Source organism: Saccostrea echinata, unplaced genomic scaffold (assembly GCF_033153115.1).
Source record: "Saccostrea echinata isolate AGI-Se365-2 ecotype Australia unplaced genomic scaffold, CSIRO_AGI_Sech_v1 ptg000042l, whole genome shotgun sequence".
In the NCBI taxonomy this organism is placed as follows: Eukaryota; Metazoa; Mollusca; class Bivalvia; order Ostreida; family Ostreidae; genus Saccostrea; species Saccostrea echinata.
The window spans coordinates 1,198,847-1,270,935 of NW_026889791.1; the positions used below are offsets into that span (position 1 = coordinate 1,198,847).

The 72,089-nt window shown below is 32.3% G+C and overlaps 2 protein-coding genes across 2 annotated transcripts; one reads left to right on the forward strand and one right to left on the reverse strand.

Moving 5' to 3' along the window:
- Nucleotides 1–8,307: 8,307 nt before the first annotated feature.
- LOC133201007 (cell death abnormality protein 1-like) lies at nucleotides 8,308–35,970 on the forward strand. Its single transcript, XM_061336810.1, has 8 exons — nucleotides 8,308–8,395; nucleotides 17,143–17,322; nucleotides 20,182–20,430; nucleotides 27,614–27,751; nucleotides 30,968–31,105; nucleotides 32,334–32,423; nucleotides 35,072–35,183; nucleotides 35,321–35,970. Exons 1-8 carry the CDS (start codon nucleotides 8,308–8,310, stop codon nucleotides 35,499–35,501), a joined length of 1,176 nt encoding a protein of 391 aa, XP_061192794.1. The 3' UTR covers nucleotides 35,502–35,970.
- Nucleotides 35,971–47,379: 11,409 nt separating this feature from the next.
- On the reverse strand, nucleotides 47,380–57,933 carry LOC133201053 (uncharacterized). The gene is made up of 13 exons (XM_061336854.1): nucleotides 57,672–57,933; nucleotides 55,572–55,601; nucleotides 55,205–55,334; nucleotides 54,749–54,840; nucleotides 53,748–53,835; nucleotides 52,528–52,598; nucleotides 52,072–52,315; nucleotides 51,716–51,789; nucleotides 51,339–51,432; nucleotides 49,977–50,062; nucleotides 49,434–49,521; nucleotides 48,043–49,150; nucleotides 47,380–47,607 (listed from the first exon to the last, which is right to left on the reverse strand). Exons 1-13 carry the CDS (start codon nucleotides 57,736–57,738, stop codon nucleotides 47,599–47,601), a joined length of 2,181 nt encoding a protein of 726 aa, XP_061192838.1. The 5' UTR covers nucleotides 57,739–57,933; the 3' UTR covers nucleotides 47,380–47,598.
- Between the last annotated feature and the right edge of the window lie 14,156 nt (nucleotides 57,934–72,089).

Genomic DNA, 72,089 nt, shown 5'->3' on the forward strand with positions numbered 1-72,089 from the left:
AACTGTTGGCATGATTGTAATAAGCATTGAGCCCTCTACCAAAATTGTGAAATTCATAGCCCCAGGGTCAGGGGTTCTGGCGCTAGGGCAGGACTCTAATGATTATATAGTGAAAATGCATTAAGTCTTTGAAAATCTTCTCCTTTGCTCCTGGGTATTAAGCCGATGAATTAATTACATAGTAATGACGAGCAAGAGTGCCTCTTCCAAAATTGTGAATTTCATGGCCCCAGGGTCAGGGGTTCTGGTGTTACAGTGCTGCTATCCCACAAGTTGACATGGGATGGGTTTGGATAGGATTCAGGATTGAGGATTCACGATAGAAACATATCGTAGTTAATCCAATCCTATCCTATCCTATCCTGTATCCTACAGCCAATCAGATTCGAGTAAAGGTTGATTCATATTTCGGAATTAATTACAAAAACGGAATATGTTTTAAAACGGTTACAAAAGAAATATTTATAAAATTGCGATAAAAAATAAACATATATTGTTTATTTTAACACAAATTAATAATTAACTTCGAGTGACATTGCGTACGATTTAACCGTGAACGATCACCGGAAGAATCTTCGCATGTAAACAACGAAGAGTTCGGACATCAAGAGATCTTATTTTCTTTAGCATTTTTGGATGATTAAGCCAATTCCTACTTGTTTTAAAGTTCAATAATATGTAACTGTATTATATATAATATGTAACTGTGTGCTCTGTTTGTCTGGATAATTATACACAAACCGCCAACGGCGGACTTGAACAGATCGATATCGCAGTTGTTTGGAACAAGAACATGTAAGTATACTATACACTGTGTGCATTTTTATACATTTTCCCCTTTAAACAATGTTATAGTGTCTTGAGCTATTAAAATTTTATTCTATTATAATATAGACAAAAATCGGGTGTGGAAAAATAGGTAGTGTAGGAAGAGGAGGGGGTTAAAAATTTACAAATACTCTGTCATGATTTAATGTGTTCTAAAACAATAAGATGTGTTATGCCTTTTTCAGTTTGTTATTACTATATTATTTCCCTACTGTGGTTAAAAAAATGTTTTTTTTATTTGAGTGCAATTATAATAAAATAAAGACAGAATCATTTCTTATGCTACTGTTTAAATTGTATTATAAGCCTACTCAGCACTTACATGTACATTGTATGTAAGACCCTATTCTGGGTTATGAATTATAAATTAATCATTCATTATTCTTCATTGCAGAGAATGATACTTGGTTTTGCCTGCCCTCATCAAAATATTTTGTGAGGAAAAAAGGATTTTACATTTAAAAAGTAGGTATAATTATTAACATGTGCTTATGCATGGGTATCAGTATAATACATACATATCATTATCTGAGTTGAGATGAAGTTTCTGTAGATTCTCTGAATAAGTAATTTTTCTTCTTTAAAAAAAAAGAGTAAAACTGAAAACAATGTGTTATTGTTCTGGTCATCATGTCATCATCAAGTTATATGTATTTTCATATTTAAGGTCTTCCGTCTTCAGCGGAAGACCTTCTTGTTATTCTTAGGTTTCTTTTTTACTTTTATTATTATTATTGTTTTTTTTTTCTTACCGATTTTGTGCACGCGATTTCTCGAAAACGGCTCGATGGATTTGCATGAAACTTTCAGGACATATGTAACATCAGTTGAGCCTTATGCGTTTTTTTCTGTTTTGATGACGTCACTTCCGGTCCGGAGATACTGCCGATTTAATGGTTTTCGAAGGGTCAGGTTGTCAGCAGATTTTCTCATATACGGCTTTAGTTAGAAACATGAAACTTTCAGGTATGGTAGACCTATGCCTGTAGATATGCGGAAGGCGTTTCATTTTTATCGGAAGTGCCGCACGTCGGCGCTCGCTATGGCCCGAAAAAAGTCCTATCGGGAATTCTGAATTTTCTAACACTTTTTCTATAATATCTTTTTACCTGTAGATATTTTGTTAAAACATATAGAACAAAAATTGTGTAGAATGTTACGATCTTTCAAAGGATACCAACAATAAGGGCCTGGCCCCTAACATTAGGGAGCTAGAGGGGCCAAAAGTGTTTTCCTGGTATCTCAAAAAGTATTGAGAATTTGTATAGCATCATAGAAGCAAAATTGTTTAAAATGACAAGTAGCAGCTAAGGAGACCATTAAAAGTCGTCAAAGTGACGTCACTTCCGGTCGCACCGAGAGGAATGGTAAATGGCTCAATTTTGCACATATGACCGTAAAAGTCTCTCGATCTCAATTTCATCTCCTTCAAATTCAGACGGAAGACTTATTTGTTGCTTTGCAACAAGCTCGTCTAGTTTCTTTTCTTATTCAAATTTTAAGCAAAGAAGAAAACAAACAAAAAACATAAATAGATTAATACAAGCAGAAAAATTCAAAATAGAGGGGAAAAAACCCAAACAAATATACTCATACTAGTTAACAAGTTGACGAGATGAAATGAATTACAATTTACAAGTAAATTATGATTGTTTAATTAAGATATGACTATGAAGTTGCAGTATGAGATTTTTTTTTTTTGATTTCTTTAAATGCATTACTGTGGGGGAGAAAAAGGTAAAATTCAGCCAGTGGTACATGAAATGAGAAAGATAATCACAATAAAATACAGTTTTAATGTATAATGTATATGACAAAAATTCACAATCTACATGCATATATTGTTATAATCAGGATAATAATTGTTTTTTTTTTTAAAGGACTATCCTGCATATTTGCTGCTGTACATATTGCAGTTCATCTCATCTGCTGCTGGAATAAATATGAAAGATGTTCAAACCATTGTACAAGAGCCTCCTAGAGCCTGAAATCATGATGGTGTGTGAAGTATTTGTTTTCTGTGCATTGTTGACAATTTTGAAACTGTTCGGTTACTTATGACTAGCTCTTTGACACAAACTTCGACATTTGAAATTCAATTTGAGCGACGGACAAGCCGGCACAATCATATGCACGTAAAACATCATACAATTGGAAAAAGACATTGATAAACTTAAATTTAAACAGATTTCATGTACATATAACTGTGAGCTTGGCATTGAAATACATGTATACTTCTGATGAATTTGTCTCATAATGGAACATTCAATTGTCATACATTGTAGATATAAAAAAAATAAAATTGTAGATTGTAGATAAGATTTATTTGGCCCAAAATATATATATTTAACACTGAAGAGGCAATTACCCTGAATAAATATTGTCAACTTGGTCAAGAATTTTTGTTCCTCATTTAGACCCTGAATAAATTCAAGATCAAATGTCAAGGTCAAAAACAAAATTTACTTAAATATAGCTTATAAATACTGAAACTACTGTGAATTCATATACATGTTTTATAAGAAAGATTTCGAAGGAATATGTGTGTGTTCACTGCAATAATTATTGCTGTCAATCTATGTGACTATGAAAATGTTTTCTGTGAAACATAAATTAACTTCTCACTCATAAAAATATGTTATTGAAATACATTTGTATGACACTGAATTGACCATAAACTAAAAACAAAGATAAGTGAAATAAGAAAATTTAACATTTTGAATATCTTGATTTTTATTTAGCAAACATGTTAAAGTTTTTGCATGTTTGTAAAATATCCAAATTCAAACAATGAGGAACTGAACATCTCAAACAAGAATACATTTAAATAATTTTTTACATGTTTAATAAATAAAAGTCAAGATATTCTAAATATCTGTTCTCGGTTTATGGTCTTTTCATATATGTATCTTCTTTCTGGATTTACATGAGTATAAATAAAATCTAAGTTAGGTATATATACAGTCACGTATTATTTTTATGGTGCTCAGTTTACATTTTAGGGAAAAATAGAGTTTTGCATAAATTTGACATGAAACATATAACTGTTAAAACATCCAACATATCCTCCTTTTTTATTATTCAGTATGTGTAGAGAAATTGTATTTTCAACGGGAACAGTTATTATACAGTGTTGTACCTTCCCCGCATGAAGGTATAGACATTAATAGTCTGATTCTTATAATTAAAGAGCTTAAATTTTGTTCGTTTAGTCTACGTATTAATAATCATAACATTAGAAAAGTATCTGAAGTCTTAGTTGTTGTTTTCCCCCTCTTTTTCCACGATTTGCCCTCTCTAACTTTAACCCCATTTATTTATCAAAGTGTATAAATTCGAAAAGAAATCACAAATACCGTGACGTCTCTCGATCATCGTTAGTATGTGAAATTAAATCAAAATAAAGTCGGATTATAATTTTTTTTCTATAATTATTTTGAAAGCTTACTTTCTTTACACGTTCGCTAGATCAGTACTTGCTTATGTTTTATTACAGTCCCTTTGTTTACATTTTAACTGGGTACTCGAAAATTAATTCGTGCGGGGTATCGGGAATTAATGGATTTCGATCTCGATTATTTTTTATCATTAAAACATATTAAATAAAATCCATAATTATAACTGATTTTTTATATGATGGTCATTTTATTATTTTTTTTCTTTTTTCGTTTTGTCAGATTAACTCCTAAATATTAAAAAACTGGCAGGATAGGATAGGATTAGACTGAAATCACAGGATAGGATTGTGGACGCAGGATTCACGATAGGATAGGATAGGATTGTCAACTTATAGGATAGCAGCACTGTAGGACAGGGCTCTAATGATTATATAGTGAAAATGCATTTATTCTTTGAAAGTCTTCTCCACTGCTCCTGGGTATAAAGCCGATGAATTAAGTACATAGTTATGATAAGGAAGAGTGCCTCTTCCAAAATTATGAATTTCATGGCCCCAGGGTCGGGGTTCTGGTGTTAGGGCGGGGCTCTAATGATCATATAGTGAAAATGCATTAATTCTTTGAAAATCTTCTCCTCTGCTCCTGGGTTTTAAGCTGATGAATAAAGTACATAGTTATGATCAGGAAGAGTGCTTCTTCCAAAATTATGAATTTCATGGCCCCTGGGTCAGGGGTTCCATTTGGGGGTGGTGAGGGGGGTGTTTATTTATTATATACTGAAAGTAAATTAATGCTTTGAAAATCTTCCCCTCTGCCCCTTGGTATTAATTAAACAAACTAAATACATGGCCATGATGAGAAAGGATGCCTCTTCCAAAATTAAGAATTTCATGGCCCCTGGGTCAGGGGTTCTTGCGCTTGGGTGGGGCTCTATTGATTAATTAGCAAAACTGCATTGATGTTTTCAAAATCTTCTCCTCTGCCCCTGAGTACTAAGCAAACTAAATGCAATAATATCAATGTAAATGTATTAGATATAATTATAATTAAATGTGCCTTTTCTTTGCTTCTGGGTATGTAAGAGGCAAACAGAGTACACAATTGGGATAAGTGAAGCAAATGAGAGTTACTCCCCTTTGCTAAATGTTGTTAATCAAGAAATATTTGTATATACTTTAATTAACAGGTTATTTGATTGAATGAGAATACAAGAAAGAATGTTATATATATAGAAACAAAATAAAAATGAATGTTTGGTTTAAATGAGCAAAGCATGCTCAAAGTCAGATTCTTGCCTGAAAAGCGATATAAAAAATTGACATAAAGATTATTTATATACTTAGCAAAAGTTGTAACTGTACATTGTATGTCTTCACTGAGGTGATCTAATATATTGTCAGTGGTAGAAGAGTCATGGTTGTCAAGAAACAGGATATAGTTATTTTATGCTCCATCAAAGTGAACAAAGAATCAAAGAGAGCCGGGATGACTTATTGTAGATAGTGACAAGTGGCAAATAGCCACATTGTATACCCAAGTCTGTGTGTACTGAATTGTAGCACTAGGCAAGTGACAAAAACATATCTGTATATATTGAGTACCTTACACAATATGCAAGTGTCCATTGTATTTTTTATATTTTACATTCATTATCATCCCTGTAAGACTTTGGAAAACCAAGAATGATCTCAAGGAGATCACTTGAGTCTGGAACATTACAATAAGCAAGGGTATTTTTACCAGATTTTTGAAATTCTTGGGCAACATTGCTTCATCTGTCAGTAAATTTTATTTTATACTTCTATGGATCCTTTACAGTGTTGTATAATACTCAGGTGACCGTTAAGGCCCTTGGGCCTCTTGTTTGGTCTATGCATTCTTTACTCTATTGTACAGGTGAGTGTTTCAGTTGTACCAGAGACCAACACTGCCCCTATCATAGGAGGAGTCGTGACCGCCATTATTGTGAGCCTGGCTGTTGTCGTATTTGTCATTGTTTATATAAGGTACAAATGTACATTTGCACATATGCTATATAAATAGAGTTCTTTTTTTTTTTTTAAATCCAGTTATCTTTTGATGTTTGTAAGTTTTATACTTTTTAGCTCACCTGAGCCGAAGGCTCAAGTGAGCTTTTCTGATCAAATTTTGTCCGTCTGTCTGTCTGTAAACTTTTCACATTTTTGACTTCTTCTCTAGAACCACTGGGCCAAATTCAACCAAACTTGCCACAAAGTATCCTTGGGTGAAGGGGATTCAAGTTTGTTCAAATGAAGGGTCACGCCTTCTTTCAAGGGGAGATAATTAGGAATTCGTGAAAAATTAATGACATCATTTAAAAATCTTCTTCTCAAGAACCACTGGGCCAGGAAAGATGAAAGTTATGTGGAAACATCCTCAGGTAGTGTAGATTCAAGTTTGTTCAAATCATGACCCCCAGGGGTAGGGTGGGGCCACAATGGGGGATCAAAGTTTTACATAGAAATATATAGGAAAATATATTTAAAAATCTTCTTTTTAAGAACAGCAAGGCCATGATTAGTCATATTTATATGGAAGCATCCTCAGGTAGTGTTGATTCAATTTTGTTCAAATCATGACACCCGGGGGTAGGGTGGGGCCACAATGGGGATCAAAGTTTTACACAGAAATATATAGGAAAATATCTTTAAAAATCTTTTTCTTAAGGACAGCAAAGCCATGATTGGTAATATTTATTTGGAAGGATCCTCAGGTAGTGTAGATTCAATTTTGTTCAAATCATGACACCCGGGGGTAGGGTGGGGCCACAATGGGGGATCAAAGTTTTACATAGAAATATATAGGAAAATATCTTAAAGAATCTTCTTCTTATGAACAGCAAAGCCATGATTGGTCATATTTATTGGAAGCATCCTCAGGTAGTTTAGATTCAAGTTAGTTCAAATCATGACACCCGGGGGTAGGTCGGGGCCACAATGGGGATCAAAGTTTTACATAGAAATATATAGGAAAATATCTTTAAGAATCTTCTTCTTAAGAACAGCAAAGCCATGATTAGTCATATTTATATGGAAGCATCCTCAGGTAGTGTAGATTCAAGTTAGTTAAAATCATGCCCCCCCCCCCCCCCCCCCGGGATAGGATGGGGCCACAAAAAGTTTTTCATAAGAGTAAATAGAAAAAAAAAACTTTTAAAATCTTCTTCTCAAGATCAGCAAGTCCATGATTGGTCATATTTCTATGCATCCTCAGATAGTGTAGATTCAGGTTTTTTTCAAATCATGAACCCCGGAGGTAGGGTGGGGCCACAATGGGTGATCAAAGTTTACAAAGGAATTTTGAGGAAAAAATCTTTTTCTCAAGAACAGAAAAGCCATGATTAGTCAAATTGATATGGAGCATCCTTGGGTAGTGTAGAATTAAATTTGTTCAAATGAGGGCCCCCGGGGGTAGAGTGGGGCCACAATAAGGAATCAATTTTTTACAAATGAATATATGGGAAAAAAGCAAGAACAGCAAAGCCATTTGTTATATTGATATGAAAGCATCATCAGGTAGTTTAAAATTCAACCACCCCCCCCCCCTAAACTTTTCAATACTGAATTGATTTTTGCTTTTTTTTCATAGCCAATGTGCTCAGGTGAGCGATATGGCCCATGGGCCTCTTGTTTTACGTTTACTAAATCTAGATCGTCATATAGAGCAATGTTTTTTGGGTTTTTTTAAACTTTGTTTTTGTAAAACAAGACCCCTAAATAAAATAAGCAGAGGCAAACTCAAAAACGTCCTGCAACATTATGAAGTCATAAAGATAACAAAATGGCATATTAGCACTGCTGATTAAAACTCAAGAAATAGGAGAGAAGCCTTTTTTTTATTTTTATTTTTATTTTATTTATTTATTTATTTATTTTTTTTTTTTTTGTATTTTTTTTTTGTATTTTAATTTTTATTTTCATTATTATTTTTATTTATTTATTTTTTTTCCTTGAAGAAATAAGGTGAGCAAAGGACAAAACCACCACGAGAAAAACTATCAAACAGTTGTCAAAAGAACAAACCAAACCTGACACAGAGATTTATGATAAGATTAGCGACAATGGCGGATATCAAGAACTGGGAGAACTGGGGCCAAGGGGAGATATGTATGACAAATCTGAAGACAACGCAGGATATCAGGAACTGGGGCAATTTAGTCAACCTTCATTTTATGACCAGTTACATTAGTGTGAAGTTAACCAGGCATTTGTTACACATAAACTTTTTAAACGATCATTTGATATGTAATGGTGTGATACAAAATCTGCGATTTACATGTAAATTAAATTTAAAAATAAATAAATACATCGACTATTTCTTCCAAACTTTTTAATTACAAGAAAACTTTACAGGGCCTGGATATTGAATATCTGAAACATAATCCTCCATCGTGCTCATGTTCTTCTTCACCCTATAACTATAGTCCTGCTGGACACGTTATTACTGGTGACTTAAACATAGTTAATAATGAGGACCTTAGATCACTACTTTGAAAAGGTCTTAAATATAGAGAACCCCGGTCCTTCAACTGGCGTCGGAATTTCATAAATATTATGGGTTCTGTAGAGGATTACGCCAGGCGATTTGCCAAACATGAAAAAGAAGACCTTGACACATTTTCAGAATGGATTAAATGTATCAGATGTATGCTAAAATCGCGCATTAAAAGATTGAGGGGCAATATGAGAGTCATCTATCCTTCTGTATTCAATAATCCAGAAGTGAAAAAAGAATTAGATAGATTAAATGATCAGTACGTACTGATCCCTGCTGACAAAGCAGGTAACAATATTGTCTTTCTTTGTAAGGCTCATAATATTAAATGTATTTTAGAGGACCTTGGATTTAATTCTACAAGTGGTAATCCAACTTATACTCATTGTTCCCTTTTTAAGGGAGACATTCTTCAAAATCATATGTCAGTTTTGAATATTTTTAATATTCCAAACAACCAAAATGAATTTGAATTACCATATTTATACTTTTTATAAATATATATTTTTACAATAGTTTATATTGGATTCCGAAACTTCATAAAATTCCTTACAAACAAAGATACATAGCGGGTTCCAGTAAATGTTCAACCAAGCCTCTTTCTTTACTCTTTACCAAGATATTAACAGTAGTGAAGGAGAAACTTCAAAAGTACTGTGCAACAATATATTCGAGAAGTGGTGTAAATCAGATGTGGATACTTAAAAATTTCAAGGAACTTTTGGAAAGTCTGAAATCACAAGATTTTACCAAAATCAACAGCTTAAAAACTTACGACCTTTCAACTTTTTACAAAACCATTCCGAATGATAAATTAAATTTCAAGCGTTTTGATATCCTTGACAGCTGCTTTTTCAACAAAAATGGAACTCGTGAATTTACTAACCTTGTCAGTGGTCATTTGCAAAATTATTTTGTTAAAAGACATTATGATTGTACACACAAGTACTCTGAAGTTGACATTTTAAAAATGCTTGAGTTTCTTATTGACAATATCTATGTTGTTTCAGGAGACCAGATCTTCCAACAATCTATCGGAATTCCCATGGGTACCAATTGCGCCCCGTTATTAGCAGACCTTTTTGTATTCATATGAAGCACAATTTGTCAAAAAATCTTATACGTGAAAAAAAACACTTGCTGTGGCCTTCAACTCGACATTTAGATATATCGACGACGTATTGTCAATTAACAATGGTTATTTCCATTCTTATATCGATACGATATATCCCGGTGAGCTTGAGATAAAAGATACCACAGAGTCTGACTTATCTGTTTCATATTTGGATATTTAACTTGATAAAGACGTTAATGGTAATTTAACAACAAAGCTTTATGATAAAATGATGTGATGACTTTAACTTTTCAATCGTCAACTTCCCTTACTTATGCAGCAATATACCTTCATTCCCTGCATACAGAGTATATATCTCTCAGTTGATTCGATACGCAAGAGCATGCTCTACGTATGTACAATTTCTAAAACGAGGCAAATTATTGATGAACAAGTTGATGAAACAAAGATATCAGATGTCTCGTTTAAAGTCATAATTTCGTAAGTTCTATGGTCGATACAATGACCTTGTCAGCAAATACAATTTATCATTGAGTCAAATGCTGACAAACGTTTTTCAAACTAATTTGTTAGGCCATTATTTACACACTGAATTGTCGACGGATTTTTCCGTTATTTCCCGATCATGACAAGGGGAACACTGCGGGTGTGACCGGTCGGCAGGGGATGCTCACTCCTCCATGGCACCTGATCCCACCTCTGATGTTTTGGAGGTCCGTGTTTGCTCTGCTCCTATTTTGTATTGTTTAATGGACTTTGAGTTTGAATACTGTTCGTTATTTCGTTGAGTTTGAATACTGTTCGTTATCTCCTAATATTTCATAAATAAGCAATATGGTAATTTGAGTGAAAAAATTGTTTCTCTATATTAAAACATTGCTGTGACGTCATGCTTTTGTTCTTGCAGTCTAAAAATTTACCTGTAGCCGTCCGATAATAATAATTAACGGTCCAATAATATATCATCGGACGGCAGTGATAACAAAATCAGACAGTAGATAAAAAACAACAACTAGAGTGAAATCAAGGTTTAATATGTCCAGAAACCAAAAAAAAGTTAGGGAGAAAAAAATTTAAGGGAAAGCGAACGCGAGGAAATTAAGTTATTAAAAATAGCAAATCCAAGAAGAAGAAACTGGAGTTTTAACCTTCCCCAAAAGTAACACTTTCCATTCGGTTTTTTTGCAAAGCTTTTTCGATAAAGCACTGTGAATAAGCCAATTTAAATCCATTTCTGATAAAGAACCAGTCTGCAAATTTCTTCATTTAACGAGGTTTGTTCGCACTTTTGAAACCCAATATTTTCATTATATCATCCAATCAAAATTTTGGATAAAAATCCGCATTTTTACTTTATATGCATTTTGATGATATCATCCAACACTGTATCTGTATCAATGTCAAACGCACTTAATGATAAAAATATTCCGAATCATAAAAAAAATTCCTTCATCACCTAAACACTGTCGATAGTTCTTACTACACTAAACGACTGTCATTGAATGAATGAATGAATGAAACAAGAGTTTACTCACTGGTTTTACTGTCTAAAGAAAAAAAAAACTTTCTCTTTTCTTTTGTCTACTGATTAGATGGTTTCAGGTAGAAAACTATTGATGCCTGAACTCCTATTGTGTAATTATCGGACTCCTCTAGGTAACTTTTGGACATTTAAATAGCAATGTTTTAAGTAAGATATATGCCTCATACAATTCTATATGTAATGGATATATGCCGAATACTGTTCTATATGTAAAATTATCAGACTGTTTGAGGCCCGTTAGGGCCGAAAACAGTCTGATAATTTTACATATAGAATTGTATGAGGCATATATCTTACTTAAAACATTGCTATTTAAATGTCCAAAAGTTACCTGGAGGAGTCTGATAATTACACAATAGGAGTTCAGGCATCAATAGTTTTCTACCTGAAACCATCTAATAAGTAGACAAAAGAAAAGAGAAAGTTTTTTTTTTTTCTTTAGACAATAAAATCAGTGAGTGAACTCTTTTGTTTCATTCATTCAATGGCAGTCGTTTGGCTTAGCAGGAACTATGGACAGTGGTCAGGGGATGAAGGGTTTTTTTATGATTCGGAATATTTTTTTCATTAGGTGCGTTTGACATTGATACAGATACAGTGTTGGATGATATCTTCAAAATGCATTTAGAGTAAAAATGCGGATTTTTATCTAAAATTTTGATTGGATGATATAATGAAAATCTTGGGTTTAAAAGTGCGGTCATTGGCGAACAAACCTCGTTAAATGAAGAGATTCGCAGACTGGTTCTTTATCAGAAATGGATTTAAATTGGCTTATTCACAGTGCTGTATCGAAAACGCTTTGCAATAAACCGAATGGAAAGTGTTACTTTTGAGGAAGGTTAAAACTCCAGTTTCGTCTTGGATTTGCTATTTTTAACAACTTAATTTCCTCGCGTTCGCTTTCCCTGAATTTTTTCTCCCTAACTTTTTTTTTTGGTTTCTGGACAATTTAAACCTTGATTTCACTCTAGTTGTTGTTTTTTAACTACTGTCCAATTTTGTTATCACTGCCGTCCGATAACATGTTATTGGACTGCTAATTATTATTATCGGACGGCTACAGGTAAATTTTTAGACTGCAAGAACAAAGGCATGACGTCACAGCAATGTTTTAAGTAAAATTATCAGACTGTTTTCGGCCCTAACGGGCCTCAAACAGTCTGATAATTTTATATATAGAACAGTATTCGGCATATATCCATTACATATCAATTTAAATCTCACAAATTCAACACAGAAGTCATAGACATTCTTTTCCATTTATTATCAATATACATGTACTTGAATTTATTTTATACATGTAAAGCTGAATTTTACTTAATGATTGAAATTAATGAGCAAAAATGTAATTGCAATGCTTAAGTGAAATTGTTATTGATGAAGAATTTTTCTTGCGAGAAAAAAAAAATCAAAAAAAAAATTAATTCATTGAGCTGGAACTGCGTTATCCAAACCAAATGTAAATTTTTCAAATTAATTTTTCTCGCTATAAACGGCCTGTACAGGAAGAGCATTATCTCAGTGTATTGCTTGAAATTCATTTCATTTAAATATATTTACATTTGCAAATGTTTTCCCTTATATAACACTATTTGAACAAGGCGTGTTTACACCTGTGTAAAACAAGTTCGTCATGTGACCATAAATTGAGTGTTTAGACATATAAACGATCTACGTAATTTTATAGTGACGTCATAAATGATCGACGTGTTCAACACATTCATGTTATACCGTTGAGTTTTGAAAACAAAAATCATATATGGGTTAAAAAGTTTAGTACCTTACAATCTGTAATAAATCAATCACAAATATAAGTAATAAGGTATAATTTTAAAAGTTTTATTGGGATGTAAATACGGGTTGGCATGTGATCAAATCTACCATAAAGCAGATCCTTCTTTTGATTGTTCTGTCATTGTGTTTATACACCAATCCGACGTAAATTATGGTCTTCCAGTTCATTTGCTTCCACTCCAGTTAAAAAAAGTCAGAAATTGTATACCAATAAAAAAAATCACAAAACCTTAAGCACGTTTCCTGTGTTTCTTCTAGCAGACCCTTGATCTTTACAAGAGTTTACCATAGTTCTCCATAGCTCTCAGGGAAATTCAATGCGTGTCCGCTGTTAAATCTTTACATCAAAATTCATTAACAAGAGTTTGCTAACCTTGATTTTTTAAAAAGATCTTCGTGTTTCTAATCGATTTTTTGTCAAACTCTTGAGATTATGAACCAAAAATAAAAGAAAAGAATAACGTATGATTTTCCCACTTACTCTTTGTCACCGGGACCATGTGCCGATCTAGACGGGGGAGGGGGGTCGAAAGGGGGTCCAGAACCCCCTCCGAATTTGCATTTATTAAATGTATATACTTAACCAAGTAAAAAATAACATTGGACCCCCTTTGGAAAACTCGGACCCCCCTCTCTCTTGAAATTGGGGACCTGTGATAATTGGTATGAAATGTGATTTGTACTGAAGCTTTAGAAGTCAACGACTACTCCCCCCCCCCCCCCCTACGAAATAGGTTTATGAAGTTTGGGAAAGTAGTTTCCGGGTTTTTTTTTTCAAGAAATCTCTGGAAAAAATTCCTGGATCCGCGGTTGCCGGGATGTAGTCGTAACAGTTGATGATTTTGATCCTTAGTTACTTGACTAGATCCGGTACCTTACCATCGACACAGTAATATACTAATCAGAAAAAGAAATGTCAAATATACATACTGTTTTTATATATTGTATGCGTTTATTATACATGTACGTATATACCAATTTTTACCAAAACATTTTGTCGTTTTGTGGCGTGTTTGTATCATGAAGTGTAGTCTGTATTTAGTATTCTAGTGTATCCGTACCAAGTATTGTAGTGTGAGTGTGTGAGTGTATGAACGAGTTTGTGACAAGATATACTGAATGATTATATCATTGACTGAAGTGTGATTGTATAAAGAAGAGGCATAAATGGTTAAAAAAAAAACCTCAAATTTACGTACTTTTTCAATATTAATTAATTTAGAATATCTTTCTCTGGCTAGGTAACACGTGACATATGATGTGCAAATCCATTGTGTTCTCCACAACAGTCTATCACAATTTGAGAATGTAGTTAGTCATACATGATAGACGTTTTGTTTGTTTGTTTGTTTGTTTGTTTGTTGTTTGACGTCCCTCTCGGGAATTTTCCACTCATATGGAGACGCCACCACTTGCCGGTGGAGAGCTGCAAATTTTGTCCCATACTCGGCACTTACGGCCATTGAGCAGTGAGGGATCTTTTTCGTGCCAGCACCTACTGCTACACGGGACCTCGGTTTATACGGTCTCATCCGAAGGACCGGTCTCCACGTCCCACAGTGGGATTCGAACCCGCGACGTAAGAATCAACGCCTTACTTCGCGACTCTAGAGCAGACGCTCTAACCACTGCGCCACGCGGGCGACCATGATAGACGTAATACGTGTTTTCCGTTATGTGTACAACTGTGAAACCGTTTTCAAATTAAAATTAGAAAAAAATATATATTGTTTTTCGTCTTTATCACATTTAGGAAGACATTGGTAAGTACACAATTAAAAATAGAAAAGAAGTTTATTTCTCTCTCTCTCTGTCTTTTGAAACAACGTTCACTAAAGCATATGCCAAAAAACTGGAAAGAATGAGAAAAAGGAACTTTAGCAGTTGTACAATTTACGAGTGGGATTGTCGTTCCAAAAATGAAAAAAAAAAATAATCTAACCACTTTTACAAACGAGTCATTGACCAAAAACAGGACGAATATAAAATGCATAATTAAAAAAAAAACTTGTTGTAAACGACACATTAAGGAATATTTTTTATTGTTAGCTTTTCGCATTATATTCACATTGCACATGTTATATGTACAAGCGTAAAATGTCATATACTTTAGAAAATATATTTAGCACCTGTCAAGTTTTAGTTAATCGAGTACAGGAATTAACATCCGTGAACTAATATTAATTTGTCGGATACGAAGATATATAACACTTAATGTAATAGAAAATATAAGGGTTCACAAGGACGCATAAGTTTTTTTTTTTCCCTGTTTTTGTTGTTCCTTTCATCTCAAAGTTATTACTTCAATTCTTTGAATCAGAATTTGAAAATTGAAAATGTTTATTCAAGATTCAACTTTTATAAAGCCTTGCCCCATCAAAACAACGACTAGGAAAATTGAATTAAACTCCCCCCCCCCCCCCACATTTAATGAAATAGTTATACACAGTAAATAGATCTTGTATCAGTAGAATGAAGTTGGAAATGATAAATGTGTTGTTTAATGGTTACGTTACACATTTCTATGAATTGTATCTTTTTTTATATATAAAATGTTGTACTTCCTCTTATTCTGAGTAAGAGATCTACAAAAATTTAAAACAATCATATGTATAGGCTAAGCAAGGGGTGTGTAAAACACTAAAGCAGGATGCTAATTCTTTTTTTAAAAAATGGAAAAGTGCTTTCAATGACATGCTAGACGTAAAATGCTTTAATGTAAAAATATCATCAAGGGGAAGATAGAATAAGGAAAATTAGAATTGTTTTAAAACTCTGATTAAAAAGTATTGGCGATTGGCTCTAGAACGTGTAATTTTCACTTTCATAAATTTCCTATTTTGTTTTTGTGTTTTCAACAAAGATAAAATACTTGGTTTACTTCCATCGTGAATTTATAAACCAGCGAGAATCAATAACTATGCATATGAGAGATTATTGATGATATAGGAATTTAATCCCTGGTAATAAGAAAATCAATGAATATGAATGCGAGATTGGCGATGTTTTATTTTCTTATTAGATTGATATTGATGAAAGGAAATCTAGCATCTGCTTACGGTAAGATACCTAACTTTTCGTTCAAAGGAATTTTCACCTAAACATTATTTAGTCATCTCTCTCTCTCTCTCTCTCTCTCTCTCTCTCTCTCTCTCTCTCTCTCTCTCTCTCTCTCTCTCTGTGTGTGTGTGTGTGTGTGTGTGTGAGGGAGGGTGTGTGTGTGTGTGTGTGTGTGTGAGGGTGTGTATGTGTCCAAATATATGTGCATGAGTTTGCAATAATGTAGTTTACTTCTGTTTTTTAATCAAAGTTTCTGAAAGTGCCATTCCTATGTTAATAATACTGTGCCGATTTTCAAAAATGTAAGTAATATAAACTATATCTTATAATCTTTAAAACATTGTTTGATATATATATATATATATATATATATATATATATATATATATATATATATATATATATATATATATATATATATATATATATTTGATGCGAAGAAATGAAGCATGGGGGATGAAACATAAGGGATGAAGATTCGTTTTACAATTTTTTCCCCGAATTCGATTTAAAATAAATTTCAATTTCGCTTTTTCAATATAGAATACAATGTAAATATCGATATGACTCAAATAAAACACATTTGGAACATAAGGCCAATTACACTACTCTAGTGGTGATCAATGAAAAATAAATAATTCTTTAAAAAAAGTTTTTTTTTTCCTCTCCCTTTCTTCTATTTTCTTTACATTCTTACGCATTACTTGGTATGCTTAATTCAGATATCGATGACCAGCCATTCAGCAAATCTGAGTACAATCCACTGTAGGATGTTGTCATTTAAAATTTGTGATTATGATCTTCTCGAGAATCCGTTATCCCCTTTCCATTTCTCTATAAAACTATATTTATTGGTGTCTTATCAAATCGTCAAAGATTCCGATATGAGTAAATCTGAATGATATACATACCATTTTTTTTTTCAGAAAACATTGCATTAAACAAGTCTGCCTGGCAACAGTTTCCCTTTTCTACGTTGAGATGGGGAGCGGATAAAGCTGTCGATGGACGATTTTCAAAACGATCTGCTGAAGGAGGACAATGTACGATATCGGCCGATAAAAAACGAACTGCAACCTGGTGGGTGGATCTTGGAAGAATATTCAGTATACATCATATAACTATATATTATAGGACGGACGATGTCCCATGGGGTACTGTATTAATGAATTCTTTTCTTTTTAAAGTAGTTCAAGGTAAATTGAATTCATTTGTTCATGTAATAATGACCATGTTATTTCTTCCAAGATAATGCTTGAAAGATGATTGAGAATAAGTAATGCTGTTGTGCATTATTATTATTGTTAGCAATCATATCCATTCAATTATGAGAAATGTTTGTTTATATCCTTAAAAAATAATTTTTTGTCATGAAAATTCAGTTCCGAACAAATAAAAATGCACACAACCAAACATTTTGGGATATGTTCAGCATGTCATGGAGGTTTTTGCTTAAAAATCTATATCAAATGACACCACTTTCAATGGGTACTTTGAGAGAAGTGTTTTAGTTCATGTTAATTTTGGCTTTCAAAAAATCCTATTTGAACAACGTTTAAGTTATAGTTGACTACCCGATTTACTAGGTAAGTGTTATTGCAAGTATCAGTTAGTACATAGATACATGTAACTCAGATTCCATGTATTTTAAAGAAAAAAATCTAATTATTACTTTCTTTGTTTGATTCAATATAATATATACGAGGGTTTATCAGAAAGTTCGTAGACTTGAAGGACATTAAGAATTTTTACACATTTAGTTATCATCATTTTTTCTATCTACAGAATAAGCTATAAATCATAAGTTTTTAATTTTTTTTAAAATTAATTGTTTATGCTTTGAAAGTAATGGTATGTCCTGGTAGTGCAACCTAAAAATACAAAGTAGTTTCTTCGAGAATCTAATGGAGAAAAACTTTGATATGAGCATTTGTCATCAAATAATCATGTTTATTCACTCATGTTGTATGACGCAATTGTTCCATAAAAACTGCAATTTTTGCTTTATTCTGTTAGTTCTATAAAGTATCATCATTTATTTTATATGGAAAGCCAAAACGATAAAGGGGTTAAAATAACAAGTAGGGGAGAGGGATGTCATTAAAGTTTTACCTCTGAAAAACAATTACATAGATCTAGGAGATGTTAAAATAGGCTACAACGAAAAAAAAATGGGTAAAGAGTACCTGTTCTAAATGCCGAAAAAGGCTCAGAGAGAGGAGATACTTTGATTTGTCGTCCGGATGTTCAGAGTCAGTCACGTCTAAAAGTGATGATGCTCATATGGAAGACATTGAACTTCGTCGAGCAAATTATGCTGAAATAAGTCAGTGAGGATCTTTACATGTGTATCGATCCATTTGTTATATTTTGCATAGAAATCAGCTGTTAATGACATTGTTAAAAAATATATTTTTAAAAAATTGGTTTCAAACCTTACTTATCTTTAGGGAATATCATCAAGAAAAGTGTATTGGGGCAGAGGGAGGGGACATTGAGAAACAATGACGTTGTCAGACGTCATGAAACTCAACGGCAGGCACCAGGTGATCAAACGATGTCTTCTGTATTCAATGTTAAATTGGCAAAGTATCAAGCTTAAATTTTCAACACCTCTTAAGTGACAGATGGTACCAAAAAATGGATGCCTGTATTAGTATATTTTTGGTGGGTTAATTTTATTGAAAATGATGCAAGTAATAAATTTGTAAAATAATAAGAAATTGTAAACCTTCTATGATTTTCAAAATTCTACCTTTCTGTAACCATCCTTTTTAATCTATGCAAATTTTTGTCACTTCAAATCCCATAACTCTAAAAATTTCAATGAAAAATTAAAACCGATGCGGTTAAACTTGTTTATTTTAAATTATATTAACATGACTTAAGTTTTGTTTTTCTTTTTCTATTTATTGATGAAAGTTTGCTTGTATCATCTGTCCTTAAACTGTTATTTTTTGTTCCCTATAATTTTTGGAAGCAACAACTAAGTAGTATTTATCATCAATCCACAAATCTTATATAACCCCTCTTTGTTATATTTGCCATTAAGCGTGATCTTCAGGTACTCGACATGATTTGGTTGGTTTTAATTGATGGTTTTGATTGACAAGTGGTTTGTAAGTTTTGTAGATCTCGGTACTATTTACCGAAAATTAAGTTTAAGAAATACCTATGCAAGAACAGTCCACCCTCATTGATTTCACAAGAAGTCACCTTGGACATGGAAAGCGTTGAATAGTCAAGTATTACTTTCTAATCAAGAAATAAATTGTCACTTTCCAGGTGGCTATCTTAGAAAAAACAAACTTTGAATTTTATCACATTTTACTACATGAATATTTCGGACTAGGATCCATCTTGGACTCACAATTTTGTAAAATAAAATTATTTTTATGCAATTAAGATGAATAATATAACGAGTGAGTCTCATTGGAAAATTTTAGATATTTTAAGTCTCAATACATTACACACGGAATCTTCTAGATCATGACATCAAAGGTAAGGTCGCTAATTCAGTGAAGGTGCATATTTTGTCTAGCATTTATCTTTGAAGTCACTACATAGTATATCAATAAATAATACCCTTGCTTGGTGAAGCGTAATCATATATCAAAATCTTATTTTAAAAGTCATATTGATGTCAATAACAGTCTGACAATGTCAAGCGATAACTTATTTCGAGTTAGTAGTTTGTTAGTTTTGTTTTGATTTGTTTTGTTTTGTTTGTTTGTTGTTGTTTTTTTGTTTGTTTTTTGTTTTTGTTTTTTGTTTTTTGTTTTGTTTTGTTTTTTTGTTTTGTTTTGTTTTTGTTTTTTTTTTTTTGTTGTTGTTGTTGTTGGTTTTTTGTTTTTTTTTTTTTTTTGTATCGAACAGGTACGTGCTTTTCAGTTTTATAGAGGTTGTAAGTTTAAAAAAAACAAATACCATCACACATCAACTGATGGCTTAGTTGATTTTACTAGACTCAACCAATGGATACACAGCCCGGTTCCTTGGATTCTCAGTTTACATATCTAACACAACTGACAAAGATGAAGGAACTCTATGTTATAAGGACACAACATATTCCAGAAGCACAATACCGAATGTTATTACCATAGAATGCGTACATCATGGACAATATGTTATTTATTATAATGAGAGAAGAAAGAAACACCGTTCTGGATATTCCCTTCACGCATTTAATGAACTCTGTGAATTTGAAGTTTATGGTAAGAAGACACAGTATAACAATAAAAAAATTAAATTACAGATTTCAGTGGGGTTAAGAAAACCAATTGTGGTAAGCGTGTATTTGTAAAAATTTACAGATATCGAGCTAATTCAATTTCTTTGAAATGAATGATTGAAATATTCGTCCCGTAACAATATTTGCAACATTACTGAGTTGCAGTTACTTGATATGCGATTCTTACTAAGCGAATATTTAGATATCTACTTAGGCTAAAAATTGCAAATTTGTGGATAAAATCTAGCAACATATTATGAAAGAGTAAATGGAAAGGTCGTTCATTGATTTAGCCTGTTTTCTAATTTTAATACATCTATAAATAAAAACAATGTTTACGAAAAATAGAATGCAGACTCGAGTTCCCAGGCATGAAGTATTCCAAGTATTAATCAACAATAAATTCCATAAATATGGGAAAGCGTGTAAATTTCAAAGAGATTTGTAATTTTCCGAGAACAATTGTAACTACGCCAAAGATTACAAGATGAAAGAACTCTAACAGGTTTTATAGTTTGGGCTTTAAATTGGCACAGAATAGATTTGTTTTTAAAAAATCTTAAATAATCAAACAAAAGTCATCGATAAATGGTTTTTTTTTTAAATCTTGTTCGTTAAGGATAAAGAAGAATAATCTCTAAGGAGGAAATTTGCGAGAAAGCATTTCCCTTTTTATAAATCATTATAAAAGACATCTTAAATCTCTGTTAATTATATTTCTTCAGAATTAAAAGAAAACAAGCCATTTCTTCCATGTGTCGGAGACTTTCTTTGAGCATCATGTTCTCCCAAATTTTCTTCCTTGGATTTCACTATTCTACTATTTCTACTATTGTCTCTTCCATTCCCATTACAGATATATAAGCATTTTTAGATATTTAAATGATAACATGATGCTGAAGATTAAACAGGTTCTCGTGTAACCTTTGCTTTTATTAAAGTTCTATTTATCCTGATTAATCTCATCTTTATCACAAGGTATGTCATTGTTTTGCTCCTTAATATTCTCCAGTCACTCATACGATCTTTTGGTGAAATGTATGAAGATAACGAACAGTATTCAGGCTCAAAAGTCCATCAAACAATACAAAATAGGAGCAGGGCAAACACGGACCTCCAAACATCAGGTGGTAGGATCAGGTGCCATGGAGGAGTGAGCATCCCCTGCCGACTGGTCACACCCGCCGTGTGCTCCTTGTCATGATCGGGAAATAAAGGAAAAATCCGTCGACAATTCAGTGTGTAAATAATGGCCTAACAATTTGTATGAAAAACGTCAGTCAGCATTTGACTCAATGATATATTGTATTTGCTGACAAGGTCATTGTATCGACCATAGAACTTACGAAATGATGACTTTAAACCAGACAGCTGATATTCTTGTTTCATGAACTTGTTTGTCAATAATTTACCTCGTTTTAGAAATTGTACGTACGTAGAGCATGCTCTTGCTTATCGAATCAACTGAGAGATATATACCCCGTATGCAGGTGATGAAGGTATATTGCTGCATAAGTAAGGTAAGGGAAGTTGACGATTGAAAAGTTAAAGTCATCACGTTTATCATAAAGCTTGGTTGTAAGATTACCATTAACGTCTTTTTCAAGTAAAATATCCAAATATGAAACAGATGTGTCAGACTCTGTGGTATCTTTTTTCTCAAGCTCACAAGGATATATCGTATCGACATAAGAATGAAAATACCCATTGTTAATTGACAATACGTCGTTGATATATCTAAATGTCGAGTTGAAGGTCACAGCAAGTGTTTTCTTCTTTTCACGTACAAGATTTTGGACAAATTCTGCTTCATATGAATACAAAAAAAGGACGGTGTGTATTTTTTCTGTTGTTTCCTCGATTGTTGTTCATGTTGTAGTTTTGAAAAGGTACCAGAAGTTCATACTTAACAAAGAGGATATTAGTGACCCAAAATGTGTATTGACCTTGACCTGTGGCCATTTGCTAAGAAAAAAAGGTGTAAATATATACCTGGTCCTCAATTTTGATATCCGGATATATCAGCATGCAAATATTTGCCACTTTAGAGGTTCAGAGTGGCTTTTACCTTCCCCTGGGGTCAAGGGCAATCTTAGTCAAACGCTATTTTTGCATATTCTAGAGTAAGTCAGACGGAAAATATTACATTTGTGATTCCACTAAAACAGCAGTAAATGAAAGCTAAAAGATAAAATAAAAGCAAATAATGGATTTTTTTTTTTTTTTTTTTTTTTTTTTTTTTGCCTTAGAACATTTTTTCAAAGAAATGGATACAAGGAATGCTGAAATGATCATATGTAAGAATTTTTAAAAAATGCTTATATTAGAACTTGGTCACTGAAATAAAGAAAATATTTCCTTATTATCAAGAAGAAACTGAATGCAACAATTTTGACGAAAGGTATTAATTTATTTCACGCAGGTAGGTGGAGGCTTCAAATAGAATATCAGAGTGCACTCTGTGTCTTCACTTCTCCGAACTACCAAAATATGACGTCATAATGGAAAATGACGTCAAGTTACTGCCAGCTTGAAGTGTTATGACGTGGAGAGTGTCAAGAATTTAACACTTTATTTCATACTGCATGTGAAATGCTAGATAGCTATTGCAAAATTCAGGAGTCGTTAAAGATTTTTAAGGCTTATGTGTCCGAATATTTTAAAAATACATCAACTTCGTACCCTTGATTGAAATTCAACATGTTCAAAATGCTTATGAAAAATATACTTTTGAAATGTACTCAATTTTATACCCGTGGTTGGAGGTAGAATTTATTTTGTGTGTATAATAGAGTCTGGCGCAGGTAATTAATGAGGATTAATCTGAGATGAGATTTTTTTGTGGGAATCTGTAGCAATAGGTTGTTCTCTATCTAAATCTTGCTTGGGAAAATGTGTGATGGCTTTATTTATATACAGATTATAATATTGATCTGAAAATACCCTCGCATTTGTAGGTAAGTTGAATTTTTCACGGAATATTTTGTACCGAAGTAATACTATGACTTTTCCCAAGCACATTTCGGGTACACAAGGATGCGATGAGTTTATTTATATAACAAAATGTTTAAAAGTATTGTGTTAATCGGCTGCACCGAAGCGATTTATGTGAAAAAAATTTTGAAAATTATAAATGACCGTCACGTGATCTATAAAGTTATGTTATATCATAACAAATATGTTAATATATAGCCGAGGGAACCCTCTACATAAATTGGAAGTACTAAAGTACAATACTTTTAGATTAAAACCAAAACCGACCTCGCAATGAATTATTATGTTTTAAGCGCATTTTAAAGCTTCGGGAAGCCTTAACATAGCTGTACAAAACGGAAAATGTATAAATCAATGATTCACTTTTGGGGGGGGGGGGGGGGGGGAGGGGGAGGGGAGGGGGGAATCGAAGGTTACAAATCTTACATCAGTTAATCTTGGTTATCTATAAGTATTTTGGCAAGTCTCAAGCCAAACTAAAGTTCTTTTATTGTTCATCCCTAGATTGCAACATACATAGTATACAGGTTAAGACATCATTGTTCTTACGGTTTTGTTGTTGGGAATGGACATGCTGAAAAACCTTAGCCTTAAAACTCCAAGTTTCCCCATCTTTCCTTTATCGCTGCCCAAGTCTGAATTGTTCTTCCCTCTGGAGAATGCCACCCAGGTTTCTTTTTGATGATAAACAGGTACTTCAAATTTGCACAATATTAGTGGGTCTTGGTACTTTGAACTTTCTGTCTTAGCATTGAAGCTTCCCCATTTCAGCATACGCAGTCTCTGCAGTTTTCTGATATCATTGGTAAGCAATGATCAACACAAACCTTAGCACGGTAATGCATTTGGTGATTCACATCCAGACCCATCAATGAAATGGCTAAACTCTAACAGTATTTAAGCTGGCCAAAGGTTGCTGAGACCTCATGAACTGAACATTCAATGTTATTCTTCATGAAACTCTTAAGAAAGATTAAAAAAAATCACAATCATAATGTCTATACTAAGAAAAAAAAAACTTTCCTCCTATGAAAGACCAACTTGATGTAGCATGAATACTTGTTCAGTATTTGGTTTGATTTATCAACACTTCCTGTGTTAATGTTGTAATCCTGAACAACCATTGATCGCACTAGCACCTTTTTCTTGCAGCCTGACCATTCATTTTCAGTTCTTTGGCAATGTCCGATTGCAAGACCATTATAGATAGGAGATATAATGTTTACACTATTACAGTCTCTCCACTGCACTTACAAAAAGGAATTGTCTTTGCAAGGACACCTTTTCAATCAATTCAATGAAATTCAAGAAAGCATACTGTAGCTCTATTGTTGTTTGTTTTACAGCATATATGAGATAAGTTTTCTTTTGTAAGTATCTGTAGCCAAATTTCGGGGGGGGGGGGGGATGAATCTTAATACATCGTATAAATTTTGTATCCCTGGTTGAGGAGTTTCCTGTTCTATTCCATCACAACATTGAATTATGTTGTTAAGTTCCGTTTTCTCCATACAAAGGTACAAAAAATGCATCAGCATTTACTCCACTATTTTGCCTTTCAAGCGTATATGGTGACGTCTCAATATGAGTGAAAAATTCTTCATCAATAAATCGACTATGCCTAGTGTCTGACTGACCAATATATTTTTGCTGAAAATTAATCAACCTTGAACATAGGTAAAAAAAAGAGTATGGTTGTTTACTACAGTGAACAGCACATGGTATTTATAGGAAACGTTTAGCTGTGTAGTGAAGGAGCAATTGATTATCTCACTCTACAGGCCATGTATGTTCAGTATACAATATCCCTAGGCATGCTCGGAGTGTTTATTTACGCGTGGAAACAAAAGTAAGTTTGAAGGAAAACGATCTGTTAGATCAAAAATATATTCCCCGATATAATCATCTTTCAAAGTAACCACAGTTAAAATAAATTTCTTCCTCTTGTTGTTTTTTTTCTCCAGTTTGTATATGTATAATTGTATATTTGTAGATCTCCTTTCACTTTGGATATTACTTACCCGAATTGATGGGGGTTTGATCGTTCGAACTGTTTGTCATTTCATTCTGTTTCATCCAGAAATTTTCCACTCAACAATAAATCAAGATTATCTTCTCCTTCTTCAGACAGAAAATCGCCAAATTCCATTTTATCTGCCAAATGTATACCTTTTAAGTGCTCGGTGCACCTCTTTTTTCTTTCGCGCAAACTGCTCGAAAATTAAAATGTAATTGGCTTTTCAATGTTGATGTGAATACGATTTATTCAACTGACAACTCTCAAAAATAATCCAAAATGTAAGCTACACTCATATTTTTCAAAACTCAATTTACATTTGCCGATCACATTTCTACTTTTTGTCGATACCTTTCTAAAGTTGATTGTTTATGTTTTACGCCAATACCAGTTTGTTTACTGCATATTAAACCCCCCAAAAAATTCAATTATATCGCTACATGTCTGTGAAAAAAATTATATAAATAATTTATTACAAATGTCCTGATTTTTAGATTTATTTCGAAGCTTTACTTCTGTTTTTTTTTTTTTTTTTTTTTTTTTTTTTTTAACAAAGACGACGAATGTTGTAAAAAGCGCACATTAATGAAAATCATAATTTCGGAGTTTTTTCTCGCAGTTTAATCAGAGTTAACCGTTAATCAAGGAATTAATTATTTACAATTCATAATTGTTTTACATATAACTAAATTTTACAGAGTCTCACAATGAAAATGATAACTGATTTATTGAAAACTTCACTTACTTATGTAGCAGTATACCATTATCAACAGCATGTAGGGTTTATATCTCCCAGTTGATTCGATCTACAAGGCATGCTCCACGTAATTTCTTAAACGAGACAAGCTATTGACAAACAAGTTGATGAAACAATGATATAAACACTCTCGATTAAAGTCATCATTTTGCAAATTCTATGGCCGATACAATGATCTTGTCAGTCTATCAGCCTACCGCCTGACTTTTTTCATACTAATTCATTTAAACACAGAGTTGTCTACGGATTTATCTGTTGCCCGACCATGACAAAAGAAGCACATGGCGGATGTGACTAGTCGATAGGGAATGCTTACTCCTCCATGGCGCCTGATCTCACTCTGATGTTTTTTGTAGAGGTCCGTGTTTGCTCTGATCCGATTTGTATTGTTCCAATGGACTTTTGAGCTTGATTACTGTTCGTTATCTTCATTTTTTATCTATTAACTATGAACGAAACTATTAAGTTTTTTTTTGTTTTGGCAAAGTATTACAGAAAAAAGGCTTATCAGTCAAATTTGACCGAAACAAATGTGAAAGGGTTAAGGAAACGACGGGCTGAATCAGAGTTATTATCTTCCGACACATGTGCTGGCTGAAAGAGCCTGTTGTGTGCAACATCCGTTATAACAAACACTACATTGTATTCTGCATTTCAAGAATACAAGAATGGACTTGCTTTAGCTTCTTCAGAAACAGGAAATACATTCAAAATTCTCAAGGAAGCCACGTAATGTTTAGTGCGAATGTGATCAAGACTTATTTGTTTATTGACGTAAGGTAAAAAATTATCAAAAGAGACATCCTGTTTATTTGGTATATTGTATGATCAATTGTCATGCCTACACTTAGTCTATGTGTATTTTTAGAAAGTCCAATCACATACACATTGGCACATAGAGAGCTTGAATTATTTTCTACATTATTTATGTGGTCTTTGGAATCATACGGAATGGCCGTGCTTAGTTTCCTTATCCAGAATTCTTCTTGTTGTCAAGGGAATAGGCTATTTAAAGTGGGATTATTATTTGGATGAAGTTTTTTTTTTTTAACTTCTAACCCTCAATTAAAGAATAGATTGATCAGGCGAATTGTCAACACCATCCCGAATAGTAGTTGTGGCACTGCTTTAATATACCCGCATAATTCCTCACATGACAAGTTTGACTATGACTTAATATCAATTGCTTAAATTCGAGGAAATGAATTTTAATAATTTCCAAGTTTTTTTTTTTTCCTTCACTTTTTATTCCTCTCGAAAAAAAAAAAATAATTCTACAGCTTCGACACACCCAATCTCCTTTTAGTTTCTTATTTCTTCTCTAATTAAAAATGTGAACTGTGGAATGATTTAAATGTTTATGTAGTCGTTTATAATTATTAACTTATATTTAAATAGGATGCTCAATCTCTGATGTTTACGGAGAAAATTGTGACTTACCATGTCCTCAGAATTGCCAAGACAGACATTGTAACATTGTGGATGGGACGTGTCTTGGGTGTATTACTGGATACAAAGGTTCACGATGTAACGAAAGTACGTATACAAAAACGTTCCAGTAATAGTGATTTTTTTTGTAAAGAAAAGAGTGCAAATTCTCATCTTATTGCCCTTTGAAGAAAATATGCAAATTTAGTGACTAACTTATGTTTATGCTTTGACTTTATAAAAAGTAGAACACATTTCCCTTTGCATGACTAAGTTCCACTTTGAAGCATATAATAAAGGCCACTTGTTCTGTAATAACTTTTATTGTGTGTGTAAAACGGTAGCGCATTTAGTGTTCACAGGATTCCATCACAGTTCTCACATTCCCTAAAGCGATTGAATACAGGGAAAACTTGAAAATGAATTTTGAAGAAATCAGAATAAGGATCTCATAAAGTCTGAAATATTATTAAATTATCATGTTGGATAATATGAATAGTAAATGATAATATAAGCAATGAATACAAAGGAATATGAATATTTAAAAGGCGATCATGTGCATAAACTGTTACACGTTAACAATATTTGGAGGGTAAAAACATTTTCTTGTCAAAATTAAGACGGAATGACTAGCCTGTGCATCTAGAACTTGACAGTCTCCCCGTCATGACAGCTCAAATTTGCAGTGAATAGACGTCATATGCCATTTTGACATCATATTTTTGTACTTCAGAGAAGTGCCTGCAAAGGATTTACCTTGATTTTTGTCCGCGTTGTGTATTTATTTTTGGATACAATATTTTTTTAAAAAAACTCTCAGAAAATAAAACACTTCCTTTTAAGATTGACTTAAGGATGGCTGATAGGTGCTTAATGCTTAATTTAAAAAAATCGCCTTTAAGTCACCTTTAAGGCACAAGTAGACTGTCGGTAAGTAATATATACACCATCATTAAGCTTCCATTAGGGCATGAAATATATGGAGATAACGAACAATATTCAAGCTCAAAAGTCCATTAAACAACACAAAACAGGAGAAGAGCAAACATGGACCCCCAAACACCAGAGGTGGGACCAGGCACCATGGAGGAGCGAGCATCCCCCGCCGACCGGCCACACCAGCCGTGTGCTCCTTGTCATGATCGGGAAACAACAGAAAAATCCGTCGACAACCCAGTGCGCAAACAATGGCCCAACAACCACTATGAGAAACGTCAGTCAGCACCTGACCCAATGATAAATTGTATTTGCTGACAAGGTCATTGTCATTGTCATTGCTCATACTCCTTAATGAGTGAATAAAGGTAGCTAAAAGGTGTCTTAAAGATGGATTAATTGTACGTGCTTACCATGTAAAAATAATTCATCACCGAGACATGTCACTGTAGCCTATGTATAAATTCTTATTAGTTGACCAGGGATTCGGGGTCACTAATTAAGGTCTATTTTCTAACTATCCGCTACTGCAGATTGTTTATTTTACCCTACTGTCACCTTTTAATGAAGGATTGATTGATTGTATGTTGTATGTTGTTTAACGTCACTTCTTGTGCTGGAGCTTGGCAAAGGAAGAGTCACTACATTGTACCTATGTTTACATCTTAGGTTTGACAAAAGATAATCGAACCCGGGCCTCCAGATCACGAAGGAGCATCCTACCACTAGGCTACCAAGACCGGTTATATTTAATGTAGGAAAACCGGCTCTTTGGCTTAAGCTGTTAAATTATCTAAGGATAAGAATAAATCCCTATTTTTTATTCTTAAAAGAAATAATTAAATGTTGTTAAACCACAAATTAATTCAAATTGCTGATGGAATTCAATGATTAGCAATCTAAAGTGTATGCCTTTGTTCTTTTATCTTAAACAATTTTTGTACCCAAAGAAAAATTGGTCCGGTTGAGAGGGAAATAACAGTATGAGTTTATTTCAAAACAAAGCACGTGCAATTTAGTGTCTATGTTCAATTTACAAAATATCATTTATTTTTGAACGAAAGTACTCTATCTTACAGTATTTCTAAAAAATTCAGGAGCCGAATGTGGCCTTCCATACATGAAGGAAAACAACAGAGTGAAATATTTTTTTAAAAAAATATATATATAAGTATGTATGTTCAGTTGGAAAAATATGCAGATACTCCAAAATTTCTCTTTTCTAAGTTGCTAAGTTCTCTTTATTCTCGCATACAATGTTGATATATTTCAGTGTTTAATAAAAGGCATTTCTTTAATAAACAGAATGTAATATAAATATATATGGCTTGAGTGTAACATGACATGTGGTTGCTGGAACATAATCTATTCCTAAGACTTTTTTTTTGAAAATAGAAAACTACTGTTATATATATATACTGTGACGACATGGAAGTTAGAACTCTGTGTAAAGGATTATATAACATTAAGATTTATAGCTTAATAAATCTTACTTATAATTAACACACACAAAGATAGCTTGGACATTGATACATAGTTATATAATTTTAGACAGAAGTTTTATTCTCTGATAGCATGTCCTTATGGTACAAATGGGAAGAATTGTGTTGAACTCTGCAAACCAAACTGTAAAGGTTGCAACAGATTTACTGGTGTCTGTAAGTTTGGTTGTAAAGTTGGGTGGAAGGGAAGATTCTGTGAGAAGGGTATGTCATTTTATTAATTTTTTTTTCAAAACAATTTTCCTAAGTTGTATGACCAGAATGCATTTGACAGTACACCAAATAATATTTTATAGAGAAAATTGGATTAATTGGATACTCATTAAAAAGTATGTAAGCAACAAATATTATTGATTTCATTTTTAAGTTCATACCTACATAAAACTGCAGTAACTTTATTATTACCTGTATTTTTTTTTATCTCAGATAGTTATAGTTTCACAGTATCATAACGTACATGTATATACCCTAACAAAAATACTATTGTTAACTACAGTTTACTATAGATAACTATAGTGTCAAAATTTTAACTATAGTAAATCAAAATTTTTACTATAGTAAATCAAAGTTTTAACTATAGTAAATCAAGTATTTTTTCTATGGATTTCAGATTGTTACATTTCATGTTCTCTAAATTATACACTGTTGTCAAATTTAAGAGATTTTAAGCTTTAAAATTCAAAAAAAAAATCTCAAAGTTTCATTGTAAACCAAATTATCAAATATATAACTATAGTTAACTATAAATTTTTGTTGGAGTAAAGGCTAGTTTTCTGCAAATTAATGCATTCATCATTTATAGGAAGGATCTTTTTATTCATTACATATACAGATTCTATCTTACTGCCTAGATCAAGAAGAGGTAATTATATATTGAATGTTGTAGAATGTGATGGGCGAATGTACGGACAGGACTGTAATCAGTCGTGTGGTTTGTGTTTTAATTCAGAACAATGTCACCACATAAATGGAACATGTTTTAAAGGGTGTGACAAAGGATTTTATGGAGAAAAATGTACTGAAGGTGGGTGTATTTTTTAAATTATTGTTACATAAATTATATGGAGATAACGAACAGTATTCAAGCTCAAAAGTCCATTAAACAATACAAAATAGGAGCAGAGCAAACACAGGCCTCTAAATATCAGAGGTGGGATCAGGTACCATGGAGGAGTGAGCATCCCCTGCCGACCGGTCACACCCGCCGTGTGCTCCTTGTCATGATCGGGAAATAACGGAAAAATCCGTCGACAATTCAGTGTGTAAATAATGGCCTAACAATTTGTATGAAAAACGTCAGTCAGCATTTGACTCAATAATAAATTGTATTTGCTGACAAGGTCATTGTATCGACCATAGAACTTACGAAATGATGACTGTTAACGAGACAGCTGATATTCTTGTTTCATCAACTTGTTTGTCAATAATTTACCTCGTTTTAGAAATTGTACATACGTAGAGCATGCTCTTGCGTATCGAATCAACTGAGAGATATATACCCCGTATGCAGGTGATGAAGGTATATTGCTGCATAAGTAAGGGAAGTTGACGATTGAAAAGTTAAAATCATCACGTTTATCATAAAGCTTGGTTGTAAGATTACCATTAACGTCCTTTTCAAGTAAAATATCCAAATATGAAACAGATGTGTCAGACTCTGTGGTATCTTTTATCTCAAGCTCACCGGGATATATCGTATCGTAACAATGGAAATAGCCAATACGTCGTCGATATATCTAAATGTCGAGTTGAAGGCCACAGTAAGTGTTATTTTCTTTTCACGTATAAGATTTTGGACAAATTCTGCTTCATATGAATACAAAGAAAGGTCTGTTAATAACGGGGCACAATTGGTGCCCATGGGAATTCCAATAGATTGTTGGAAGACCTGGTCTCCAAAAACCACATAGATATTGTCAATCAGAAACTCAAGCATCTTTTTAATGTCAACTTCAGAGTACTTGTGTGTACAATCAGAATGTTTTTTAACAAAATAATTTTGCAAATGACCAATGACAAGGTAAGTAAATTTACGAGTTTCATTTTTATTGAAAAAGCAGCTGTCAATGATATCAAAAAGCCTGGACTTTAATTTATCGTGGGGAATGGTTGTGTATAAAGTTGAAAAGTCGTAAGTTTTTAAGTTTTTGCATATAAAAAAGTACACTGTATTAGATAAAAAATAAAAGGTTCGATACACAAATATATAATAATCAACTTGTTGCGACCATTTTAATCAATATCTTTATCAGCATGTCTGGATGGATGTTTTGGATACAACTATCAAGAGACGTGTAGCAATTGCAGTGTTCCTCAGGGATGTGACACAATATCAGGGATATGTAAGTACAAAGATATGACCTTGTTGGCATATTTTTGTTTTCTCTCAAACAGATGCTTATCTATAAATTTATTACTTAGAAGAAATCTATATCTCTTTCAGAATTTTTGTCTAAAATGTTATTAAAGATGTTTTGTGATACATAATTTTGGTATCTATCACTAGATGAATATGGTTGCGTAACAAATTTGTAAGTAGATATAACTAAAATGTTATTGAATGTATAGTACAAAAGAAAAACAAAAGGCACATATATTGTTGAGAAAATGACATTTCTTATTCTAATGAAGCCCTTTGGTCCTCGATACTTCCTAGTGAACATTTTGTTTTTTTCGAAATTAATGTCAAAATTCTCTAAACAAAAGAAATCCGACAATATTTTCAGTTACTTTGAAATAATGTACACACGACAAACCTGATCTTGCCATTCATAACATTGTTCACTACAGACTTTTCTACGTTATACTAGATGTAAAAAGTTTATTTTCAAATCCGGTCTCAGCCAGCGGACGTCGGTTGACTCCCATATGAAAGCAATCTACAAGATACTAAAAGCATTAAATTCCATGTTCAAATTATAAAAGATTAATCAAAAAATGTATTCATCTTGGAATCAAAAAAAAAAAGAATAACATTTTAGATCTACACTGTTTGATTATCAAGTTTTTTTTTTTTTTTTTTTTTTTTTTTTTTTTTTTTTTTTTTTCTTAATTTATTTATTTATCTTTGTTTTCTATTTTTTTTTTTTAATTTTAGTAAAAGTGATCAGTGAACAATCTAAAATAAATCAACCAACAATAAAAATTTGTGAACAGGGCATAATACACGGACCGCCAGAAATTTCAGGGGTGGGATCAGATGCCTAAGAAGCCTTAGCATTCCTTGTCAACCGATCATATTCGTCTTGAATCCTATGTATTGATACATGTAACTTAGGCCGAATATTCCGTAGTCAAATTAAGTAGAAAACAGATGCCTAACAATTGGTATGAAACAGGTCAGCCAAATTACTGCCCAATGATAGATATAATTGCTAAGAAGGTCATTATAATGCCATAAAATTTACTAAATGCCGTAAATTCAAACAAGGTTGATGAAATTCCTGTAACTTCAACTTATTTAATCCAATTTTTATACGTTTGCGAGAAATATCCGCGAGATTCCTGAACATTTTAATTTCGTAGATTTTTTAAGTCGTGATCCAGTCACTGCCAATGCCATGTTTTAATCATGTAAATATCATAATTGTATGTGGGACAGTGATTGGAGGCAAGATGTATAGTGGATGTTTTCAAAATGAAAAGGATGTTACCGTTTATTTTCAAATACATCTTTATTGGTATTCAAATATAAATAATAATAATATTTACATTTAATTTCATTTCCTCTATGAAATCCATTGGAAATCTCCAATATTCAGTCCCCTATAACACACAGGGAACCTTGTAACGGCGCGGTGGAATACACAAAAGGAAGTACATACACCTATAATTCCCCATAAATTACTAAAACAGGGAAGGTACAGTTACTACTTCCCTGTGAAAACAATGAAACTGAAAGTTCACACTTCAACGCTCCAATGGCCACAGATCACATACGATGTTGTTCTTTATAATTTAGATTATATGACAAATGATATAACTTCAACTTTTCCATCTTCAATTTTCCTTAATTACATAGTATTTGTCACTATTAACTGCACGTTGTGTATTCGATTCTCAGATTATTAGATCCTGAAGAGCATGTTCTGAATACGATTAATTTTGAAACCGAGGAAGACTACTGATATTTACAGTAAACCAATAATTATTCGCAGTATTTTCAAATAACCAATGAAAAACTGGTTCGCGAGGATTAATATCCACGGTTGGGCTCCCCTATACTATAAAACGTTTTAGGTCTTTCATTTGATTTCAAAAAAATTACAATATTTGCAACGGCTTTATCTAAGCAACGAATACGAGAAATGTGGAAAATTGACGATGGAAAAGCTGAAGTCATATCATTTGTCATATAATTTAGAATTAGACATCCAAATATGAAACAGATGTGGAAGACTTTGGTATCTTTTATTTTGAGTTCATTAGGATAAATCGAATCGACACATGAATGGAAATAACTATTGTTAATTGATAAAAATTCCTCAAAATATTTGAATACGGAGATGAGGGTCACAGCAGGAGTTTTTTTTCTAAAGTAGAAGCTTTTGTATGTGACATTTGTAGTTAGATTAACATGACCTTATAAGAATTATAGTTGTTATTTTTACAGGGATCATAGAGGGAGTCTTCTGTTTGCACATATAAATTTGTGTATTGAAAGAAAAAGCAGCAATATGTTTATTGCTTTTTTAGTTTAGTTTAGCAAATACGCACACCGATCTTGCCTCAAGAAATCACTTGAATATAAAATCAACGTAAAATGAAGTATTTAAAAGTCATATCTTACCTTAAATGGAAGAAAATATGCCTGGATAATCGATGGAAATAGTTAATAAACGTTCTAAATTCACTACTGCTTATTCTGGAAGGTAATTTTTAGTCTAATCAAAGTAAATTTAACTTACAATCGCCCCATCCATTTCGAAACGATTCAGTGAGTTTTAAATTCATTCGGTGAAATGTAAAATTATTTATTATATTGTTACAGTAATTGGAAAGTATTCAGATTCTGACACAAACAGCCAGTGCTATCATTCTTTGTATGGAATACTTTCTTCTCTTTGCTCAAGTGTTGGTTTAAACATCATTTTAATCATACGGTAAGATTTCTTTCTTGAAAAACATGTTTTGTATTCCATGGTACATGTTATCAAATCTGCTTTTAAGTTCGGTGAAATGTTAAATCAGTTTTTTTTTTTTACTTGGTATGGTTTATACAGTTTTCTTTTACTAATAGGATATGTAGAAATAAGGTTGCACAAGGACACGGTCATCATGGGAAAAGTACAGAACAGTCATCCACGGAACAAACCACGCCTAACATACAGATCTATGACAGAATAGATGACAATGAAGAATACTTGTACGAAGAACTTGCTCAATTAAATCAAACCTCTCATTATGATCAATTACACTAGTTGAAACTGGGAGTTTGTGAAAGGTGTGAATGTGAGGCTATCAATTATACGTCAAAAATATCAACACTATCAAGTTTAGATGCACTTGTGCAATTCGAACATAAAATGAAAAAAAAGTCCTATACAATACATTGGTTCATGATATCATGAAGCTGATTTATTGTTTGAAAGCCATTAAATGTTCAATTCAAGAAATGGAAAAGAATGATCATTACATAGGGCTCAAGGCGGGTGTGACCGGTAGACAGGAGATGCTTACTACTCCTAGGCACCTGATCCCACCTCTGCAATAACCGGGGATCCGTGTTTTATGCCATTTTCAAAGTTGTGTATTGTTTGTAGATTTTTGTGAGATCGATCACTGTTCGTTATATTAACTTTTTTTTTCATTTTTAACAATTATATCTTAGCCCCATGTATATATAATGTAAATCTATAAAACATATTTGAATTTGAATAAATGTCACAACAATGCCACATTGCGTATGCCATTTGATTTTAGAATGGATTTTAGAAAACATTGTATGTCTGGAAATAATTACTATTCAATTTTGAACACAAGGATGGAGAATCGATTATTATCTGTGTTAGTTAAACTTCTCGTTGAGTTTTAAATCTGAAGCATTAAGATAATAGCTTCAAACAAAACCATTTGGGGGTGGGGGGGGGGTACATTTTCTTAGAATTTCCGTTATGGTGCGGTGATCATTTGTTCCCGCTAACTTTTTGGATTAAATCAGAAATGAAGTGACTATTTTATTTGCATTGACAACGCAACGTGATCTCCAACAACGTAGTTATTATTACAAATAAAAGTTGAGAAAGGATATGATCAGTCACTGATGTAAAAAGAGTGGGAAAGGTTAAAATAATAGGACTATTAAAACGCTATATATATAAATATATATATATATATGTATGTATATAATTGCAGGAAAGTTCAGCTCGTGCATTATCATATGTTGCTATGCCTCCTTATTTTTTGTGCAGAAAAAGTATACTGTAAAATCATGTATTTTCGAAGGGTCAGATTGTCGTGGTTTGAGAAAACACAATGGGTTCATGGGGGTTTGATTTCGAGGATGAAGAATTGTTGAGTAGTATGACATATCACATTTCGTGGTGGAAATGCATTCATGGGTTTTTCATACCTCGAAAACAATGAAAATCCCTCAAGACGATTTGTGATTTCTCAGTATTGGTCAAAAGCAATGGCATATTTTTACCAATAAAACAACAAGAAGCTAAACAAAACACTCGATACACGAAAAGTTACTGAAGTATTGGAATTTTTGTAATATGTTACCAAGTATAAAATAAAAGGGACCTATACTTTAGCCACAGTAGTATACCTTCAAATACCTTTTAGAAAAAAAGAACAATATTTGAATTTTATACTTACATGGATTGCAGAACACCACGCCACGAATGGCAAAATTAATAAAAATGATTGAAGTGCCTACACACTGTACGACTATTAAACTACTAGAAAGGATATTTTTTTATATACATACATGTAGGTTATGACAGGTCCGTGGTTTATATGTATATTTTGATAATGGTAAATGAAAAACAATTTATGCAGAGGAAAAACACTTAATATAAGATATGATTTTTATTTAAATCCTTACATCAAAAAAATGTTTATTTATTGAACATAAAAAAAATACACAGATATAAACACATCTATGCATGAACGCTTATTGATAAATATGACAAGGTGTGCATCAAAACAAGGGCTGGTACAAGTGAGGTACGCTAAAATTAACTGATTAATTAATCAAAATTGATTAAAAGTGCCGCTTCAAAAGTGCAAAATTAATTTGATACTACGTTATAAATATGTGTGCTTCGAATCAACTGGGAGACATAAACCTCATATTCATGTGTTAAACTGATATTGGTTTATAGCTACATAAATAAGGAACGTTAACGATAGAAAAGTAGAAGTCATTACGTGTGTTATATAGTTAAGTTGTTAGATTGCCGTCAATAGCTCTCTCTAGGAGAATACAAAGCACATGTGTCAGACTACAGGTGTCCATTATTTTGCGTTCAGTGAGATATACAGAACGCAGCACTGTTAAGGCGTACTTCGAAGAAATCAACAGAATATAAACGTGCATAAATACATACCTTTTTAAACTGAATTTATTTTTGTAAAGGTACTATTTTATCTTATGACTTTAACATTCTTTGAAATAACATTGTATACCCCGCTCTGAACTGAATCTGGTTTAGTCACGTTATTTAACAGTCACGTGATAAATGCATGTAATGTGTACTGTATTTAGGTCACAAACAAATTTCAATATCGCAAGGGCATACCCTAGTTAAAATTAAAAATTAAAGTAATAGATTGTTTCTACATAACTTGTAGTTAATGGAAAGTGCTGCTGCTTTAAATAGAATTCGCATTTTATTAGTTTTAATTTCAAGATATCTGGCTAATGTCGAAATATGTGTGACCTTTACCAAGTATTTTATGTATTTATTAAATTATGCTATCGATTTCAGGAAAGCAGCAGCACTTTTCAAGTTAAGGAATATGTCCGTTATGTGTATTCAAAAAATGGTCCCGATCTATTAAGTGTATGCCCTTGCGAAAAGGCGATTTAATGAGGCACCTCGCCGTGAAACATGCACACCCTGTAGACAAAAACACGATAGAATTAATTCAATACATTCTGTCGATATTTTTTAAATAATGGCACTAAACAAACGTTTCAGATTTGTTTTAATGGTCTACCTAAGATTTGCAAGTAATATTCTGTTTAATAATAAAATGCATTTTTCGCTGTGAAAAAATTACTTGATCCTCCTCTCACCGCACAAAAAATGCGTCAAACTTTACCTGATGACGTCATGTCGACAAGTGCATTGCGATCATTGACTTGTTTATATCTTGCTGTGTGGGATTTAACTAGCGACAAAAATGAATGCAGTGGTAAGTTTTAATGTAGTTCATTACTCTTATGCAGTTTAGAATCGCAAATTATTTCATTTTCTGTTATTGTGAGGAATTGCTATATTTGTGTGATGTCACAGTAAACTTTTCCCTCTTTATGCAGCCTTAACGGAGCTGCGAATCAACGTATAAAAGAAAATAAATAATTTTAATTAATTAAACGTCGTCAGTATATCTACCTATCGAACTGAAGGCAGTAACAATAGACTTTTGTTTCCGTAGATGTTTTTGAATAACTTGTTCTTCACAAAAATATAAATGCAGGCCTGTTAATAATGGCGCACAAACGATCGTAAAGTATTTAAACACCTATTTTGTAATGTCATCAGGAAAAGGCAATATAAACTTTTAGTATACAAGAATCTTTCTTTTTGTCCAAATAGTGTCGAAGTCAAAAAAAAACGCAGCACTGTGAAGGTTACATTAAGGGAACAGGGTCTAATTTACACGGAAGATGTTCACTGTATCGTAACACAAATATAGCAATTCCTCACAATATCAGAAAATGAAATACTGTAATTTGGGTTGAAATTTTCAAACTTTAAAAGAGTAATGAACTATATCAAAACTTAGCACTGTAATCATTTTTGTCACTAGTAAATCCCAAACAGCAAGGTATAAACAAGTCACTGATCTTAATACACTTGTCGACATAACGTTAACATGGTAAAAGGTGATGGGTTTTATCTGCAGTCCCGCATGGAAAGGTACATCTACAGTAATAGAAAATAAGAGAAAAAAATACCGAAATATTTGTGATTTTCAATTAGAATATATAATTTATCTTGTGTATCTATTTCATTATTATTAATACATGTTTTGGTATATCAAGATAAATCCATTATGGACTCCTTTTTATCCTTTGACAGATTTAAAAACGAAGTAAATCCCTCTAAAATATTTTGTAACAGTTTGACAAAAAAACAATCACAAGAGAAGACCTTTTAATGCAGAAATAGCAATTATGGCATGTCAAACGTTGCAATATTCGATCTTTTGCATTTGCATTGTATAATTTTCCATTTGCATTGTATAATTTTTATTTGTATTGTATAATTTTCTATTTGTATTGTATAATTTTTCATTTGTATTGTATAATTTTTATTTGTATTCTATAATTTTCTATTTGTATTGTATAATTTTCATTTGTATTGTATAATTTTTATTTGTATTGTATAATTTTCCATTTGCATTGTATAATTTCTTATTTGTATTGTAAAATTTCTTATTTGTATGCGATAAATTTTCATTTGTATTGTATCCGCGGACTGTTTATTTGTTTCGTTACGAAGGATTTCATTGGTCAAGTTTCAGCCTGTATCGGGTTGAAGATGTTCCGGATGCTCAAAGCAAACTGGGCTCATATGTATTTGCTTGCTTGATTGATTGATTATTGTTTAACGCCGAGTCGGCAATATTTCAGCCATATTTCGGCGGCATATGTATTTGCGTGCATGTTAGACGGTCATTGGATTCTAAAAAGGGAGAGCTGGTAGATGGCAAATAAATAATCTGTCCTTAGGAATGCTGACTGAGAAAATACAAATAAGAAATTATACAATACAAATAAGAAATTATACAATGCAAATGGAAAATATAGAATACAAATGAAAAATTATACAATACAAATGATTTTTTTTTACAACACAAATGGAAAATATAGAATACAAATAAACATTATACAATCCAAATGGAAAATTATAAAATCCAAATGGAAAATTATAGAATACAAATAAAAATTATACAATACAAATTGAAAATTATACAATACAAATGAAAAATTATACAATACAAATGAAAAATTATACAATACAAATAAGAATTATACAATACAAATGGAAAGTTATACAATACAAATGGAAAAGATCGAATATTGCAACGTTTGACATGCCATAAGCAATGGGTTGATTTTCGTTATATATTTTATTAGTTTTTGTTGCCTCCTAGAATGTCCTATAGTACGCTATGGCTACAATTGATACGTGTAGCATCAACTGTGGCATCTTTGGTAGATGTAACAGAGTAACAGGACAATGTCAAGGAGGATGACAACCAGGGTGGAAAGACATGAAATGTGACAAGAAAAAGAGAGTTTATATATACTACATTAATGTAATAATTCGATTTTTATGATTTAATACAGCTTGTTTATATTTTAAACTTGTAGATTAAAAGGGAATAAAACTGCTAATTTTTATAAGATATTGACTAAATATCGAGAAATATGTCAGCCAGAGGTCTGTGTGTACCAAGTTCGTGAGTACATCCTCTGCACAAAAACCGAGGGCTGGCAATTTCAGACAGCAGCACTTTAAAATGCCCAGAGACTAATGTGACCTCTCATATATAATAATTTGCATGGCAAGGAATTTTCTTATTTTATAAGGTTTGAAGGTTCTTTTTTGTTTGGATCTTTGTGACAAAAATGAACATAGATTAATCTTTTAATTACTTAAAATAAACCTTGAAGCATTAAAATACATAATGAAAAGGGTATTGATTGAATAAAGAGAATATGTCTCTGTGGAAGCCCGAGTCCCCTATAAAATATATTGATGAAGTTTGAAAATATGTTATAATTAATGCCACACAAAGACGTAAGCAATGTAACTAATACATTTTCCGTTGTCGAAACCTAATCTTAGAAGTCATAACAAGTTTTCCTTATTGGTTTGTTTTTATTTCTGTTCTCTTTCTTCTCGAATGAGACGACGTAAAATAACATATCAATCAACCATTTCTTTTCTGTTTCTCTCTCGCATTTCATCAATTATCGCTTATAATTTAAGGAAAATATCACTTATTTTCCATGATGGACAAGAAGCCTTAAAATGAGCTTCTTGTCTATAAGATTGACCTTAAAAGAAAATAAATACTTTTTTTTATCTTTTATGTCGAATGTGATGATTGCATATTCGGATTATATTATGTTGAGTCTGCATTTTTTTAATAAATTACGATATCATTAATAATAAAATTCATCTCATTTTTAACATACAATTTTACCCTACTTAAACCAAGCACAATATCTTATAATTTACTTCAAAACATTCGGAAGTAAAAATCTAGCTCTATTCTCATTTATGAAGGTTAATACAGATAAAATCAAGAACAAGCTGTGATATTAATTAAGAAAAAAGTGTATTGAACATGTGAAATACTCTATTTCATAATCTAGCTTACACTTTAATGTGCAATTTTTCATAAAATTGAAAAAAAAAAAGAAATGGAAGGAAATTTGTTTATTTACAGTGTGCTTGGGGATTCCGAGATTACAGCTGCAATAAAATATGCACCACAGACTGTTTAAATAAAGCAATTGACACCATGATAGGAGCGTGTCTATTGGTGAGTAGAACTGATTTAGGTCGAATTGATTTAAGTCCAGCTGAATAGGCATATCTACTTATTTTTTCTCTTTTTTTTACACTGGCAAGGATTTATTACTACATCTTTTTTTTCAGTTAAATTTTTCCTGAATGTACACTAGTTTTCTTCCTTTGTCAAGTATTATTGCAAAGGACTTTGATTATCATAATAAATATTATTATTATTATTAGATTGTTTAAAACTGAGTTTGTTACATGAATGATTTTGTAATATCCGATTTCGACCTTTGCTTCACTACAATATATGGTTTATTTTAAGAACAGGGGTGCTCCAGATCCACGGAAAAACAACACTTACCTTATCATAGGAGGAGTCGTGGCTGCCATCATTGTTATTCTAGCTGTTGTCATATTTGTTATTGTGGTCAAAAAGTACAAATGTTATAGGGAGCTCTTTGCTGAAGAGTAACTTATCTTTTTATGAGTGTAGATCTGAGCTTCTTTAAGTGTTTGAATCTAGATCACTTAATAGAATGTGCATTTCTCCATGGTTGTTATACACTGTAACGCTTGACTACTAAATGAATCAATGAATAGAAAATTCAAAAAGTACTACAACACGGGGGTCCATGATTTATGTCCTATTCACAGATTTGTAATTTTTTAGATCGATCACTGTTCGTTATTTTCACCTCTTTATTCATTGTAAAGCCATTAGAATCAGATAATTGCTTATCCTATTGATCTTTTAAGGTTCCTTAAATTGAAATAGGGAAGTATAAATTTAAAAGAAAAGAAAGGCATTCAACTGCCACTTAGATATCTTTTTTTCACCATATGTTTGATTTGATTTGTAGAATAAAGGTAAACAAAGAACTGAATCTCCTGGAAAATAATATTATAAAAAAAAATTACAGAAAATAAAACAGCCAACACAGAGATCTATGACAAGATTGATAACATTGGAGAAAATCGAGATCTAGTTTCTATGACAAAGAACTGCGAGAGATTTGAAAACGCAGAATTTCAGGAAATTGGTCAAATAAGAAAACCTTTTCATTATATTCAATTACATTGATGTGAAGTTGCAGGATTTAAGTTTATTCAATACACGTCTCCTTTAAAGGTGTAATTCGAAGTAAGAGATATAAATAAACTATATTCTGAAAACTCAGTATTTCTTTTCGAACATGTACAATGATTGAGAAAACTAATCCACTGAGAGAAATATAACTTTGAACGCTTTGCGTAACAGATTTGATAAAATTAACATCATATAATTATAGAACTCATTTTGGGGTTTTTACCCCTACTTTTTCTATTGAATATTAAGATAACAAACGGTAATCAACCTCAAAAGTCCATTTAAACAATACAAATTGGAAGCATAGCAAACACGGTTCATCAAAGATTGGATCAAGTGTCATGGAGGAGTAAGCATCCCCTGTCGACCAGTCACACCCTCTGTACGCGTGTGTTCCTTGTCGTAATCCGGCAATCGGAAAAATCCGTAGACAATTCAGTGAGAAAATAGTGGCCTAACTATTTGAATGAAAAACGTCAATCAACATTCGATTTAACGACAAATTTCATTTGCTGACAAAGTCATTGTATCCACCATAAAATTTGCGAGATATTGACTTTAAACGAGACAATTAATATCTTTATACCGTCAACTTATCTGTTAATAGCTTGCCTTGTTTTAGAAATTGTCCGTACGTATAGCAAATGGGAGACATAAACTATATGTAAAGTTGATGATTGCATATTGCTTATAAATTGGGGAAGTTGACGATAGAAAAGTTGAAGTCAACACGTTTATCATAAAGTTTTGTTGTTAGGTTACCATTAACGTCTTTCCCAGTAAAACATTCAAATAAGAAATAGATGTATCAGACTTTATGGTGTGTTTCATTTCGAGTTCAGAGGGATATATCGAATCAACGAAGGAATTCAAATGAATTGTGTTAATTGATAAAACGTCGTCAATATATCTTAATGTTGAATTGAAGACCACAGCGAGAGACTTTCTTTTTTCATGTAGAAGTTTTTGAATAAACTGTACTTCAAATGAATACAAAATTAGATCTGCTCATAACATAATAAATTATTATCTATGGAAATTCTAACATACTATTAGGAGACTTGATCTTCTAAAACTATATAGATATTGTCAATCAGAAATTCAAGCATCTTTTCTTAGCATCAACTTCGGAGTACTTGAGTGAACATTCAGAATGCTTTTAACAAAATAATTTTGCGAATGCTCAAAGATCAGGTAAGTAAATTTTTATTTTATAAAAACAGCTATCTATGACGTCAAAAAGCCTGGACTTTAATTTATGAATAGGATGAACTGTATAAAGTGTTCAAAGTTGTACGTTACATTTATGAAACTACTGTCTTATCTAATGAATATCAAAGTAAATTTAAATAAAGGAGAGAAAGAGAGAGAAAAGAGAAAGCACAAACATATTTCATTAAGCACATCCACCCTGACATGGAGTTGAATTTTCGACTTGCGGAGCGTGCCTTCTAGATGTGCAGAAACAGCATGCTAGACTTAAAGCTTAATATGCATTACAACATACATTTTATTTGAGCTAGATTTTAAATTCAATTAGTAATCTATGTATGAATTTGCAGTCAACGTGTAATGAGAGTGTAATCAGGTATTATGATGCATATTTGTGATGTCACATGACTTTGTTGATCACGTGACGGACACTTATGAATTCCTAAATGTTGCATCAATATCGCATCGGCACAAGTGCAAAACAACATTATTTAGAAAAATTTGTCACATAAGTCAATTCATCGTGATCTATGGTACATATAAAGTGCTAGGGGCAGGTTTGAATTTTACTTCTTGAGAAAATATTCCACAAGTAATTCAATTTGCCCACATACAAGGGGACTTTTTCCACTCTTTATTGCAATTTATACAAAATAGGATAAATTACATACAATCCCCCAGCAAAATTCAGTTAGAGATCTCACTTCTCTAGTAGATTCGCACAGTATATCTTCAATTTATCCTTATCAAACACTTGTGCCAGTCAAATATATACAGGATTTATAAATTTTAAGTCTGTTTACGGACGTGTAAGGGGGAGCGTTTCACAGTCAATTTTTTATTATGTTCGAATATATGTATATTGGAAAAGTTAAAGGACTAACGCTATTAAATTGCACGTTCAACATCGTAAAAGCACAACAATCCAGACATTCGAATCAAACAACAACGCTAAAAAATCTCTACATGTCATGTGAAAGGAATGTCAGCTAAAGTACCGTAGATTTCTTATTTTCGCGAGTACTTATTATCGCAAAATAGCTCTTTCATGTCAAATCGCGAAAACAATAATTCGCGAGTGGAAGGTTGATCACGGGATTTTACATTGATTTCAGCACCATAAAAATAAAGGCTAGAAATTTTATTTCGCGAGTGGTGCTTCTCGCGTAATTACGCGATAATTAATTCCTCGCGTATATTTAAGAATCTACAGTATGCAGTGACTTGACGTCATATACTATTATGACGTCATATCTAGGTGGTTCAGAGAAGTTACTACTGTTGGAACAGTTTGATATTTTGCGGACAGCGTTATCCTAGCCGCGTGTTTATTTTGTAAACATATTGATCCATTGAATCTACAATATAAACGAGTAAGCCAAGAAATTACATCTCGATGAACAAGTAAAATTTTGCATACCCATGAACATTGACCCCCAACCAATTCAAATGATTCTACGGCAGTCATTTATCTCAGTGGGTATTATGTCTCCTTTCCAGAGTATCAAAAAATCTTGATACAATGTACGTTTTTTTTCAAATCAAATTTATTAAAAGAACATGAATAAAAATGCACAAAATCTAAACATAACTACTCAGTGAAAGCTCATAAATAAACATTACATTGCGTGCAGGAAAAACAATGGGAGGTGCAATTACCTAAAATTAATTGATTAATTAAGCAAAATTAATTAAATAAAACCATCACTACAAAAGTGCAAATTTCATATCACGTCAACAATTTGCTTGTTTTTTATTACCTTTTGAATTATGCATGTTTTGTCATATGAAGTATCAATTCTATTATTTTGGCACATTATCATTATCAGTGTTTGGCACTTTCTAATTGCAGTAAAATTTAAATACAACCTGTCGAAAAGAATATCAAATATTGGTAATATTATGATAGTTCTTTAAACATTTTGGCCAGGTTGTGAGGAACGAAATGACCCATGGACTGAAGATGTGTGTCCGTCTGTCCGTCTTTGGCGTAATCTGGTTATTAAATGTTGTGTTCTACACTGGTGTGAGCTCTTCTTGCGACTGAACACAAAGAGCTAGAATGCCGATTACGTCATGGACCTTACTCTTGACCTTACAACTAATGAATGAGAATCAAATATATCTGTCTAATGAGTTATTGTCATCTTCTAACATCACTCGTAAATAAAGACAATATCTAAAAGAATCATACTTTGATTCTGGTCTAAACATGTGACCTTAACGTTTAGAAAATTTGAATTTCTTATCCAAATTCTGCCGTAGAAAGTTGAAATGTTTTATGTATCGCGATTGGAATTGTCCTTGAGATTGAAAAATGAAATATGTTTATTTTTGTACAAGGTAATACATTGTCAGGATATTTTCTGATTAAAATTCTGAGTAAAACTGGAGAAAAAATATCATTTAAATTTGCAATTGAAGTTGCAATGACCATGATTTTTGACCTTGTGTTTTGGAAATTAAGTATGTTATTCCATGTTTTAAATGATAATTTTTCCAGATCACCATATTTATTTTTGTACAAGGTAATACATTGTCCGGATATTTACTGATTAAAATTCTGAGTAAAACTGGAGGAAAAATATCATTTAAATTTGCAATTGAAGTTGCAATGACCATGATTTTTGATCTTGTGTTTTGGAAATTAAGTATGCTATTCCATGTTGTAAATGATAATTTTTCCAGATCACCATTTTCTAATTTCTCACAAACTTTAATCGGGAATAACACCATCAAAATTGACCCTGTCTTTCGATCCTGCAGTTGGTTATCAAATATGTTCACCGTATGGTGTAAGTGAGAAACATATTTAATCATTTCATTCCGTCATAACTCATGCAGAGCATAATGAAATTATTTTATTTAAATGAGAATGATGCTCTATTCACTTTAGTGAATATAGAAGATGAAAATGATTATGAAATAAAAACAAATATATAATAAACTATGCGGGCCAATCATTTAGACAAATCATTGTCCAATATGAAAACTTTATGAAAGAATCACAATGAATAAATAATTTTAAAATTGTTTGGGTAAGTTCTTCTTAATTGTATGTCACACAATTGACAAGTATATTAGCTTTGACATCTGGCCTTATTGTTGATCGATGTTACATATTTATATCTGTCTGGATAGGTTGAACTGATCATCATCCTGAGATGCAATTGTGCTCAGCGTATAAGGGTGAACTATTTTTGATTCCTCATTTTTTAAATTAACAGGTAATGGATGACTTAAGCATCAACCAAAGTACCATTCATTTATCGCAATTGTTCCTAATGTTGTTTTTTTTTTTTTTTTTTTTTGTATTATTTGAAGGTGTTTATGAGAAATAAATGTATTTAAGCTTCAGAATATCCTTGTACTAAGTAAACAAAATCTAAGACACGCATTAACTTCATTGTCACTGGAATCTTATGTGTCTGTTGTTTGTTTCAAATCAGATTTCTAATGGATTTCTGGATTTCAAAATGGCTGACTGGTACACGTTAATGGAAATCACATTTTCTGGAAAAAAAATTGTTTCACATTATTTCCTTATATTTAATAAAAGCTTGAAAAGATAAAAAGATTCGGAAAGAACAATACCTACATGTATAAATGCCCTCTTTAAAATATATTTTTATCAATTCTCTGAAGATAAACAATGTGTATTATAATACATCATCTGTTTTTGTTCTATATAGGTACGATTTGGAAAACATTTTTTTTTTTTGGTATCTGAGTTATAGATAACGAAGTCTATTGATGTCTAAGAAATACACGGGATAATAAAAATCGACCGTACGAATTTTTTTCTTTGAATTTTTTCAAATCTAAACACTTGTAAATTTAACTGAAAAAAGTATCAAATATTTTTCATATAGACATCACCCTATAAACATTAATTTGTTTTAAAGATTAAAAAAATAAAATACAATAATTAAATATTGAAATGTTTACCTGTAAACCTTCCAGTGGAATCCCATGAAAGCCCATTCCTTGAAGCATAAATTCAAAGAAAGCAGGTGGTAACTGCATATCCGTCTTCCAGAAATTCATACTGGATACTTTGGCACCTCTTTCTTTTGCTTTAAATCTCCGTCTGGTTCGTCTATTATTTCGATCGGAAGGAAAAGCTCTTGTTGTTGAATCAAGAAAACCAACGTTAAACCTGTCTCTTTGCATTGACTTTTTAATTTGCTCTGGGACTGTTGATGGAACTTTATCATTAAAATGAATAGATCCCAGCTTTCTTTTGTTTGGGTTATTAAGTATTTCAACAGACAAGTCACTAGCAGGGACGGAAGGTGCGATGTTTTCCAGTGGCACTGCATTAATACTTGACCTCGGTTGTTGATTTATCAATAATGGATTTTGTATTTCTTGAACACCGACTAAATCTTTGTTTGGGGGATAAAGTTGAGAATTTTTGTCATTAATTAGAGGATTTTCAAGGATTTGTGTATTTCCTGAATTTCCAGATTTTCCTAATAAATGTCCAACTTTTTCAGAAACTTGGGTACCCTTGTCTTTCGGATAATCTAGAGCAACGTTACTTGGTGGAGAATCGATGTTACTAAGTGAAATAGGGGAATTGAGCAAAGGATTTTCTAAAACCTGATCTGCAGTGGGACCTGAAGGAATTTCCGGAAAGTTTGACTTTGGAATAAATTGCTGCATTCCTAATTCATGTTCTTCCATAAGATTTGCTGGAATTGGTGGAGGGACTCCTTGTTGAATAATATTTCCGTTTGATAATGCTTTAGCTATTGCTCCTGGTGTTGGCTCTATTTCCATATTTAAGCTTCCCTTTGGTGCTGCTTCAAATTTATTAATGGCATTCACGGTTCGCTCATTGTTTCTTCTTGCCATTGGGTCGAGTTCATTTGGAGATATCTCGTTTATTGGTCGCGGAAGAGGTCGCTTTTTGGACAAAAATGGCTTCTTCTTTTTCTGTCCACTTTGCAAGTTCCACCAGCCCTGGCATCTAGATTCATCAACTATGATAGTTTTTCCTGTTGATGTGCGTTTTTGATATTCCCTGTGACATCCACCGCAATTGTTAATACTAAATAAAGAAGGTTAGGCATATAATAAATGCATTTTATTGAGAAAAATCAAAGCAAACGTGCACCAAGTTGTATACATTGCAATCATTACTGATTTTAATGATGAGAGGCAAAAGCTAGGAATTAAGAATGTTAAATGTAATTTTCAGATAATTTGTATTAATAAACCCTAATATATTCTCTCTCTCTCTCTCTCTCTCTCTCTCTCTCTCTCTCTCTCTCTCTCTCTCTCTCTCTTATTTACCTACAAAATGATAATTAAAGACCTAATTTGTTACTTACACACATGTGATACTTCTATCAACAGGACAGTGTTTAAATCTACATGTACTCTTTGGACATTGTTGTCTTCTCTCTCCATTTGGACAGGCTAGAAAGATAAGATGATTAAAAATAAAACTTTACACCTAATTTGAAATTTTAGGGACATATATGAAATATAGAGATAATGAACAGTCGATTGAAGCAAAACAAATCGGGAGCAGAGCAAACATGGACCTTTAAAACATCAGAGGTGGGATCAGGTGCCATGGAGGAGTAAGCATCTCCTGTCGACCGGCAAACGGAAAACCCGTAGACAATTAAATGTGTAAAAATGGCCTTACAATTAGTATGAAAAACGTCAGTCAGCATTCGACTTGATGATAGATTGTATTTGCTGACAAGGTCATTGTATCGACCATAGAACTTGCGAAATGTTGACTTTCAACTTTCAATTTATGTTGACGCATTTTCATGAAGTTTTATATGACTTACAAATCAGGAAAATTTTATGTTTGAAATGTGTCAACTAAAGGAGATATACAAAAATTAATCTGTACTTACGGACATCGACGCCATATTGTTCGTAACAATCAACTTCCTCCCCATTGACATACCACATAGCTCTGCATCCTCCACATCGACTGGGTCTAAAATTAGAATTTAAGAGGAAATATATCCTAAAGATCTTATAAGTTACTGATTATATTTTTGAGGGGGCCTTGAAAGATAGTTAACAACGTGGTATTTGAAAAAATACGAAATCTTTTTCTCTCGTTTTGAGGGTTTGTTTTTTTTTTGGGGGGGGGGGGGGTGAGGGGGTTCTTTGTTTTGTTTTGTTTTGTTTTTTTTTTTTGTTTTGTTTTGTTTTTTTTTTTTGTTTTGTTTTTTTTTTTTTTTTTGTTTTTTTTTTGTTTTTTTTTTTGTTTTTTTTTTTTTTTTTTTTGGATGATGATGATGAATTTCTAACATATTTAAAGCAAAAATGAAAATTAAAAATGAATCGAGAAATATTAATCATTGAATTTAACTAAGTTCTATCATATTTATATTACAATCGGGCAAATGTTAAATTTTCAATTTCTTAGTTCAACACAGTTAGACAATGATTAAAGATCTATCTTTATTTGTAACGTTAATTCACCGTTCGAGAATTTAGACGTGGATATTCCCAATATTAATTTATTCCTTATTGTCTTTCAAAAGACTAGTTCAAACACGTCAGGGTTTATAAAGTTAAAGTATTACGTATGTTCTTTCATCTAAAATTCAATTGATCAATATCCCTTCTTTCAACAGAATGGGGTTGTTCGGTTGACTTAAATACAACCTAACTATGAAGTTATTGAGTTAGGTTTCAAATTGTTCAAATTGACTTGAATTAAATATAGAAATGAGTCTTAATTTGTTTGATATTAACGACAAACTATGCAGATAGCTCTGTAATTTACAAACAAACAAATAAAATGTCGCTAAATTCATGTAACGTACTATGAAATCACTAATCTTTATGGTGGTTTCTATTTTGTTGTTTTCATAGTGTGAAATGAGGCACGATTTCATGTTCTCCCCTAAATGTTAATTTCAATAGTACTCACTATACACTTCTTCATACAAGAAATCAAACTCCTGTGGGCTATATCTTTTTCCTAACACCAGGAAAATTTGAACCCACGAAAATGAGTGATTTTACATTTTTTGGAAAGCAATGTACATGTATAAATAAAAATAGACGATGGGCCGCAGAGCTACTTTGAAATCAAAATTCTGTGCATTTTTATTTTGCAGGTTTTTGGTTTGCACCAGGAAATCTTTTCTTTTTCTTTGCTTTACGATTTTTATATGAATGTATGATGCGTCTACAATTAATATATCCAAATCTGGTCTGTCTGATCACATTTTCGGAAAAAGTACTTATGTTCTTACCTACATACTGGATTCTTGTCTTCGTACTTCCTGCAGGTAGAATATTTACAGGGGTCATCTTTACAGACCATCTCAAGGGTATTCTTTGGGCATTCTGAAAAACAATATACAAAGAGTGTTTAGAGAGACAATGCATTGTGACGTCAAAGTTATTTTTACAGTAATTGATTGGTGTACATTTTTTTTTAATCTAATCAAAATTCGACTGACAAGTAACAAAAGAAAAACATATGTCTGCTTCATCTTTTAAAGTGCTGGGGAAGTATAGAGCTTAATAAGTTAAATTATTAATATGCAAAATCCTAGTGATACTCATTGAAAAAGAATGAAGATAAAATAATGGAGTTGAAACATGTAAGACATTTTAATCGGTTTACCTCTCGAGTTACAATCCTGTATAAGATAAATGCCGGTGGTAAACTCAGGGGAGCATCCTCCGCAGTTATTTATCCTGCAAGAAAATTGAAAATCAATTGGCATGTCTCAAAGTTTCTTTGATTTTCCCCCAATTAAAGTTTTGAAATAGATAATTAAAAATCAAATAGGTTGCAAATCATCTTCAACATTTTTCAGCAACGATTCCGACCTTAGAGGAAAGGTCAACTACTCCATGTAAGGAAGATAACTCTATGGCAAGAATATCAATATTTCTTTATAGATTGACTACTTTTAAAATGATTTGTATGAAAGTTTGTCATAATGTTGATCACTAAACATATACATTCTGTCATACCGGCACTTCGCTTGTGGATATGCAGCGCAATATGCGTTAGTGCACACGTCTGCTGGACAATCCCATGGCAGTTCTCCATTTGGACAAGTTGTTGGAATGATTGGGTCTCTTGGCTTTACTTCGCTTCTGATTGGCCCCTGTGGTACTACGGCGGAACTAGCAAAAGCTGGAGCTGCGGCTACATCAGCAAAACCCTCCAACGTTTGACCAGGAATTACAGGACTGTCAGGCTGAATTGCAGAAACTGCAATAAAGGAATCATTCTATTTGTAACATCAACCTACGAAGTCCATGCAAAAATTCCCTTTAAAATCTGAGTACAATAAAAGGATAAATCTTATATTCTGATGAAAATGATCTCTTTTTTTCCTTCAAAAAACAATTGTCAAAACGACTGAATCCATGTAAAAAAAAAAAGGTATAAGATGTACAATTCCTTCTCCCTTTGTACCTTACCTTCAATTGGACATCTTCGCCACTGGCCATCTACGTCATATTCTGCAAAACAGCCACCACAGAAGTTGTTCCTGATAAAAACAAAACATAACGAGCCTTTCAGTTCAAAGATCAACGTTGAAGAGCCTTCGGGAGCAAGGGAACATAGCATAATCAAATATCGTATGTTTACGTCAAGTCTGTAAATAATATTATAACAACACATTATGTCTTCGGCACCCTTTTTTCAGCACTTCATTTTTTTTTTAAATTTTCTTTTAAGGAGGGATTCTTGTCTGGTTTCTGACTAGATGAAATATTCAAAGTATATTTGCTTATATGTTTTATATATTAGATGTAAGAGTTTTAAAAGATCATATTTTCCATTCCTCATCACAATTGTACAACTTTAAATAGAAATGGTAAACTGAGTTTGAAATCTACTAGGGACCATATTTTTGGCGGAATGGCGGCGTATGAAAATATCTTCTTTTCTGCCTTTCAAAATAATTATAGAAAAATGAATTTAGTTATAATTTTTACACAATCAAAGACTTGGAGAAAATTTTTAAATGTAAGTTAAATTAATAATAAGGGATTAAAGTTTTAAAATATATCAAATATATATGATTTTCCAAACAAACTACAATTATGTTAGCTTTTAAAAGCTTCCAATTTAAGTTCAGATTTGATCCAAAAATCCATAAAAAGTGTTTTTTCTCTCTTAGTAAACGGTCAAAACTTTATGTGACAACTTTACCATATGTGAAAATAAGAAAAATTTAACTATAGGAGGCATATAAAAATAACTAAAATATCTTAAAATTTTAAGAAAAATAGAGAAAATTCGGATTAGCCAATATCCATTTTAGTTAAATTATTTATTTCAATTTGATAATATCATCTTATAGACCCTATATGGTAATATCTCTTTATGCAAAAAAAAAAAAAAAAAAAAAAAAAAAAAAAAAATTTTAATTTATTGAAATAGATGTAGGCATCGCATGATTGGCAACAGTAATTTTTTTATTCTTAATGTCCAGGGAAAAAGTACTGACCTTGACCTGACCTTGCCTCTAATATAAAACGGTCAAATTTAATCTAACTGATACCATCACTTAGTGATATTTTCTTCTTGATTCTGTGAAAATTTCATTGATTTTTGAAGAGACAAGATTTGTCGAAATGCACATCTGGTGTATCAAAATTTGTACCGTCCAAAATTTACATTAAATGTTTACCTGCAGGGGGCTGTGAGATATGGTCGACAGAGAGTTGCTACGCAAGCGTCTAAGTTGCAGACTTCCATCTGGACACCAGGTGCACACTCTGTAATTGAACATAATTGCATTCAGATTGATTTAGGGTTGTTATAATGACCTTATTTGTAAATGCAATCTATCGTTTGGTCGTATTTTGTCTAACAAGCTTCATACCGTTTATTAGGTCATTTTTTATACTTAATTTGACAACGGAGTACTTTGTCAACCTGATCAATACACAGGGCTCATCACGGGTGTGACCGATCGACAGGGGATGCTTACTCCTCCTAAGCACATGATCTCGCCTCTGGAATTTCCCAAGATCTGTTTTTGCTCTATTCATGACTCGATTTGTTTACTGAATTTTTGAGATTGATCACTGTTCGTTTTCTTCACCTTTTACATTGACGTAAGATATATGATTACAAATAAAATAGGCATCATTATCTATCATTTCGTCTCTAAGAAGTTCTTTCTCCCTTTAAAGAGGGAAACAAAATACTTCGATATTGCTTACAAATTATCATCAACCAATCATCTTTCTTGAAAAGCTTGAAATGAGTTATACAGCTGCTTACGACCACTAGCGACATCAAATCCAGAGATCTTAATACGTTCGTTGACAATTTCTCGGGAGTGATATATGTATCACAATTTAACCAAAACATATTTACAACCAAGGAAAGAAAAAACAATCAATGATATAAATAGAGTTATGTGTGGGTCAAAATGGCTGTCATTTATTAATATGATCTTTTTGAGTTCATATGTAAGAAACCTTTTACTAAATATTAAACAAAAGAAGTATACTTTCATGGATGCAGCTCTGAATGTATTTTTCATTAAACTATAAGTGGTTTGTATATCATCTGTGGGGGTTACATCATGAGTGAATTTCATATCAGAAGAGTAAATCTTATATTATTATTAATTTCAAAGCATTAGTGGATATTATATCATTGAGCTACTGTATAACTTACCATATCCTGTTTGTTCCAAGGCTTTACAGCTGACCTCTGTTCCGTTTAGTTTGTACTGTGGGACACATCCCCCACATCTCTGTTTCTGAAATCTGCATTTCAAGAATTCATTCTTGGGTGTGTTTTTTTCTTCATAATTAACTTCTCATTTGTATTCATTTCATTCGAATGAGGAAAGTAATTTTAAAAATGTTTCATTCCTTTTGATTATGCCCAAAAATTGCTGTGGTACACATTTTTTTTTTTCTAAAGCATATAGAATAGAGAACATACATGTGCAATGATCGTTATATTTACACATGTTAATACAGTAAAAAATCGCTTTCATCAAGCTATCTTACTCATTTAATTTTACAAGACATATAAGTTAGAATCAACAAACTCCCGTTTGCTTGGAGGGTGAAAACGAATATTAAATGGCCACAACCATTTACCCTCCTTCATTGTAAAACTTACGTGCATGTAAGGTCTTTTTCGAATTCCGTTCCTGCATACCGGGCACATCCTGATGGGTTACACATATCCTTGTTTGCTTTGGCGATGAGACAGCTTAACCACGCATAGGCACCTCCAGAGTTCTTGCACTCTGTCAATAACGTCACAATAATTGAGCACAAAATTAACGACGTAATCAAAAGCATTCAATGTGAATAATTGAACTTTTTTTTTAAATTGAACTGTTAGTATACTTTTTTGGTTTTGTTTTATTTGATAGACAAAGACATTAATATTTAACGACTTTTTAAAGCGTTCTCGTCTAAAAAGGAGAAAATGATAGAAATTTGGTCGATAGATCTGTTCATTGAATATGATAAAAAGGTACCTGTGGTCCTTTGTTGACCTGAGACATTATCTGAAATATAGAGGAATATGTTTTTATTCACATGCTTCACAACTGAAATAAATAAAGCAATAAGTTTACAAGGGACGGACGGTTAGTTCATTGGCGTGTTTTAAGTTCAAAAGGTTTCCAAGATTGATAAGGAAATTTATTTCTTATCCTTATAAGTTTAATTTCTTTCAAGATGATTCACATTAAATTGATGACAGTGGATGTGAAGATGAACGGATTAATATTTTTGTTTTATTTATTCATTTATAACAATATCTTAAATGATGCAAGTTAAATACATCGACTAAGCATTTAACTGTAAATCTTTAATTATGCATTCATCCTGATGATCTTTATGCATGGAATCTTTTAGACAAGTCTTCAAAGTTTTATGACGTGTTTGAAATATGATTTTGAACAATTATTTTTTCATTAAAAAAATGACCTTTTGTTCGTTTGAGGAAGTATTCTATATGTTGTACTCCTATCGACGTTCAGATTCGTTGTTATTTCTTTCTAAGGGGGGATATGAAAATATTAATATGTATTTTTTGTTAATGCAAATGCGGAATGATGCATATATTTGAATACTTTTCATTTACAATCAAATAACGAGAGGGCTAAAAAAAATTTTTTTCTTTATTGTGACGTCATTTGCCTTCAGTCTGATAATCCTTCGACTAATCAATAAAACTAACATTAATAAATCATATCTTTCTTGAAATCTGGGACAGGTTTTTAGAAAAAAACTAGAACATATTTTGACAATCCTTGACATAAATGAAGATTTCATGTATTTACACTGATAAGTTAAGGACGGCGTCTTTATTACCGCAAAACTGAGGGGGAAATCCGTCAAGCTAAAACAAAGAGATTGTTATTGACCAATCCGCAAATGGGCACGGCTAACTGACTGACGATATGATTTGACAACGCAAAAACCACAGTCAGGATAGAATATGAAAATTCATTAATAATGTTTTAATTATATTCGATATAAACCATTTATTGTCTGGAGAAATAAGCTATAGCATAAAAGGCCGTAGGGAAAACTTGGTAAAAGGACTACATGTTGGAATTTTAAATTTTTTAATCTTAATTATTACAAAAACATTAATATTCAATTAATACGAGATAGGTGCCTATATCGTAGTACATCGTGTTGATAAGAACTAATTCATAAAAAGTATATGAAACATTTAAACATTAAGATATGTAAATTTACTTTAAAATCATTTTTCACATTTGAATAATTGAAAACAGATTTTTTAAAAAAAAAAACAGTTTTCATAATAGTGACATAATAAACTTTAATTCTTTAAAACGTATCTTACTTTTGGTTAACTATTATCAAAAAAAGTAATTAGATTCAAAAATTTTAACAACGCCCCCAGAAAATTTCGAAAGCAGGACATCAACTGATCTTTTTGATAAGCGATGGTAGAATTCTCTTACATGTAATGAATCTTCTCAAGAAAAAGACACTTCATGCCAAATTACAAAGGAAATCGGTATAAAAATTAAAACAAATTGGGATAAGGAAAATATCTAAATATATTGAAATCTTTTTTAAACCGTCGTAATCTATGACAAATCAAAAATACTATGCAACTTTTGAAAATTTTGTGTCAAGTATTAGTTTAACTATAACAACTCCTTCATGGCACCTGATCCCACCTCTAATGTTTTAGAGGTCCGTGTTTGCTGTGCTCCTGATTTGTAATGTTAGAATTGACTTGGAGCTCACATAATGTTCGTTATCTCTATATTTCATTATAAAAAAGAACTCTAAGCTTAAACCGGGAATGGATTTTCGTACTTAGACGGTATAATAATTTGGTTTTTGGCCTACAATAAGTCCAAGTTTATACTTGAACAAATTTCTTATGTACAGGGATTATAAAACTTCCACGTATGTTTTCATTTAATCTATGTTGAATATAGATTCCAAAGCGAATTTAATAATAATTTTTGCACGTGTGAAAATAGACAATTAAGACACATGCGTACATAACAACTTCGGAGTCGTAAAGTTGTCGCTTCAGGGCATTCAACAAATGCATGTGCATGTATATATATATATTCACTTACCTGACAAGCATGTTAACAAAACAACCGTAAATAAAAAACACAACCGTATCTCTTCTTTGAAATCCATTATAAAAAATTTGTTTTTTCCCGGTAGTAATTATATTTCACAGATTAATTTTCCACACATAAGATGGTCAAAAGTTATATTCCACGATATTTAGATCCTTCTAACAACAGCACGTGATTTCCTTTGTGTTTTAAAACAATTTTTGTTTCTATTTCACACATGAATTAATATAATGTTTATTCTGACGTCACGCAATTACATTTATTATCACGCGCGGAATGTAAATACGAAAATGACACCTGTAATATTTTTCCTGATGTTAAGTGTCTCTGACGTCACAATCGCGCGCCACTCCAGGGCCGATAGGAGATAGTCCCTACTCGATGTTCCCCGTCATAGTTTGGCTAAAAATAGGTATCAGGAAGTTCGCATTTTTTATGCAAAACACCATTTGTTCTTTAATTAAATACATAGAGGGTTAAACTGCATGCATAGTAATTAAAATACATTAAAAGATGGAATTATGCAAAATGAATTTCTAATTATGTTTATTAATTAAGAAAAGTTAATTTTTCTACAAATTTGACAATTGCTCTATCTCTAAGATTTTTATTTTCAATGTCCATCTCTGTATGTTAGTACCAAAAGTAGATGGTTAATTTAGATCTCATTACTCGAAATTTTAACAGAAGAATTAAAAATAGCAATTTTTAATCAATAAATAAATTAAGTCAATCCCAAAATGAAACGTTGAAAATCGAGCGAAAGAAGCTGATATATGTATATAATAATAATTTCTTAATAAATTAATCTAGTGTCCTTCATTAATGACCTTGACATGTCCTTTACACAATATAACTGACAAGATTAAACAAGGCTTATTAAGTTTAATATAATATTTTCATCATATTAGCGTTTGAAATACGACTTTGGGTCAAGGTCGTCACAATAAGGTCATGTGAAAACCAATACTAGTCTTGAAAACCACTCAAATTAACGGTAAGCGTAATGAGTTGGACAAAGTGTCTATATACAGTGGCTGCAACGTTATTGTTGACAACTTACACACGAACGATCACGTTACACGAACGATTCTGCACGATTAACGCACGATAAAATCTGTTACACGAACGATCCTTCACGCACACGATTCTACACGTTACACGATCTTACACGATTGCTAACGCAAACGCACGATTCTTCACGCCGTGAAGTTCAAATTCTTTAGGAATGGGTATTTTCAAAACGAAATAAGGCTTACTACTTATTTTATATTTCAAATAATTAATATTGATATTATTTCATCGACTTTGAAAAATGAAAAAAAAATGGAAATGGATATTTCTGGAACTAAATACACGTAAGACAAATTAATTATTTTATATTACAAATATTTATTTACGTAATTCTCCGACTTAAGAAAACTGATTTTTTTTTTCGTTCTATCAGAAGATGTACATGTAGGTGGACCGTGAGTTTTGATTCAATTGGTTTTATAATATGCAGAAAGGGATAAGTTTGAAAAAAAAAATGGAATGAAAATGAATTGTATTATAAGTTATATCCACGTTTCCATTTGTGAATCTCTAAAATCAACAATTATTTTACAAATCATTTATCTGCAGAAATTATAAAAATAATTAAAACTAAGCTCCAGAGATAAGCAATGATAAACGAAACCCCGACAATCATGTCGTGTACATGTAGATCTACATTCGCCGACTAAATATTTCTGTTAGCATTGAGAATTGTTTATCTATTTATTTATTTGCAAAAATATCTATTTTTGATCTATTGATTTTAAAAATATCTTGACATAATTAGCAGTAAACATAATTAACATCAGAGAAAAAATCCTAAAACATCTAAATACGGTTTATCACAAAAAATCACGCTATTTGACGAAAACACAATATTGTACGACTTACTATATTGCTTATATCCACGCGATAATTAGTTCGTTCTGCTTTCAATTATTTAAATCGCGATTCATTTATTTTATTTGGATTAAAAAAAAAAGGCAAGCGAAATACTTGTATAACAAATAACATTCCGATAAAACTTACAAAACGAAAGTTACACGTTTCTTAACGCACGATCACGCACGATTAAAACCGCAAACGATTGAGTCTGATACACGCACGATCTCGCACGTTACACGAACGATCACGCACGTTACACAAACGATTCTACACGATTGGTTTGTCAACAATAACGTTGCAGCCACTGTACATGTATATCCTTGATCATCCACATGACCTTTGAGAAATGCCCTTGAATCATAGTAATAAAAAAAACTATAGATCAATACCTAAATTATGACACATTTTAAATTCATTCTTATCAAAGGTTCAGAGGTCATACCCTAGATGAGTTTTCGCTACCATACGCAGTACAGTTAAGGTGCCAAATGAAAATATCGGCGAATTTTTTAGACAGAAAATACATTCTTTACAAGGATGGGCGATTCTTTTTAGGCCTTTACTATTATCGGACAAATGTAATGTGGCTGAAAACTACATGTTGAGGACGTTTATATTTCTTAATTAAATTTGTCACTTAATGTGGCAGTCACGTGATTTTAGGAAATATATCTGCAGTATTGAGGTCATCTATAAATTCCAATATTGCAAGGGCATAACCAAGTTCAAAATCTAAGTTTAATTTATATTTTTTTTCAACATTTTTTGTAGTTTGTGAAAAGTGCTGCGAACCTATATAGATTCTACTATATAATTGCTAAAATTAAATTTGTTAGACCGTATGTTGAATATTTTGCTGGTCAAGTACATTAAATGTAGATATAATTAATTCATTTGCAAGATTTCATCAGGTTCGCAGCACTTTTCAAATATCTTCATACCTCTTGAGTTTATGTGTAAAAGCTTGTCATAATTCATTGAGGGTATGCCCTTGCAATATATCGACTTATTACGACCCTTCTATTACCCTTCAATGAATCTGCATACAAATGTACGGCAGTTTCACTTGTCTAGGAAATGTACGGGAAGTATATGAATAAAATCATAAAAAAGACATTGCATCCAAGTTAATGGCCTCTTATATATCTGCAAATAATATTTTATTTAATTACAAAACACATTTTTCATTGTATAAAATATAACTTGATCCGCCTCTCACTGCATACAAACTGCGTCAAATTTTACGATATGACGTCACATTGACAAGTGCATTGCGATCAATGAATTGTTTATATACTGCTGTGTGGGATTTAACCAACGACAAAAATACATGCAAAAGTAAGGATTGATGTAGTTTAAAGCTATCCAACAGTTTAAAATAGCGTATCATTTCATTCTGTGGTAATTTGAAGAACATGTATTTTTGTGTGATGTCATAGTAAGCATTTCCCGTATTTCCCGCATTTCCCATTTCCCGTAGGCCCCGCCTCCTTATTGCAGCCTTAACTGTGCTGCGTAGTATATTTGACCTAAATCGTTCGGGTACACAGTGATGAGGCGAAATCATTTCACACCATAATGACAAGGGAAACAGGTGTAGTCAAGGTTGGAGCTGTGATAACGAACAAACAGCTAGACAAACAAAATGGACATCTGATTAGGAGACAGTCATGCCAAATCCAATACGGTTTGATGAACCTATTATCAGCATCTGGACACATCGAGTGATTATGTAACGCTGTAATTGATATCATAATTTATGTTTTCTGACATTGCATTGCAAAAATTAAAAAAAGGCAAATTGCTCGTACTTACATTTTTCCAAGTCCTATCCAAACAAAATGAGAGAAACTGGATTGAAATGAACTTATACTTTACATTTTGCATTGAAAAAATAATAATGCCCTGTTAAACTGAAAGATCATAACATAGTTTTTCATAACTTATTGTATCAATTTGGTAGTACCCGTTTTTTTTTTTTTTTTCCAATCTGGAAAACTATATTTCATGATAAAACCATTACTTTGAATGTGAAACAGATCGAGTGCAATAATACCACTTATACGAGCCTGGTCTCGGATAAGTGAGTTTATTTCAGTAACCCTAGTAATATTTATCTATTCCGTATAAGTTACGTACATTCGGATAAATATAGATTTTCACCCTTAGTCACAAGCTATCATTCCGGATAATTGAGGTCTATTCGTATATAGTCTAATAGTAAGTTCTCTTCTACCTCCTTTCTCAAAGAATCGATTAAACGGTAAGGTCATGGAAAATTTTTGGGAGTTAAATTGTGGCAATGTTTTAAATTTTTTAAATCAAATAAGTTTGATTTTTAGTATAACTATTGAGGTTTGTAGTTTCAAAGCAAATTAGACGTATCGATGGCGAAGTTTGACTTTGGATTTGGCCTGATTAGACTTTTTCGTAAACTGAATTGATTTTACGCGATATTGTAATGTGTGAGTTACAGATAAAAGGAATAAATTAAGATCAGTTTGGGGGTCAAAGGATTGTTTAACTTGAGTAATTATTTTTAGGAGCAAATTGTTAAATTTCGAGTCCATCATAGCTATAACGGGGGGGGGGTAATTTCATAAAACACGGAATATTCTAAGAAGCCGGGCTTATTAGACGGATTTGAGTTTGTTTTCTACATAGATTTATCGTGCTTGAAGGAGGTTTATTGATTCGCATTTTACAAAATGTAATCGTCGTTAAAGCGGAGAAAGCATTCAAGAGAATTTGTGCACTTTCACTTTTTGAAGTAATCAAAGTACTGTATGTACTGAGAGGAGATTTATTAAGTTGTAATAGTGTTATGCTCTATTTGCAGACTTGTAACGTTTCATTTGTTTATTGGTCTTTTGAAAAAGTATGGAAGAGTACTGTTTGTTTTCTTTTCCAATTTTTTTAATTTTTTTTTTTTTCATGTTATCCTGGCATTTACATAGAACATGTTACCAAGAAAACAAAAAGGTCTAAGGTTTTATTGGTGATATTGTATGAACTGATTTTCCTATTACATAATGGGAGGGGAGTTAATTTGTATATTATGTTACACAACATATGGGAACTCATGTGGTCCACATGGTCAATTACTGCATAAAAATCCAACTAATGAAAGCAAAATCACAGTTTATTGAAATAGGATGAAAACATTTCTTATTAATTTTGCAAGCATTTGTCTCACAGTGAGCAGTTAAACCGTAGCAATGCTGTGGAAATGTATTCTTCATATGCTTTAGAATAGGTATGCAAATTTGCAGGGTTCAGACACAAGCAAGGAGCAAATGATATTGGTACAAAAGGCAGTAAGTACAATAAAAAACCTTAAGTATGTGATAGTGATTACAGATATATGTTACCATGATTAATTATTTCAACTACATTACCAAAAACAGGTCAACATTTTTAATTTTTTTTAAGACAGCTTTATCAGTGAGTCAACAGCTGCAGTGGGAACAAGATTTCTTTCCATCAAAGCATGACCTTATCACTTCCCCAGTAATTCATTAGAACAGTAATTAAAGATTTGCAAAAAAGAAATAAGTAGGAAATGTTGCAGTTGTGCTACAACTAGATATAAAAGTTGCATTGGCAAATGATGTATTTATCCTAATCCAGCTACAATTAATTGCAACTATTAGATTACATTATGAGGGAAAGTATAATTTGGTTAAGCAGTCTTTGTGTGTATGTGTATGTGGGGGGTGGGGGGTGGGGCATATTTCAAGTAAACTGGTAATTTTTTAAGTAGATGGTCAAAATCAAACTGGTTCCTCATCTCCTTCGGATCGATTGAGTTCTGATATTTAGTTAAGCTATTAGAGCACTGTGATAGGCAGATTAACAAAGTGGTTGATCAGGAGTCTCACTCGGATAAGCAGCACCCACCACTTGCTCCGTATGTTGCTTATCAGGCTTTATTTGAATGGATAGTCTGCTAACGCGGGGAAACAAAGCTTGTCGAATAATCATTTAAATATAAATTACTGTATATATCTAAAGATTTAATAGGTTGATATGAAATTGCAATATTGAATATCAACTAGTATATTGAATTTTCTAGTATATAAGAAAGGTCAAAACCAAGGAGTTAATAATGTGTTGTCAAAACAATATTGATCCATTTATTTAAGGTAAACTACGATATTCAATTTTAAGCTAATCTGGTAAGGGATATCCAAGATATGTCCAGAAGTATGCCTTATCAAGTAAACCAGTTTTGTCCAGCGCACATACCCGTGGACAAAGAGTTGCAACATACTCAAGATTTTGTTTTCTCGGATATTTTATGGTGCTTGTTTATTTTATTACGCACCTCTGTCAGTGTCTAATGGGGATTTAAGCCTTGAGACTAATTTTATCATTCTGTTTAATTATTACCAAATACATGTATAACTGTGTGTAATACACAATGGTCCACGCTTATACCTAAATTTCCCAGAGATAAAACTACTCCCTCGTAGACATTTTTTTGAATACTCAGAACATTTAGTTTCGCAATTACCTCGAATTATATAACATAATGCCTCTGTTTTGCGATAAAGTCAAAAAAGTTATAAATCTCCCTTCATTTTCCGGGCATAACATATTGTTTACATATATTGTTTACGCTAGCGACAATGGAATGATACGAACAATAAGTATGCCGAATGTATAATGTAATGCCGATGGTTGCACATCAGAAAGCAAGTCAAAGTATTCGGAGTTTTTAGATTTCCAAAATAACGTTTATCAGAAAGAAATGATTAAACTTATTATTAGAATAGTCTACTTAGAGGGAAATATCCAGAAAAATTTTACACAAGAGAGCTAGCATTTTAATTTCAGCAGTGTGGTGCACCGAACATTTAGCAAGGTATTTCATCAGGGCTTCTTTCTTATATGTCCCTTAAAAATCTGCAGTGATCAATCTCATAGTGTAGTAAATAGCTATAGCACATTGTCCTCAGCTATTAATCAACGTATCCTACCTTCAACGCAAAAGAGTTTCATTACCTTAAGTAATAGCGATATAAAGTATTCTTTCTTTTGTTTGAAATAGGTTAAAGTACCCTTATGGCATGAGGTTATATAAAGCTAAAATTAGTCGTACTTTAAAACACTTAATAGGTGATGATTAAATTAATAAGCCTTGGTAGTTATTGGTAAAAAAAAAAAAAAAAAAAAAAAAAAAAAAAAAAAAAGTTAACGGTTAGAATGTAGTCATATAAGGCGTTTATCATTTTTCAGGGAAACTGAGAGCAGGTTGAGTCAGTATTGGATACTGTATATCATGCCCATATGTTTTATTATTTGTAGAATACAAAATTTAAATCCCATTCACTACAATGAGGGAGCAACCGCTAAAGCACATTTGCCATCAAGATGCAACGGGGGAGGTTATTATAGCTTTGAAACGCTGGCTATAAAATGCACATGTTTATGCATCCATTAAGTAGTTGTTACAAGGCTCACATATTTTTACTTTCTTTCATTCCAATGATTTATTTTTTTGAATTTTGCTATGGATTATAGTTGTTTGATAAATTGCGAAGAGGGAATTCGATTTATGCAGCTGGGGAAATGAGAAAAGGGGGGGGTTAAGGACACTCATATAGTTTTAAAAGTATTCTAAAAGTTGAGAGGTGACGTAAATTTCTCGATTTTGTTCAATATGGGTCTGATACACTCCAAACTTTTTAGTACACCTATAACCAATACTTGCAAGGATAGTTTAAATTGTTTTATAAAAGCCATAAAAATGCGTAACAGGAGTAACAGCCTAGTAGGTAAGTAAGACGATTAAAGAAACCAACGGGACGGGAAATACAGTGCAGGTAAGGATCCACAATTTTAGATTAAACGGGGAGTTGTTTTATACTCGGAAGTCCATAATTGCATTTCAACACATTTGTTAAAATAATTATAACGGAATAGGTGAATGACTGTTGGCGATTTAAATTCATATTTTGTTTTAATGCATTGAATAGTAAATTGACTAATAAGTCACTTGTTTTATAACTTGTATTGGTGAATGAGCAGGCCCTGGTCGACGGTGACCATTTGCGTTGAGGTACTGCCGCCGTCACCATGGTTCTTGGCACCCCCATTGGTGGCGGTTGCAGTTCCATGTTTACTCGTGGTAGACACGAGTATTCATGGCCCTTGCAAGTGGCGTATTCCGTCGCACCTCAACGCAACTGGAGGAGTGCAACACATATTCTTACGCTCATTCCATTGTTTATCCTATTGCACATGTAAATTGAAATTCAGGATTTGAATTTGTGCATTGGCTTGTAATTGACAAGCAGTTGACTTGATTGATATTGAATTGATTGATTGATTGAATTTGATTGATTGATTGATTGATTGAACTTGATTGATAATTGAATTGGTGACGTTCATGCACTTGTGACTTACCCAGTGCATGATCCGCCCGATTTGGGTCGTCACATTTGTTGTATTGATTGTTGATTGTGGGGCAGCCCTGTGGTAGCCCCAGCAAATTGATCACCGCGGCCAGAAGCGCCAAATTGAACAAGCAAAATAATATCTGTTGTTTGTTTGATTAATAGTGGAATCTGCAATAACATCATATATCCTTTATGATAGTATCTTAAAATGATCATATTACGAAAATAGATACACAAGAAAGAAAACAAACTAGAAATTCTACAAAGAGGAAACTAATTATATAAAAAGAATAGAAATTAGCTAAATTACAAAGATTTTTTTTCAAATGAACAGGTAAAGTATGTAAAAGTGGAAGAGGGATAAATATAAGACGCTAAATGTTAGAGAATAAAACGTCAATTGGTGGTACTTTCTGTTAATGATAAAAATAGCGGTACTGGCAAAGGTTGTTCCTTATTTACTTTTAATATCACATTGTCAACATCTCTAGAGAAGTTAATTAATTTCATTATTACATTTCTATGTCCTAGAGAATATTTTACTCATGTTGAGCCATGTATGAATTGAAGTAGAGACATCATTTAAGATGAAGAGCCAAGTCTAAACATTTCACAAAAACTCATTTGAAGTAGATATATTTGAATTCAATTTGTATTTATTATTATTATTATTATTATTATCATTATTATCAATTTTTATTGACAGAGAAAGAATGACACTGAACTACTGTTTTCGAGAAGTTATCCGCTGGACCGTTTACGTATTACAATTTTAATTTTTGAATATATGGTAATTCCCGAATGATGGATATAATACAGATTTAATCTAATCCAAATTCAACTTACAAGCTTACAAGGGTGTCAATTGTTCCAAAGGAGCATTCCCTCAATCGTATTGTACTTTTAAAATCATAAAGTATTGAGGAAACATGAAGTATGAAGACACGTCATATTTAGATTTAGACAAATTACTGTCAGAAAAGTGCTCCCTCCAAAAAAATCCCGAATAGCCAAAGTACTTTTACTTGAATTTATAATTTCATATCGTAAATACGCTCATGAGTCTCTATTTCTTAAATGATTTCAGTTGACTTTTATCGATTCTCTGTTTTGGGGGCGTTTTCTACACGAACCTTTCAAAAGGTTAAGACAAGACTTGCATAAGGGCGTTTTCCAAAATAAACAAGATCAAATGGAATATACATACATGATTATATAATTTTCCTATCTTTTTGATTATTTTATCCGTCATGAAAATCGGTTATGTAATCAACATGATCTCTATATTATATGATAATTTAAAAAAAAAAAAAAAAATCTCATCTTGCCTTATATTGTCTACAGAGTATCCCTTACAAAAATACTATTGTTAACTATAGTTTACTATAGTAAATCAAAGAATTTTTACTACGAATTTTAGATTCTTGTATTTCATTTTCTCCACATCTTCCATGAATTTCCTTTTAAATTCTGATAAGAAATATGACTAGTATACTAATAAACTATTTCTACAATTTGCGTCATTGATGTGTAATTAAAGAGGCATTAAGGCTTTAAATCTCAACAAATAAATCTGAAGAAAACTGCCATAGTAAACTAAGTATCAAAGTTTTAGCAATCTGTTTCAAATAAAAACCTGCCTAAACGTCATCCTTAAGAAGCTGAAAGTAAAATTAATATCAAATCTATATTCATCTATACAAAGGACTTGCAATTATGTGAAAAGGGGTGAGGATAACGAGCAGTGATCAATCTCATAAAATTTAAAAGAATACAAATCTTTGAACAGGGCATAAACAGGGACCCCTGGAGATTCGAAAAAGCCGGGATCAGGTGCCTAGGAGGAGTAAGCGGTCACACCCACAGTGAGCCCTATGTATTGATCTTGTAGACGGAAATTCCCTATTCAAATTTAGTGTATAAACAAAGGTTTAACAATTAGTATGAAACAAGTCGGCAAAATATGACCCAGTGATAGACTGTATTTGCTTATAAGGTGAAAGAATAAGCATCTTACCAAAAGGGGAAGACAAAGATCTTTATCTTAAAGTAACGAAATACTTTAACTTTTCCTGCAGCTGCTTGCATGTACACAGTCTAATTAATCACAGATGGCAGAAGTATGTCCAGTTGTTACGTCAAAACTTGATCTGAATGGCGAATTATAATTGACATTTGTAAAGTATTAGTACTTCTTCAATGTCAGCTGAACTCTCCTCTCTCTCTCTCTCTCTCTCTCTCTCTCTCTCTCTCTCTTGATCTATATCTCTTTAGTCATGACTTTTAATTTCTCTCAAAATGCATCAAAAACTCATGTAAAACAATATATATTAGTTTCAAAATCGAATTTGTAAGACTGTGAGACAAGTTATTATTTAACTTCAGTTAGCGTGTCAAGGTGTGTTCTAGTATTTGCATTTATGTCCACAAAGGTATAAAAATAATAAAAAAAAATATAGAGCATAAGATTTATATCATTTCTAGAAAAGGAATGGCTAAAGCAATCAATTGCTATCTATTATAAGAAAACTTTCCTATATATCAGAGTTCGTAAAATACATAGTTTTTTTTTCTTCAACACGTTTTTCACATTTTTATTTTACCGTTCACGGTAGCTCAGTCGGTAGAGCGCTCGCTCCGTGATCGGGAGGTCGTGAGTTCGAATCTCGGCAGCGACTGACCTAAGTCGATAAAAAATGGGTAGCAACTGTTCCTTCGCCATGCGCTCGGCACTTTGAAGTGAAAGTTGCGGGTCCTTCGGATGAGACCTTAAAAACCGAGGCCCCGTGTCACGGCAGGCGTTGGCACGATAAAGAACCCTCGCTGCTCAATGGCCCTGAGTGCCGAGTAAAGGTCAAAATTTGAAGCCCTTCACCGGTATATGGTGACGTCTCTATATGAGTGAAAAATTCTCGAATGGGACGTTAAACAACATACAATCAATCAATCAATCACATTTTTATTTTCTTTTTTTCATTGCTTTCATTTTCATGTATATAATCGTATAAATCAGTAAAAATCATCTGGTCATAAGTGTAATCATCATTCATTTGTTGGAAATACAGAATATCAGATAATAAATAAAAGCAGATTGTCAATTGTATGCATTTTGGAATGTAAAATGTATTTATTTATAAAATCAAAATTTATGTTTAACCTACCAATGAAATCAGAATGTCTTCATGGCTTGCCTGCTTATAACGTAAAATCAGTTACATTCGCTTAGGTCTTATTTTCGTTCTCTGAGGAAAAAGGTGGATCATTGTGACTTGACTTCATTGTTGAAAAAGTGTGGAATTTTAACATATTCAGAATTTCGTGAATGACATGAAATTGTGGGTCTCTTCATACCTTCTTACATTCAGAAATTAAATTCAAAGAAATTAGTTACTTCAGAATATTCACAGAAAGGATCAAAAATCAGAATAAAAAGAACAAAGGAATTTAAAGAAAGAAGAATGAATAAAAAAAAAATAAATAGTCAAAAATATATTGAAAGGAAATTTTATGCCAATCCCTCCTCATGTATGAATACCGATAACAAAGTAGCCATCAATGCAAAATACATAAACTATTCTTAAAGAAAGCCAAAGACCAGAAATATTTAAAGCTATGAGGATTTAGACATGCATGTTGTTGCAAACAAGAATCATGGTACCACTTGAGGGGATTAGGCTTTAAGGAATTTTATATAGATATTGAATTCATTTACTTATGTACTCACTTACTAGTCTAGAGTATAATGGGGGAGAGTTTTTATTGTATTAGAATTCTCTTTTCATCTTGATTAGATGTTACAGTCCCTGAAACGTTCTACTTTCCCACCTGAACGGTGAGCGAACGCTGAACGAACGATGAACGAACGCTGAGCGAACGCAGAGCGAACGGTGAGTGAACGATATGTGAACGCTGAACGCAACTTGGTGAACGATGTGTGAACGGTGAACGGTGAGCGAACGCAGAACTCGAACGGAGCGAAACGCGAACGCAAAGTGAACGGTGAACGCAAGATGAACGATATATTTGGAATGCCTCTGATCTTTCCCTTGCATTGAAACTATTTTATTGTTTTATAATGTCAGGTGCCAAAAAAAAATCAATCAATCAATAATAAATAAGTAAACCAATAAATGAATGAATAAATAAGTCAATAAAATAAATTCTCCAAAATTGTCCTGAGAAAGACGATGCATGCACGTTAAGTTTTAATCACACGATTTTTATCGCATTAAAACATTGCAATTGTTGCCGAACGCTGAAGTATAAGAGATATTTTTTTTAGTTGGAAAATAAAAATTTTTATTCTTATTTGATAACAAATCAGAGAAAACTTCTGACTTATAGAATGAATTAAAGTGGTTGTAACATCCATTCATATATCTCCGTGTTAAAGCGATTTCGTGTAAAGTAATGAAAAAAAAATTAATAACAAAGGTCAGTGGACGTTTTGCATTTATACGCTCGTATTTTAAATTTTTAATACAATAATATATTATGTGTCATTTCTATTTTTCAAAATGATTTATTCAGGCCCGTAGGAAGCAAATTCGTTTTTTTTTTTTTGGGGGGGGGGGGGGGGGCGGCACAGCCATACATTTTCAGTTGATAGTTTAGGGGGCACTACCAAACATTTCCTGACAAGCAAAAAAAAAAAAAAAAAAAAAAAAAAAAAAAAGGTCATCAGACTTTTTATTGTGGGGGGCACAAGCATATAGTCTATGTTTACTATAATGATCTATATATCGGCAAATTATTGGGGAGGGGGCACGGCCCCCCCTTGCCCCCCCCCCCCAGGTTCCTACGGCCATGTTTATTGAGTAGACTTCTACATTTATCTGTAGATGGCCGTGATTATACTAGGACAAGATAATACAAAGATACATATTCATATCATTTGTTATAAATTCAATTTTCAGAACTTGATATTCAAGTAATATGCTGTTATTGTTTTTATTAAACAGACAAATGAGAGAGAGAGAGAGAGAGAGAGAGAGAGAGAGAGATTCCGTTTTAGCCCCCCCCCCATTTCAGGCTTCACTAAATGTCTGTACCTATATCAAACAAAAACTCTGAAATTTTTTTCTAAATATATCAGACAGTGAAAGTAACTTTTTTTTTATCAACAAATCATATCCATTTGTTTGACAGTCATACTCGTTTTTATTTTCCTGCTTCAAGTTCACACGAAGTCCACGTGCTTGTCCTGTCAATCAAAATCATTAGACACTGTGCAGGTGTGAAAGTTTCGTCACATCGAAGACGAAGTGCGAGTATTTCCTACAAGTTATAACATTTATTTTTATCATTTCTAGATTTGATTCCAACATTTGAATAATAATTGAATAAAATACATTGGGCATTAACAGTTGAATTTGAAACATTCTCTCTGCCAATTCTAAATTCCACCGCCGACACGTGTACATTTTGAACTACTATTGTTTTGTGACTTTTTTTGATGCATGTTTGTTTTGAAACTGAATTTTTGTTCTAAAAAAGACCTTAACTTTTTTCTTAAAATGTTAATTAAAATATTCTGGAAATACAATACCACATGGGCTTGCTCCCGGCGTGTAATAATTATTTATTAAAAAATATCATATACGGTAATACTAAAACATCACGTTTTAGTATTACCGTATATGATTTTTTTTTTAAATAAATAATTATTACACGCCGGGAGCAAGCCCCTGTGCAATACTGAATAAGTAACCGATTTAGGGGGAAAAGGGGGGAGGGGTATTAATCATATCGAATGGCAAACATATAAAGTTACGGTTAAGAAAGATTTTTTTCTCTATAACAATAGACTTTACATATTATAGTAGAGAAAATTCTGTAGTGCATTACATTTAAAATAAATATTTCCTTTAACCACACTATCAATTTAATTCGCTCCAAAGATAATAAATTAACACGATATCCGCGAATACTATGTATAACTCCCAGAACTAGTTCTATCATATTTTCTGTAGTAATTGAAAAAAAAGTGTTAGAAATAAATATTTCCGTAATTTTGCTGCGTAATTATTTGACTTGGATAATTATATCTCCATTAACGATTTGTCGTCTTTAACAAAACAACAAA

Coding starts and splice junctions, on each gene's coding strand:
- LOC133201007 (XM_061336810.1), top strand. CDS start 8,308: ATGGCGGATATCAAGAACTGGGAGAACTGGGGCCAAGGGGAGATATGT. Junction 20,431..27,613: donor CTGTGAATTTGAAGTTTATG/GTAAGAAGACAC, acceptor ATATTTAAATAG/GATGCTCAATCTCTGATGTT. Junction 35,184..35,320: donor AACATCATTTTAATCATACG/GTAAGATTTCTT, acceptor TTTTACTAATAG/GATATGTAGAAATAAGGTTG.
- LOC133201053 (XM_061336854.1), bottom strand. CDS start 57,738: ATGGATTTCAAAGAAGAGATACGGTTGTGTTTTTTATTTACGGTTGTT. Junction 53,836..54,748: donor CTTGGAACAAACAGGATATG/GTAAGTTATACA, acceptor GTTCAATTACAG/AGTGTGCACCTGGTGTCCAG. Junction 51,433..51,715: donor ACAGGATTGTAACTCGAGAG/GTAAACCGATTA, acceptor ATTGTTTTTCAG/AATGCCCAAAGAATACCCTT.